At 45.0% G+C, this 60,948-nt stretch overlaps 2 protein-coding genes and 1 non-coding gene across 8 annotated transcripts; all 3 read left to right on the top strand.

The window, feature by feature from the left end:
- Positions 1-20,662: 20,662 nt before the first annotated feature.
- Positions 20,663-52,366, top strand: Fam193b (family with sequence similarity 193 member B). 6 transcript variants are annotated; one of them, XM_077801342.1, is made up of 11 exons: positions 21,577-21,614; positions 21,761-21,941; positions 34,566-34,808; positions 35,555-35,789; positions 36,788-37,175; positions 40,271-40,472; positions 41,377-41,616; positions 47,675-48,695; positions 48,850-48,925; positions 49,771-49,868; positions 51,969-52,366. In XM_077801342.1, exons 3-10 carry the CDS (start codon positions 34,695-34,697, stop codon positions 49,865-49,867), a joined length of 2,373 nt encoding a protein of 790 aa, XP_077657468.1. In that variant the 5' UTR covers positions 21,577-21,614; positions 21,761-21,941; positions 34,566-34,694; the 3' UTR covers position 49,868; positions 51,969-52,366. The 6 variants fall into 6 exon arrangements, with proteins under 6 accessions (XP_026254001.2, XP_026254002.2, XP_077657468.1 ...); XM_026398216.2 differs by lacking the exons at positions 21,577-21,614; positions 21,761-21,941 and adding an exon at positions 20,663-20,876; XM_026398217.2 differs by lacking the exons at positions 21,577-21,614; positions 21,761-21,941; positions 41,377-41,616 and adding an exon at positions 20,663-20,876.
- On the top strand, positions 38,038-38,109 carry Trnaa-ugc (transfer RNA alanine (anticodon UGC)). The gene has a single exon. It is a non-coding gene; the product is annotated as a tRNA-Ala (tRNA).
- A 2,332-nt stretch (positions 52,367-54,698) lies between the features above and the next one.
- Positions 54,699-60,495, top strand: Ddx41 (DEAD-box helicase 41). Its single transcript, XM_026398167.2, has 17 exons — positions 54,699-54,740; positions 54,832-54,942; positions 55,289-55,448; positions 55,542-55,616; positions 55,746-55,806; positions 55,927-56,063; positions 56,446-56,518; positions 56,650-56,803; positions 56,878-57,014; positions 58,257-58,419; positions 58,644-58,775; positions 59,016-59,087; positions 59,209-59,305; positions 59,438-59,587; positions 59,689-59,760; positions 59,874-59,984; positions 60,151-60,495. Exons 1-17 carry the CDS (start codon positions 54,714-54,716, stop codon positions 60,285-60,287), a joined length of 1,869 nt encoding a protein of 622 aa, XP_026253952.1. The 5' UTR covers positions 54,699-54,713; the 3' UTR covers positions 60,288-60,495.
- Positions 60,496-60,948: the final 453 nt, after the last annotated feature.

Here is a 60,948-nt window from a genome sequence, read left to right on the forward strand (position 1 = left end):
TAAATTATTTTATAAATAAAATTTTAAACTTTATAAATAAATAAATTATATTGTAGTATATTTTTAAAATATATTTAGTTGTAGATTAACACATATCTTTATTTTCTTTATTTATTTTTATGTGGTGCTGAAGATCATATCCAGTGCCTCACACATGCTAGGGAAGTGCTCTACTGCTGAGCTACAACTTCATCCCCCTCTTATTATTTGTATTCTTGATAATTGCTGTTCTGACTGGAGTAAGATGAAATCTCAATATATTTTTAATTTGCATTTTCCTAACTGTTAGAGATTTGAACATTATTTCAAATATTTGTTGACTGTGTGTATTTCTTCTTTTGCAAAGTGTCTGTTTAGCTCTTTTGCCCATTTATTGATTGGTTATTTGTTCTTGGAGTGCAAAGTTTTTTGGGGTTCTTTGTATATCCTGGATATTAATGCCTATCTGAGAAGTTGGTGGCAAAAATTTTCTCCCATTCTGTAGGTTCTTTCCTCACGTTCTTGGTTGTTTTCTTTGCTGTGCAGAAGATTTTCAATTTGATGCCATCCCACTTATTGAGTTTTTATTTTATTTCTTGCACTTTAGGGGTCTTGTTAAGGAAGTTGGTTCCTGTGCTGGCATGTTGGAATATTGGGCCTACATTTTCTTTTATCTGTTGTAGGCTTTCAGGTCTATGCTTAGGTCTTTAATCTACTTGGAGTTGAGTTTTGTGTGGGATGAGAGGTAGGGGTTAAATTTAATTCTACTACATATAGATTTCTAGTTTTCCCAGAATCATTTGTTAAAAAGCCTACATTTTCTCCTCCGTCTAATATCAGATCACCGTATTTATGTCTGTTTGTCTCTGTCTTCTATTCTATTCCATTGGTGGTATTATCTGTGTTTGGTCCCAATACCATACTGTTTTTGTTACTATGCCTCTGATAATATAATATAATATAATATAATATAATATAAAATAAATATAATTTGAGGTCTGGTATTGTGGTCCTCCTGCTTTGTTTTTCTTGCTAAGAATTGCTTTTGCTGTTCTGGGTCTCTTGTTTTTCCAAATGAATTTCATAACTGCTATTTCTAGTTTGGTGAAGAATGTCATTAGAATTTTTTTTTAAAGAGAGAGTGAGAAAGGAGAGAGAGAGAGAGAATTTTTAATATTTATTTTTTAGTTCTCGGCGGACACAACATCTTTGTTGGTATGTGGTGCTGAGGATCGAACCCGGGCCGTACCAGGCGAGTGCGCTACCCCTTGAGCCACATCCCCAGCCCCTGTCATTAGAATTTTGATGGGAATTACATTGAATCTTTTTAGTGTTCTTGGTAGTATGGCCATTTTGAAAATATTAATTCTGCCTACCCAAGATCATGAGAAATCTTTCTATCTTTTTTTTTATTATTCCCTATGTTTTTTTTTTTAAAAAGAGAGTGAGAGAGAGAGAGAGAATTTTTAATATTTATTTTTTAGTTCTCGGTGGACACAACATCTTTGTTGGTATGTGGTGCTGAGGATCGAACCCGGGCCGCACGCATGCCAGGCAAGCGCGCTACCGCTTGAGCCACATCCCCAGCCCATCTTTCTATCTTCTAAGGTCTTCTTCAATTTTCAATTTCTTTCTTTAGTGTTCTATAGTTTTTGTCATAGAGGTCCTTCACCTCTTTTGTTAGATTGCTTTCTAAGTTTTCTTTTCTTTTCTTTTCTTTTTTTTTTTTTTTTGAGGCTATTGTGAATGGGATAGTTTTCCTAATTTGTTTTTCAGCACATTCATCATTTAAGTACAGGAATATGACTGATTTGTAAATATTGATCTTGTATCCTGCTAATTTGCTGAATTCATTTATGAGCTCTAGAAGTCTTCTGGTGGAGTTTTTTGGGGTCTTCTAAATACAGGATCATGTTGTCAGCAAACAGAGACAATTTGAGCTCTTCTTTTCCTATTTATATCCCTTTAATTTTTTTTCCCTTTGTTTGATTGCTTTGGCTAGAGTTTCAAGGACTATGTTGAATAGAAGTGGTAAAAATGGGCATCCTTGTCTTGTTCCTGTTTTTAGAGGATATACTTTTTAATTTTTCTCCATTTAGAATGAAGTTGGCCTTGAATTTAATGTATATAGTTTTTACAATGTTCAGGTATATTCCTTCCATTCCTGTTTTTTTTCCTAGTGTTTTAAATGTAAATCAATGCTGTATTTTGTCAAATGCTTTTTCTGCATTATTGAGATAATCATGTGATTCTTGTCTTTGAGTCTATTTTTGTGATGAATTACACTTACTGATTTCTGTATGTTGAACCAAACTTGCATCCCTGGGATGATACTCACTTGATCATGATGTGATCTTCTTGATGTGTATGCAGTTTATCAATATTTTATTAAGAATTTCTGCATCTATGTTCATCAAGGATATTGGTCTGACATTTTTTTCCTGGATGTGTCTTTATCTGGTTTTGGTATCAAGGTGATACTGGCTTCATAAAATGAGTTTGGCAGTGTTCCCTACTTTTCTATTTTATGGAATAATTTGAGGAGGATTGATATTAATTCTTCTTTAAAAGTCTGGTAGAACTCAGCTGAGAATCCATCCAGGCCTGGGCTTTTCTTTGTTGGAAGGCTTTTGATGGCTGCTTCAATTTCATTACTTGATATTGATCTGTTTAAGTCTCCTACATCCTCCTGGTTCAATTTGAGTAGGTCATATGTCTCTAGGAATTTGTCAATATCTTCAAGATTTTCTAGCTTATTAGAGCATGACTTTTTAAAATAGTTTCTGATGATCCTCTGTATTTCAGTAGTGCTTGTGGTGATATTTCCTTTTATCTCAAAGTTTGTTAATTTGAGTTTCTCCTTCTTCCTTTGGTTAGTTTGGCTAAGTGTTTATTGATCTTGTTTATTACTTCAAAACCACAATTTTGAGGGCTGGGGACATAGCTCAGTTGGTAGAGTGCTTACCTTGCATGCACAAGGCCCTGGGTTTAATCCCCAGCACCACATACACAAAAAAAACAAGTTTTTGTTTCATTGATCTTTTGTATTGTTTTTTTTTTTAAATTCTTGATCACCTCTGATATTATTTCCTATCTTCTAATAATTTGGATATTTTTTGAGGGGGTACGGTGGATTGAACGCAGGGGCCCTGGACCACTGAGCAACATCCCTAGCCCTATTTTGTATTATATTAGAGACAGGGGCTCACCTTGCTAAATTGCCGAGGCTAGTCACCTTGCTAAATTGCCAAGGCTAGCTTTGAGCTCACGATCCTCCTGCCTCAGCCTTGTGAGCCACTGGGATTACAGGAGTGTGCCACCACTCCGGATCTATGAACTTTCCTCTTAGAATTGCCCTCATGGGGGACCTGGGATTGTGGCTCAGCAGTAGAGTGCTCGCCTAGCACCTGCGAGATCCTGGGTTGGATCCTCAGCACATAAAAATAAGTAAGTAAAATAAAGGCATTGTGTCCAACTATACATAAAAAATAAAAGTAAAAAAAAAAAAAGAATTGCCTTCATAGTGTCCCAGGGATTTGGATATGTTGTCTCACTTTTCTTATTTACCTCTAAGTATTTTTTTATTTCACCCCTTATTTCTTCTGCTATCCATTCATTTTTCAATAGTGTGTTCAGGTGTTAGATTAGTTTCTATTTTTATCCTATCAGTGCTTTCTAATTTCATTCCATTATGATCTGATAGAATGCAAGCTATTATCTCTATTTTTTTTTGTATTTGCTAAGATTTGCTTTGTGTCTTAAAATATGGTCTACTTAAAAAAGGGTTCCACGTGCTGCTGAGATGAAAGTGAATGCAGTCATTTCATGGGTGAAATATTCTATACATGTCTGTCAGGTCCATATTATTAATTGTAGTTTTCAGTTCTGTAGAATCTTAGATTATGTTTGAATGATCTGTCCAGTGGTAAGAGAGGTGTATTAAAGTCATCCAGTATTATTGTGTTGTTCCTGCCCACATCCTGCACGGGGCAGTGGGAATGGGGTTCCCCTGGGTAGAATGGGATGGCTGAGAAATAAAAGTTAGGAAAAATAGGATGGCAAAAAATAATAAATAAATAAAACCCACAGAACACAGAAAGTAGTTTTAAAAGCAGGGACAGAATGGGCAAGCTGACCAGACAAATCCAGCTTCTGATAACATGGAGTCCATACCTGCATTATTTATATAGGGAGACATCAAAGAGATTCTATGGAATGTTCTCTTCCAAAAAAGTTTAAAGGTTTGCTGTTCAGTTCCTAATGGGTTATGCCCATCTTTGGTGCTACTATGAGGAAGGTTTCCAGCAGAGCAGAAGGGAAGGTCACCATGAGAGAGCCACAGGAAGTTCCCAATCCCAGGCCTATCTTTCCTTGGCTTTCATACCAAGAGAAGGTCCTCGTGTATTTCATGGATGGCTTCCCACATGTTGTGGCCTATTTAATTCTTAATATTGAGAAGGATTTGATTTATGCACATGGATGCTCCATGGTTTGGGGCATAAATATTCACAGTTGTTGTACCTTGTTCATGTATAATTCCTGTAAGCATTATGAAATGACTTTATTTGTCTCTTCTGATTAACTTTGGATTGAAGTCCACTTTATCTGATATGAGAATAGATACCCCTGCTTGTTAATGAGTCCCATGTCAATGGTGGGTCTTTTCCCATCCTTTCACTTTCATTGTGTGGATGTCTTTGCCTGTGAGGTGAGTCTTTTGGAGACAGCATATTGTTGGGCCTTGTTTTTTTTTTAATATTTATTTTCTAGTTGTATATGAACCCAATACCATTATTTATTTATTTATTTTTATATGATGCTGAGGATCAAACCCAGGGCCTTGCATGTGCTAGGTGGGCACTCTACTGCTGAGCCACAACCCCAGCCCCTTTTTTAATCCTATCTGCCAACCTATGTCTTTTGAGTGAAAAGGTTACACCACTTACATTTAATGTTATTAATGAGAGAAAATTTTACTTCCTACCATTCTGATTTGTTTCTAATGTTTAAATCAGACATGATTCTCCCTGAATTGAGTATTCTTCTAGTGTAATTCCTCCCTATGTTGGCTTTCATTTTTATTTTTCATTTCTTCATGAAATATTTCATTGAGTATGTTATATAGTGCAGGCTTTCTAGTGATGAATTCTCTTAGCTTCTGTTTATCACAGAAGGTTTTTATTTCATCTTCAATTCTGAAGCTTGATTTTTCTGGGTATAGTATTCTTGGTTGGTATCCATTTTCTTTCAGAGTATATACTATTCCAAGTCCTTCTATCTTTTAGGGTCTGGGTTGAGAAATTGGTTGAAATCTAGATTGGTTCACCTCTAAATGTGACTAGATATTTTTATCTTGCAGCTTTTAAAATTCTATCTTTATTCTGCATGTTAGGCATTTACATAATAATGTGTCTTGGAGTGGATCTACTGTTATTTTGTATATTTGGACTCCTATAGGCCTCTTGTATTTTAATTTTTATCTCATTCTTAATGTTGAAACATTATGCATTCCTTTAGCTTGTATTTCAGAGCCTTCCTCTACCTCAATAATTCTTAAATTTGGCCTCTTGATATTATCCCAGATTTTGTGAATATCCTAGTCATGGTCTCTTAACATCTTTTTCTTTTTTTGAAATATTTTTTAGCCAGGCATGGTGGTGCATGCCATAATCTCAGCAGCTCGGGAGGCTGAGGCAGAAGAATCACAAGTTCAAAGCCAGCCTCAGCAAAGGTGAGGTGCTAAGCACCTCAGTGAGACCCTGTCTCTAAATAAAATACAGAATAAGGATGGGGATGTGGCTTAGTGGTTGAGTGCCCCTGAGTTCAATCCCCAGTACCCCCCAAAAAAAATTTTTAGTTGTCAATGGATCTTTAATTAATTAATTTATTTATTTATAGGTGGTGCTGAGAATCAAACCCAGTGCCTCACACATGCTAGGCAAGTGCTCTACCACTAAGCCACAACCCCAGCTCCTTAACATCTTTTCCTTTATAGTCAACTTTATTTTCAAGATTATATACATGTCTTTGAGCCTGAAAATCTTTCTTCAAGGTTGTTGAATCTATTGGTGATGCTTTAAACATTGAATTTTTATTTGGTTTATTGATTCTTTCATTTCTGGGATTTCCATTTGGTTCTGTTTCAGAATCTCTATCTCTTTATTGAAATGATCTTTCATTTCCAGTAGTTTCTCTCTGATTTTACTCTTACATCTTCTTTTAGCTCATAGGACATTTTAACTATGAACTTTCTAAATTCCTTCTCTGACATCCCCTCCATTATGTTGTCCATGGAGTCAGTTGTTGAAGCATTATGGGCTGTTTGGGAAGGTTCTTTCCCTTGCCTTTCTCATATTGTTTGTATGTCTAACCATCTATTAGTGGGCTGGGGATGTGGCTCAAGCGGTAGCGAGCTCGCCTGGCATGCGTGCGGCCCGGGTTCGATCCTCAGCACCACATGCAAACAAGGATGTTGTGTCCGCCGAGAACTGAAAAATAAATATTAACCATCTATTAGTATAGTTCTCACATCTTCTTTTAAGCAAAAGACTACTTTTGAGTTTATCTCTCTTAAGAGCCCTGGGCTGGCAAATATCAAGATACTGATATTTTTTAGCCAATGTATGATCTCTGCTGATCCCAATATCAGCACCACTTTAAGAAATGCCACTGAACCCTATTTACTATAATCACTTCAGAACCAAATCTCATACTATTCAACTTTAGGAGAAAAAAAACTTATGCTTTGTTTTCCAGAGTTTCTAAAATTCAGGTATAGACTTCTGATAAATAAAGTTCTCTCAATTCTGTTTTTCCTTCACTGCCTCCTTTCTCTATTGTGAGGAGATCGGGACTTGCTGACTATCTCCTTTCTGCCATCTTTCTGGTGCTCCTCCACACGAATTCCTAACACCAGTGTCTTCAACATCCCTGGAGTCATGCCAAGTCAACTAATAGTTTTCTGGAATACATTCTCTACTTCTTACCAAGTAGTTTCAGATAAGACTCTTTTTTCATTAGGAATTGAGGAGGTAATGACAGTATGTATATACAAAATTATTTGAGAACTGAGCTGTAAGAGATTAAAAAGAGAGTAGACTATGTAGGGGGACAGAAGATGAAGCTGGATTTACCTTGACATAGAGAGAGATATAATAGAGCTATAAATATAGTCCCCAGCTATCCATGTGTGATTGGCTCCAAGACTTCCTGCAGATACCAAAAATCTAGGGATGGTCAAGGCACTTATATTAAATGGCATAATATTTGTATAGGACCTACACACATCCTACCCCATACTTTTAAAAGTATTTTTAGTTATATATGGACACAATATCTTTATTTTGTTTATTCATTTTTATGTGGTGCTGAGGAGCGAACTCAGTGCCTCACATGTGCAAGGCAAGTGCTCTACCACTGAGCCACAATCCCAGCCCACTCCCATATACTTTTAACCATCTCAAGATTTCTTATAATCCCTAATGCAATGTAAATGCTATGTCATTTAAGGGCAAACATTTTAATTTAGAAATTCCTTAAATTAAACAATGCTTGAGCCCCATCCTGACCTTCATATTATCTTCCTCCAGTTCTTACAACAGTCTCAAAAGGCAGAAATCACTACCTTGACATCCTGAGGAAGAAGACAAGGCTGAGAGAAAGCACAACCAAGTCAATGAACTCCTAGTTCAGAGAAATGATTCTTAGTCTCAGGTATACCTCAGAATAATCTGAGGAGGGGTTGAAAACTAGCCATGTTTGTGTCCAACCCCAGAAGAATTCTGTGGATGAGTGTGAGGCTAGGGATAGCTAGATATAGGTGATTTTCCTTTTCTTTCTCTCTCTCTCTCTTTTTTTTTTCCTTTGTGTGGTGCTGGGAATTAAACCCATGCCTCATGCATGCTACCTAAGTGCTGTACCACTGACCTACATCTCCAGCTCCACCCACCACAGAGGATCTGTTTTTATTTGCTCTCATTTGTGCCTGCCCCTACCCCAGCCAGGCATGGGGACATGTCAGAAAGCTTCGTCTTGAAAAGCGGGTATGGGAGGAGAGGGTAGAGGAGTCAGAGCTGGGATGCTAACAGCCCAGAGAACTTATCTCTTCCTCTCTAAGCCAAAATAAAGCCTCAGAAGATGTTACAATAGGGTGGGGAAGGGGAAGAGAGGAAACCTTCCAGCAAATTCATCGAAGGGCAAACATTTTAATTTAGAAATTCCTCAAATTAGACATTTATGAACCACTGAAAATGTGTTCCATATGCTTAAAAAATTGACCACTTAGAAGTAGAGAATAGAATGGAGGTCACTAAAAGAAAGAGTAGAGGGGAGGAGAGAAAGGGAAAGGGTAGGTAACAAATCACAATTACAGGAAGAGATATAGTTTTAATGTTCTGTAACACAGTGGGATAATTAGTCTACAAAATTTATTATCCATTTCAAAATAACTAGAAGAGTTTGAACATTTCCAACATATAAATGATCATATCTGAGGAGATGGAAATGCTAATTACCCTGATTTGATCATTGTATATTATATACATGTACTGAATTATTATACTGTAGCCCATAAATCAGTCCAAGTATTATATCAATTAAAAATAAAAATCAAGCCAGGCACAGTGGTGCACATCTGCAATCCCAGCTACTCAGGAGGCTGAGGCAAGATCATAAGTTCAAGGCCAGACTTGACAACTAAGCAAGACCTATCTCAAAATAAAGGAATAAAAAGGGCTGGGGCGGTATCCCTGTAATAAAGCAATCCTGGGTTCAATCCTTCATACCAAAAAATAATTTATTAATTCAATAAAAATCAAGGAAGTAAGGTGGGGTATAGCTCAGCAGTGTAGAGTGCTTGCCTAACATGCACAGGACCCTGGATTAGATCCCCAGCACTAAGAAAAATAAAAATAAAAGGTAAAAAAAAATTTAAAAAGTGTTTCTATTTGTCATTTATACACAGAAATTCACATTTCTAATGAACTTTTTAAAACTCTTGATGCTTGGGATATACCAACAGGGTAGAGCCCCAGAGAGCAAATGTTTTTTTCCCAAAAAAATTTTTGCAAAGCTTCTCGACAATTTCAAAATAAAGCCAAGGATGTGAGTCACCATCTTAAATGGTTAAGAGGCATTGATATGAGAAAATGAATACCCAAGGACAGACCCGAATTGGCATTTGGACCAGACATGTTTCGTCTGGGTGTTAGCCGGAGTCTATTTGTCTAAGCCTGGGCCCAGGAGGGGAGCTCCTACTTTGTGCCTGGCCCTTTACATAACTCTGGGATATAAAGAGACTGAAATACCACCCTTACCTAGAGGGTGAGGAAAACAAACAAGTCAACAGAAGTATATTTCTGAATAAGTCCCCAGTAAGTAGAAAGACAGACAAAGCTGAGAGAGGAAAGATATGTGGGGAGAGGGGGTGCTGTAGGTTAGGTATGCTTTCTTCCCTCCAAAACTCATGTTAATATTTGGTCCCTAATGTAACAGTGCTGAGATGTGGTAGGAGCTTTAAAAGGTGGTTAAGTTGTTAAGAGGGATTAATGCCTTTTTCACAAAAATGGTTTAGTTCTTTTGAGACTAGATTAGTTCCCAGTATAGTGGGTTCTTATGAAGAGAGGAGGCCTCATGTTTCATCTCTTCTGCCTACATCCTCTTGCTCTTCCTTCCACTTTTTGCCATGAGTTGGAGCAATATGAGGGTCTCACCAGAAAACAAGTAGATCTGACACCATGTTCTTGGATATACCATCATCACAGAGCAAGCAGTCTGGCAGTACTACTGGGGACCAAATACATCACTGTCCCATGGCTTCTCCTGATTTCCACATGGTCTGGGGGAGGGTAGTAACAATAGGCTGAAAGGGAAATAAGGTCCTGGGAAAGTGCCAGATCTTGTTCAGACAAAAGATGGCGGGGCTATCTAGGTGGAATTAAAGGTGGAACAGCACTTGTGACCCATCAGGAGAATGTGTGCAGCGAGAAGCACAGGCAGGGAAAGAATGTGGAAGGGACCAAAGGGGCAGTAGTAAAGGTTGGGCCTTCAAACCAAGGAGGAAGAACCTAGTATGGCCATGCTGCTCGACAAAGATACCAGCCAGGCCTGGGTGAGCTCAAGTCTGGAGCTTCAGGCTTCACAGATCATGATGACCATGAGTCACAGGTCTAGAACTCGGAGGTTCAGAAATTACTCATCTCAACCTATTTAGTTGATTCTCAGAAAACATTCAAAAGTCTTCTTTATTTCACTCAATTTAGAATCTGGTAGGAACTGGTGAAAAACAGTAACAAGCAAATACATCAGTCACCACTACCAAAGCAAAAAGTAACAGTTGAAGTAATAATAAGCTTATCAAAAAACTTAGAAGGTAATGCTGGGGAATGAGATGCTTTGAGGAATAACGGATTTTAAATTCTCTAATGTTTTCCTGGGAATCTAGAAAGTCACGTACATGCATGTTCCTGTTCAGAACACGTGCATATCCAGAAAGACTAGGAAAGACCTATGCTCCCACTTCTGGTTAACTTTCAGGCTTTGAGAAAGCAGGAAATAAGAGTTTTTCATCTGTCTTGCTGAGTATTGAAAGTATGCACCAACCCATTCACAGAGCTGATGTGCAAAAAATGGGAGATTTTTATTTTTAGTTCCAGGTGTGCTATGGTTTGGATAAGGTTGACATTGTTTGAGTATCCCTCAAGACTTTTTCTGTTGAAACTTAATCCTTACTGTGAAGAATTACGATGGCAGAAACCTAATCCAACTACAGGGTTTAGAGATGGGACCTTTGGAAAATGATAGGATTAGACAATGTCATTTGGGGGAAGCCTCCATGATTGAATTCTGATGGTTGATAAAAGGAAGGGAGACCAGACAGACACAGACACACGCACAGATGCACATTTCTCATCTCTTGCCATGCAATACCCTGCATCCCCTGGAGACATTGGGCCACATCTGGTAATGACAAGAAGGCATGGAAATAGCTATAAGACATAAAGGGAAAAAAGACCTTAGATAACCTCACACAGATTCCCACAGGCAAGAATGACACAAGGAAGCAAAAGAGCTGTTGTCCCTGGCAAATATGTAGATGAGAATAAGCCAGGATTCAGCACAACCAGTGGGGATGAATGGTCTATTCATAAATACCTGGTGGACAGATGACATTCAGAACTAGATTCCCTCCAACATCCCTGAGTAGAGTAGTGCCCCTTTGTCCATACAGGGATAGAAGACCTTCAGTGGATGCCAGAAATCACAGACAGTACCAAACCCTGTATAAGCTAGGTTTAATCCTATACCTACATACTTATAACAAAGATTAATTTATACATTAGGCCCATTAAGAGGTTATAACAATATAGAACAATTATAGCAATACACTGTAATAAAAGTTATTTTAAAATTATGAATTGTTAGATGGTGAAGTGCCACACTCCTGTAATCCTAGTGGCTTGACAGGCTAAGGCAGGAGGATCGCAAGCCAGCCTCAGCAACTTAGTGAGGTCCTAAGTAACTTAGCAAGACTGCCTCAAAATATAAAACAACAAGGGCTGGGGATGTGGCTCAGCAGTTTAGAGGCCCTGAGTTCAATCAATGGTGCAAAAAAATTTATATATATACAACTTGTTTGTTTCTAGAATTTTTCATTAAATATTTTAGAACTGTGTATGATCACAGGTAACTTGATTAAAGAAAAATTCTGAGATGTGCTAAATTGAATTACAAAGGCAAACAGAGGAAGAAGGAAGACAAGAGAATAAATTAATTATCAGCCATGGCCTAAATATAACAAGATTGCTTCACATTCCTGATGTATGTGGAAACCTTAATGAAATCCCATCAAGACTTTTGAGTAAAACTTTCTGGATTATTTGTTATCCTCAAAAGCAACAGGTACTTCTTCTTATGGATGGTCCTCCTATCCCAAAACCTTCCCCCTAAGGGGTTATCCTCCCCTCTTATCTATAGTCAATTTGGGTTTGACATACATGATTTATGCTTTCCTTCCACAGATTTTTGTTATCAAATGTTCTTGCCTCTTGGACACAGTGGACATACTTCCATCTGCTCCCTAGTCTTGCTGCCAGTAGCTGTGGGACTTGCCCTTAAGGCTTTGTCTTTTTCTTGCTAGCTTCTGTAATAGCTCAATAAACCGTTTTATTTCGGAGATCTCTTGGTCTCAAGAGTTTAGGTTTAACTAACTAAAACCTCAGAAAGTGAAATCATAGATAAGGGGGAGAGGCTACTCTATTAGGGCCTTCTATACAACCTCAGGGAACCCTAAATTAGGTAAGATTAAGTTTCTGCCACTCTAGCAGAATGGGTTCCAAAGTAGAAATTAAGATGAGTTATAGAAAACTTTAATTATATTTCTTGCATATGTGGGTTTATGAACACAGAGTCATCCTAACTGCAGTAAATATTTTGAAGAGAGAACCAAGACTTGGAGATCAGATGGATGATGGGGTGGTAAGGAAGACGAGGTCTTTCCTCCCTTTGGGTCATTTGTTTTCCAGGCAACCCAGGCAAATTAAGGTTCTTTGGGGAGAATATCTGCAATGTCTTACTCCTTCCTTTGATGGTCTTCCCTCATAGGTCATAACATTGATAGGTTCTATTGTTCTTGTCCAGTTAATTAATTCAGGAGCAAATACTATTTATTCTAATGAAGCAATTTACTTTACTAAAAATTGACTGTTTATTTTCTAGAAAAATAATATCTGATTACAAAGTGAGACACGAAGCTAGAGAAATTCAGGAGCCAGGCTTACTCCTTTTTCTAACAACTCTCTTGTAGGAACTAACTGGGATCCCATGAGAATTACATTAATCCCTTCCAAGGGCACTGCCCTCAATGACCTAACATGCCTCGGTAGGCCCCACCTATTAAAGTTTTCACCACCTCTTATTTTGGAGACCAAGCTTCCAACCCATGGACCCTTGGGGAAGATACTTAAACCATATGTAAACCACAGCAGTCCTTGATTTGCCCCTGTCTGGTAGAATAAATTGTTCATGGAAGGCAGACCAGGATGAAGGTGATATGTTGGATGGTGCTCAGGAAGTGTACCAGGGATGTAAGGCTGAGATAGTCGTCTATTGGCATTTCCCCTATAATTTCCCCTTCCTTCCTCTCAAGCAGTCAGTCCTGTGCCTGTTTCCTTGGGGTGGGAGTGGAGAATAAGTCACAGGATGAACTTACTATGAAACTGCTATGACTTAGCTGAATATCCTCCCAAGGTCCATGAGTTAAAGGCTTGGTCCCCAGGGTAGCTCAACTTGGAGGTGGCAAAGCCTTTAGGAGACAGAGCCTAGTGGGAGTTCCTTAGGTCATTGGGAGTGTGCCCTTGAGGGGGATAGGGGAAGCATCTCTTCCTCTTCCTGTCCCTCTCTGCTTCCTGGCTCATAAGGTAAGTTGTTTACTCCACCGTGTGATCCTGTCATAACAGGCTTCTCTTATCAGAGACCCAACAAAATGGGGCCACTCAATCTTGGACTGAAACCTCCAGAACCATAAGCCTTTTCTTTTTTAATTGCTTCAGATATTTTCTATAGTGACAGAAAGTTGACTAATACACAAACCTTCTTGGATTGAGGATTCCAGAAGCCCAAGCCCTTAGATAACTGGAGGTTTAGATCAATGGCCTTCAAACATTTGTTTGTGTGCCCTCTACAAGCAGTTTTTTAAACTATGCACCCTCTTATGCAGGACCAGCTACAGAAATTGTAGCACTCAGAACAAACTGAAAACATGGGTCCTTTGTTCAAATATTAAGAATTTTAAGAAAGCAATGGATGGCACTAAGTGGAACATGGAGCCCTTCTGAGTATGGGGTCCTCTACAGCTACAAAGCTTACATAGCCATGAAGCTGGTCCTTCTCTCAGTCGTTTTTGTTATTAAGATAGGGGGTTTCACTATGTTTCCTAGGATGACCCCAAACTTGTGAGTTCAAGTGACTCTCTTATCTCATCCTCCTGAGGCTACAGGCATGTGCCACCAAGCCATGTCTTATTTTTTTTATTTTTTGATACCAGGGATTGAACCCAGGAGTGTTTAATCACTGAGCCACATCCCTAGCCATTTTATTTTTTTTATTTTGAGACAGGGTCTCACTAAGTTGCTTAGGACCTCGCTAAATTGCTGAGGCAGTCTTTGAACTTGGAATCCTTCTGCTTCAATGTCCCAAGCCACTGCAATTATAGACATGTGCCACCAGGCCCAGCTCATTTTTAAATTAACATGTAAAAAATTGTAATTTTAAACAATTGTAAAAGACGAAATTTCAGTATTTTATATATTATATATTTGCTTAAAATATATTTTCTTCCAGATTTCAGAGCAGCAGAACAAGTTAATGTAATGCATGAGAAATATTTGTCACAACTGCCGGTCCACATACAGTGGGTGACAAATCATGGTACTTCCATACAATGGACTAATACTCAACAACAACAACAAAAAAAGGAAATGAGATATTTGTATATGTTACAACATAGATGACTCAAAATAATGATGTCAAGAGAAAGAAGCCAGGCAAAACAGAACACAGGGGCTGGGGATATAGCTCAGCTGGTAGAGTGCTTGCCTAGCATGCACAAGGCCCTGGGTTCAATCCCCAGTACCACACACACACACACACCAAAAAAAAAAAAAAAAAAAAAAACCAGAACACATACTATATGAAAATGCAAAATATTCTGTAGAGACAGAAAGATCAGTAGTTTCTGAGGCAGAGGGAAAAGAGTGGGAGGCAAGGATTCCAGCCAGGTGGAGCCAGCTATGTGGCTAAATTGTCAGCAACAGAATGTGAATAAAGAGGATGAGGATTCTTTTCTGGGTATGGTTCAGAAAAAAAAAAAATGGTCCCAACAACCTCACTCTATCTTCATTTCCATCTTCTAGTTGAGTGAAAATGACTTTATAGTCTAGATGAAATCCAGCCCCAAATAGGAGCCTGGGTTGCTGAATGATTGCATGAAACAAAGTTCCCTTCCACCAGCGTTGGACCATGACATGAACAAGAACTAAGGTGTTAAAGCCTTGACTTTAAGGACTGTTCATTACAACAGTTAACCAGCCCAGTCATTCTGCTACAAGATAGCTGGCTGGTCTCCTCAAAATAAGTCCCACACAGGATTTTAGGCTCGTTCCCTGAGGCTTGCACATTGGGTTCAGCACAGTAGATAGGTCATCCTTGGGAAGGGGAACAATCCCTATGGCTGATCTAATTTTCTCGTGAACCTGCTGAGTGATCCCTGCGGTAGCCAGGGAAGGAGACAATCTAACATCACAGAGGGACCATATTTCCACTGGACTTTTAGGAAGTTGTTTTGCTTGTTTGTTTTGTTTCTGTGGTATTGGGGCTTGAACCCAGCACTTGCACATGCTTCACCAGTGCTCTACCACTGAGCTACCTCCCCTGTCCTTGTTTATTTATTTTATTTTGAGACACGGTCTAGCTTAGTTGCGCAGGCTGGTCTCAAACTTCTGATTTTCCTACCTCAGCCTCTAGGTAGCTAGAGGCTAGAATTATAAGCGTGTACCACCAAACTCACCATGAGAGGTTCTTTTGGTGAGTGTTCATCTGGGACACAACCTTATGCTCTGAACCTATTCTGGGCAATCTATTCACATTTGTCTTCCTCACTACTTCCTGTTGCTAGGCCTTCCGTCTTGTTTCTTCCAGATCTCTCACCAATTGACTAAGTCATTTCCAAAGCCCAATAATCCCTGTGTCTTTATTGCAAGGTCTCTCCACAAACTGTCCTTAGGTCTTTTCTGAGGAAGACTAACACCCTAGTGGTCCACTTCTGGCTGGATCTTGCACAACACATGGAGCCATCTGTAAACAGACTTTTAGATTTTTCTTCCTCTGTCTACTTTCCTTAAGTAACATTCATGAGACCATGAACATAGATTAAGGGAAGAGTGGCAAGAGGTGAATGTGAGCAACTTTCTCAGACAACCTACTTGTGCCTTAGGACTTGCCTGGACCTAATCCCTATATGTCACTTCCTTTTGATGATGGAGTGCTGCCGGCCACCCTTACTGTTATGGCTGGGTAGATCAGAACACTAAGCTTAGGTCACATGATTACCTGGTATGTCTGCTATGGTCAGGCATCCAATTTCACCAGATCCCTGGAGTAAGCAAGAAGCTGTTTCTCAGAAAAAGAACGATTGTTTGGTAAAGGAATGCTTTACTTTGCTCCAAAAGCCAAAGCTTGAGTACAAAGGCAAAAGGTAAAACTATTTATTATGCAGCCTGGTCCAGTAAGAAAATGTCAGAAGCTGTCCATGGGCTGTGTGTGTGAACCACTGTGCATAGTAGCCTCTTGAGGGGACAGGCCTGGCACTGTGAACTCCCAGTCAGGGATTGATCACATGATGCAGGTGCGCCATCCCCCTCTAGCTCTGCCTAAGATCCCACCCAGCACCTGAGATTGGTGTGACTTGCCAAGATGTCAAAGAGATGTCACAGAGACATCTCCAGCAAGACTCTACCCTTGAAACCTTATCCCTCTCTGATGTCCCCACTATAAAATAAAGGAACCGCGGGCTCACAGGTCTCTTTAACCAGCGTTCTCTTTCCAGAGTGGAAGCTGACCTTTAAGGTCAAATGTCTGTGTTGTGTAATTTTTCACGCCTTCTTAGCTTAATGTTGCAGCCAGCCCATTTAAATGCAGTCTGTCTCGCCCGTGCAGGTCACAGGCGAGAGTTTCTCCTTGTATGTCCCACTAAAGTTGGCAGCTTTCAAGTGGTCCAGTAACTGGCCAAAATAATGTAACTGAAATGTTATCTCCCAAGTATAAAGCTGCCCGTGAAGTATTGTACATCCTTCTTAGAGGTAGGGAATATAATGTTCAGTACTTGTCTTTCACTTTGTAAAGAATATCTTGACACATCTGCTATGGTTTGAATATGTCCCTCAGGATTCATGTGTTGGAAGCTGTGCCCTTGTGGTTATGTTAAGAGGTGGTGAGATATTCAAGAGGTGGTGGCCTAGGGGAAGTTTGCAAGACTGGCTTCTCCCAATTCTCTGTCTTCCTATTGAGGGAGACATAGAAGGGCGGCTCAGGCAGCCAGGGCAAGATGGAGAATGAGGAGGTCAGGGGCAGGGCCAGAACAAAGGAGCATGGAGAGGGTCTTCTGATGAGGTCAACTTCCTGCTGGACAAAAGTGCTTGTGAACACAAGTAGGGGGACCCAATCAGAAAGACACTTCCATACTTGTGCTCATAAGTGGGGGATCCAATAGAAAAACTAAAATGGGCGGAGGGGACACCAATCAATAACAGAAAGCATGGACAGGGAGAGAGATAAGGAAATGAGGAAATCCCAGCTCTGAGGCCCCTTCTCTTTGAAAAAGTCTGTCTCTATCACTTTTACAATAAACCTGCTGCTTGCTTGCTACCTATGTGTCCTGTTCTTCATTTCTTTGCTGAACAGAAACAACCCAGCATCCCTAGACAATAACACTATCTTTTTTTTAAACCTTTATTTATTTATTTATTTTTATGTGGTGCTGAAGATCGAACCCAGAGCCTCACACATGCTACCTCACACTCTACCACTGAGCCACAACCCCAGCCTGACAATAACACTATCTTGCCATGTAATCTCTTCATTCTGCATATACTTCTGCATTCGTGGTGCCATTCACCATGAGGGCTTCACCAGAGCTGAGCTGATACTGGTACCATGCCCCTGAACTTTCAGAACTATGAGCTAAATAAGCCTCTTTTCTTTATAAGTTACTGACCTCAGGTATTTCACTATAATAACAGAAAATGAACCAATACAACACCCAAGACTTCTAAATGGTTCACTAAGTAGACAGATCCCTGTATGTTGGAAGTCACCCATGAAATATGGGTGAACCCAATCAGCATGGAAGCCAGTGGGTAGGAGAGTCTGGTATCTGGGAACTCCCAGTAGCACTCCTGCTGGTGAGACTGCCCAATACATGTGATATTCTACCCAGCTCTGCCAGGTTCAGCACTGCACTGGAGTTGGGTTGACCCACTAGAGCCACACAGACACACAGCCTCTCAGAGATGGGTGTGGCTGGCCAAGATGCCAATCAACTGCAAGACACCATGAAGCAAGACTTCACTCACTGAAACACTATCCCTGCCTTTGATGTACTCTCCCTTAAATAAAAGACCAGAGCCATTTTCTCGTTGCTCAGGTCCAGCTCCTATGTGGACTGGACCTATCAGACCTCTGCTTTCTCTTTATCTAATTCCTGGATCTGTCTCTTACTCCTTCACTAACTATTTTCAGACTTTATTTTTCTCAGGTATCTTATTATCTCCTGAGCAGGAAACTGCCATGGCAGGGTGCTAGCAGCCCCACAATACCTGTACATTTATTTGTGGGATTTATTATCCATCCTCTGGCACACACATCATGCCTCACCAAGTCATCTAGAGAATCTGTTACTTCCTGTTCTCAAGTTCCATCAGGGTGACATCACCAAGGACATGGCAGATTAGCCATAGAGCCATTGGAAAGGTGATTTGGTCAAAAAAACTGGCAAACCAAGTGTATCCAGAGAGTGACATAGCCCAGAAACATAAAATGAAGGTCTACTGCTGCCCCTGTCAGATGAAAGCAGATTATTACTGATGTTTGTTACAGTAGTCCCTCCATACCACATGCTTCACTACCCACAGTTTCAGTTACCCAAAGTCAACCATGGTCCAGAAATATTAAATGGAAAACTGCAGAAATAAAATTTTAAATTATGAGCGTTCTGAGTAACATGAAATCTTACACCACCCTGCACTGTCTTGCCAAGGATGTGAATCATCCCTTTGTTCAGTATATTCATGCTTTATACACTACCTGCCTGTTAGTCACTTAGTAGGCATTTGGGTTGAGATCTACTGCCATGGTATCACAGTGCTGGTGTTCAAGTCATCCTTATCTTACTTAATAAAGGCCCCAAAGCACAGGAGTAGTGATGCTGGCAATCTGATTATAGTATATGGCTATATTATTTCTGTTACTGTTACTGTACTTAATTTGTACTATTTAATGGGCAATTATTAAACTCCTAGGCCATACCTTTATCATAGGTATGTACATATGTATAGGAAAAAATATAGTGTGTGTGTGTGTGTGTGTGTGTGTATATATATATATATATATATATATAGAGAGAGAGAGAGAGAGAGAGAGAGAGAGAGAGAGAGAGAGAGAGAGCACATGCTTGGTACTATCCTCAGTTCAGGTATCCACTGGAGGTCTTGGACTTAATCTGAAGGATAAGGGGTTACTGCTCTATACAAAAGTAAGCATTGACTCTCTGGTTGACTGTTAGAAGTCAATAACTGTGCCAATCTGCTCCAAGAAGGACCATATCTGGAAGAATACCTACAACTGAAGTCCTTACCAGAGTAAGTTTATCACAACATTGTTCTCCCACCCCCTTCCCCCAGTGCTGGGGATTGAATCCAGTGCTTCCTTCATGCTAGGGGAGCATGCTAGGGGAGCACCCTTTCATTCTCTAAGGCTTTCTCTCTTCTATATTGGCCAAACTGAAGAAACAATGATGATATGATGAGAATTACTCTACATCTTTCAAATCTTTGATAGTGGCATTAATTCCTATTATGAGATGATGTACTATTTTTTATTTATGTTATCCATAGTTAAGGATACAGGGCTTTCCGTTTAGTTCTTCAGGAAGTCAATGTCAGGACTCTGTTCCTGTTGGTGATATCTATAGCAAAACTACACATAACCATTTCAGAATGTCACTGGACCAAACATGAGGCAGACAGCACTCAAAACTTTTTTTAATTTGTACCGTGTATACGTATTATATATTCCCAAGAAATAGGAGAGGGGAAATCCTATTTAAATTAAAAAATTTTAATGTTCCTTTGTGTGCCACTCAAAATCCTTTCTTGCACATACCACTTTTTGGAACGCTGAACTAGCACGTGCCCCAGTCATCTCATTTTTATCACACTGGTTGTAATTATGTATTTAACGGTCCACGTTCCACGTCACTCCAGGAGAAGGAGCTGGGTCTGGGTACAGCAGTCCTAAGCACACTAGACTGGATTGGATATCCAGTAAACCATGCATTACGAATAAAGATACAGTCGATGCCTTGGTCTCTTTTAGCTCAAGCAGACCACGAGCCCAGGATCTCTGGCTGGATGATGCTCAGCAATCTTTCACAGGCCGGCTTTAGCCTCTAGGTTTCTCCACTGCAAAATGGGAATGATCCGTACCTGACTCAAGTGCTGCTGGGAGGAGTCAGGAGACGAGTGTGAAAGTATCGTAGCAGAAATTAATTCACTCATCCATTTAACAGGCAATTATTAAACTCCTAGGCCCTCGCAGCGCAGCTGCCACAACAATACAAACGTTTCTCCGGCAAGTCGCATCCCTTAAGACCTGTGCGGGGAGGGCTGGGAGCTGGAGTGTCTCACAGGCCGACTTTCCTTCCACCGAACTCAGGGCGTGGACCTTATTAAAAATGGCGCAGAAAGCGTCGGGGACCAGTGCGGCGGCGCAGATTCTGAGTGCCCTCTGACCTCCTGGCAGCGGGCGGAGGGGGAGCCGGGCGCCGCCATATTGGCTGTTGTCCTGTGAGGGGAGCGGCGGCGGCGGCGGCGGCGGCGGCGGCGCGAGTGGGGCGAGGGAGCGGCGCGAGCGGCAGCATGACTCGGAGGCGGAGCAGGCCGAGCGGCGGCGCGGGCCGGCGCGAGCGGGCGCGGGCCGCGGGGCTGCAGAAGCCCCAAGCACCCGAGCCCCCGCCGCCGCTGAGCTTGGAAGCTGGAGTGGGAGCAGGGCCCCCGGAGGCGCCGGTGGAGCCCGACCACGACGGCCCCAGAGAGGAGGACGAGTCCAAGCTGGCGTCCGGCCTGCAGGTAGGAGCGAGCGAGGCGACTCCGGCTGGTCGGGCGCTTTCACCTCCCCGGAGCGGGAGTGGGGCGGGGTTGGGCATGGACCATCCTGCCCGGCTCGGGCCGGAGCCTTCCCCCAAGTCGGGAGTTGAGGCTTTCTCCCCCTGGGGTGGGAGTGGAAGCTGAACCCCCTCTCTCCAAAGCCGAGACTTGGCCGGTCCTCCTGTGACAAGGCTGAAGCTGTCCCCTCTCCCGCCGCCTCCGGGCTGGAGCAGAAGCTAAACGTTCTGGCTATACACCCACATTGGACTGGGCTTTGGTCTTGAGGCCACAGCTCAGCTTTCTGCCCTGGGCCCACCTGCTCCCCAACCCACCCACAGGCCATCTCAGGGCGCTGGAGTCTGCAAGGCAGCCTCTTGCTTGTTCCCCTGCACTGCCTTTAGCCGCTGCCCCTCAGCAGCTGTGCCCCCAGCATCAGTCTCCAGGGACTCCCTCCTCTCCCTGCCCAGCAAGGCAGTTGGAGCAGCCAGCCAGGCTGTCCAGAGGACTGTTTGGTGGGGCTCCTGACCTGAGGTGGAAACCCAGAAAACTTGCCCTTTCTCCCCTCTATACTCACGTCCCACAAGGCGTCCCCCGCCCCACCCCTCAGATCCCTGGTTTGGCGAATCCTGCTGAGAGTGAGCAGTAGGAGGATTCTCGAAAGCTTCCAGCTTGCCACCTGGCAGAAGGTCACTTTCTTTTGAGCAGAGGAGATAATAGGAGGTACCCTGCCAGTGTTCACTGTGAGGCGGGGGTGGCAGGGGCCACAGTTGCTCTGGGAGGGTTATGGTACCTGGGGCTGGGTGGCTCGCCCTAAGCTTGCTCTGACAAAAGAGTTTTGAGTTGGTCTTTTGGCTGAGCCTGCCAAGGAAGGCAGGCCCCTGCAGGAGTCTTGGAGGGTCGGATGCAGCCGGATGAGGATGAGGCGTGGCAGAAGATGCGTTTGGCTCTGCAGACACTGCATCGGGCAGCAGGGGACTCTGGGAGGCTGGTGCAGCCAGAAGGCATGGCTCTTGACAGCCTTCTAGTAGAATCTCTGGAATTGTGCATGTGAGTGGGGATGCCATTTGGGGTACTATTCCCAGAAAGCCTTCCCTGATCTCCCCAGTTGCGTCAGGTGCCCCCTCTGTGCCCACAGTCCTCTGTGCTTCCCTCTGGTAGCACTCCCCATTATGTGATGAAATGTTGTGTTGATCTGTCTATTCCCTGCACTGGACTGTGAACTCCACAGGAACCCAGACCATGTCATATATCTGATCTTCCATGCCTAGGCCAAGGCCTTGTCGACACAAAGATGAACTAACTAGGTAAATAAGAGAAAGAATGAATCAGCCCAGAGCCTGTGCTTATTATAACCTAGTTTTAGTGCTGTCTCCTTTGTATCAGATTACAGTGAGATTTTTAATTAATGAAGCTGTCATTGCTTATTGAGTATCTGAAGCCCCACCTTCATCCCCACCTCCTACCCTCAGCTGACTCCAGTTCCAGAGGAAACTCCCTGGGTTGGACCTGGAGACCTCCTGGGTCTGGCTTCCAACCCTGAGTCTGCTTTTTCCTCTAATCTACTCTGGACCCCCTTTGGCAGTGCTGTTATCCAAAAAGGAGAGTGGAAAAGGAGAGAGCCTGAGTGATGTCTGTCATCTTCTCTCCTTCCCATTCAGATCATACAGTACTTTAGGGTCCCTGACATGTAGAGGAGCCGAAAAACTTGATGATGGCTTAACCATTCAGTTTTATTGAGGACACAATTTTCCCAAGGGCTATAAGCTTCGTTAACTCTTCTGATATCTAGGTCTACCACGTTCTTATATTTGTGACCTGTCAATTCATTCATTTATTCTAATAGGCACCTGACATACCTTGCTCCTGATCTTCCCACCTCCCCTGTATTTCTCCAGAACATTTAGCACAAATATGATGGGTTAACTATGGTGTAATTATTTGTCTGCTTTTATATATAAACTAAGATTGCAAAAACCAAGTCAGTCACCATCATATCCCATGCCCATTGATTAACAAATGTTAATGAACAAACTGAATGGGATATATTTATATATTTACCCTGTTTTTCAGATGAAGAAATAGAAACCCAAATAAATATTTTCCCAAGACTGATGATGTAGCTCAGTGGCAGAGTGCTTACCTAGCATGTGCAAGGTGCTGGATTCAATCCCCAGTACCACAAAAAATAAACTAAAATTGCCCAAATGACTTCCACTATAGGTATGAAGCCAAAAAAATTCACTCTTGTATTTTGAGGAATTTTTAATAGCCACAGAAATGAAACACATTGACAAACTGTATTCTGATTGTGCTCCACTTATTTGCTGGAGGTGGAATCTGGATTCAAAACCAGGCTTTTGTGCGCTGGTGAAAAGTACTAGTGAGAGGGTGGGGGATCAATCATTGTTCTGTCCACAGGCGTGCCTTTGGTGAGGATTTCTGGCTCCCACCCCAACTTGAACATAGACTGGATAAGGAAAGTCAAACTTATGTCATATGGCAACCCCAGTCCAAAGGCAGCAAATAAGACCACTCCCAGTCCACACTTTTTTTTTTTTTTAAATCTGTTTTTATCTTAATGTGAACTAGTATTTTTAAAAAATCAAGAAGTTTCCCACAAATCTGAATTCTTGCTTCTCAAAACTAAGATTATGGTAATACCACGCCCACATCTCCACGAGATAGTAATCTATCTGAGTAGCACTGCTGTCTTTATGTGGCATGTGCTCTTTATGCCTCTCTGGTTCTTTCTAGGCCTCTTCACTCATTTGCATAACTGGTACACATTTAAATGTAAGACCTCAAGGTTAATTGAAATCCCAAAAGTCCTTCCAATTTTTTCAGGCCTCTAAACCACATTGATCTGATCCTTAAGAGCATAAATCCTTTTACTTCAAGAGCAAACTAAAACAGGTACTGCCTATTAGCAAAGGGAAAAAAACACACAAAACTTAAAAACAGTTGAAGGAGACTATGGGGAATAGTGTTTACCAACTTGAGTTGAACTCCCAGCTCTGCCTTCTGCTTTGTGATTCTGAGACCATTTTTTCTCTCTTTGAGCCTCATCAGTGACTGCACAAGAGAATACGAAGCAGCATGCAGAGCACCTAGTACATAGAGATTCCTCTGAGGTGGCAGGAACTGTACCTACCAACCAGACAGCCTAAATATCCTCACTTGCTAGAACTACTAGCTAGCTGTCTTTGGTCTCTCTTAGACTACTCAGCTGTATTCCAGCTGTATACTCAGCCCCCAGGAGACTTGCTAGAATGTAAACCAGCAATGAGGGGGGTGGGTGTAAACTCATGCTGTTCTTCCACCCCTCATGTACCTCTTCAATGCTGATCTCTTTACAGTGTCCCCTGAGACTTTGTCCAGTTTAGTTTTTAAGGGACTCTAGAGACCCAGTTCTCCTTCTGCTCAGAGGAAACCTGTTTCCTCAGGAATTGGAGCAGATGATCAGTTGGTCTCTATTAAAACCATCTCATGTTTAATTCACTCAGTAAGCTCTCTGCAACAGGTTCTTTTTTTGGGATTCACAGAAGGATGAGATAGTCCCTACCCTTAGGGACCTCCTGCTTAGAATCCCACCCTGCCCTGAACCACTTCCATACTAGTGGGAGGAAGTGATACTGAGGGGGCAGCCCTGCCACACAATGGTTCTTTATAAGCCAGTAGAGACTTGCCGTGTAAAAATGCTATCAGTCTTTGAAGATAAAGGCTTAACCACCCAGGTTAATTTCCCTAAAATGTCCCAGAATAATAAGTTTAATGTCCATTATCAGATGGATACTTAAGATTCTAACACCTTTCCTTATTGTACGTAAAATTTTTCAGAGCATGGACAGTATTAATTCATCTTTGTGGTATTGTGTATGGTCTTTACAGGTCTGTTAAACTAAATTATAATTTAAAAATCAGGTTTCTATGACTTTGTTCTTAACCCCTGTCCCCTCACTGGGCCATACTGACAGTCACTCATTCATTTAATTCAGGCTTGATAAATATGCTGTGATGCCCAATTATCCTCTCTTCTGGTGTTTATTCTGCAGACACTAACTGACCCCTGTTTTGTACCAGGCCCTGAACTAGCTGTAAAGGCAGAAGCAAATGAGACATGGTTCTTGCCCACAAGGGGCTCATGGTCTACAGACCATGTATATAGTAATTGCAGTAATGCTAGAAGAATGTATTGTATCAGCTTCCTCTGAGTAAAGGTTTAAATCATATCCTTGTAAACCACATCCTCATAACTGGCCTTTGAAAGTGTTTCAATCAGCCTCTTGGTTTGTTTTCTCATGTTTGAAATGACAGTGAGTTCAGGCTCACAGGGTTAATGTTAGGGTTCTGTCAAGCACTTCACACAAATGGTAGCTATGGTCATTGTAGATGCTTGATGCTGAGAATGCCCAAGACATGATAGCCCAGAGGCTGGATCAGAAAGGGCTTCTCAGAGCCTAATTTTCACAGTTGAGAACAAGTTCTCCAGAAAGCAAAGTGGGAGAAGGAGGTCTAAAGAAGGAAAGGAGCACATACAAAGAGCCACAAAAGAGCACTGACCGACTCATGGGTGAGCCTGGAGAGATCAGGCTGCAGAAGTTAGCAGGGCTCTTGTTTCACCACACCAAGTAGTTTGGTCAGTGAGGAATCAATGAAAGGTTTTAAGTAGGAAGTTGATCAGCATGTGCCTCAGTAAATCCTCTCTGATAACATGTGAAGAAGTAATTCTCAGTGGGAGAGGTACTGTGATTGCTTGATTCCACAGCTTCCTCACCCCTGCCTAACTAATCATTGGATCCCCTGTGCTTTTTTGGACCCTATCCCAGACCTACAAAACCAGAGTCTCCAGGTCTAGAACCCAGAAATCTATTGTTGTTAGAATCCAGGTATTCTGAATGTGGCTGGGTCTAGGAACTGCTGAATTGAGGAGGCCTAGGGTTTTGTTTAAAGAATGAGGCCACCCAGGGAGGAACTTTTTCATAAGCAGGAATAGAAACAGTTTTAGTTTTTTTAAAAAAAGAGAAGCCTTCCCCCCCATTTCTCTAGTTGTTGCCCTATTAATGATATTCAACTGCTAATTTCCCATAGCATATCAAAATGCTTACCTATGTCTGTGATGTTCTATAGCCTCTGCTAAATGACTGGAATATAGTATCTCTTGGGACAAGGCTCTGCCCTTGGAAATCACACAGTATTGTGGAGAAGATAAATTTCAACTACTAGGTTATTGTGATCAGCTTTTTTCTAGAAAGATACAAAAAAGCGTTAGCTCATCCCAGGGTGAATCCCAATTCATTCTTCCTGTGGACTTAGGATGTGACACCTAAACTGAGGCAGAGGGTACAGCAGGTGTGACTGCATTACATATTTGGAAAAAAGGAATGTTTAATGGTCCTTCTTGGCAGGATGTGTAGAAGCAGAAAATTCTGAGCAGAGGCATACTTGTGTCCCAGGAAGGTCCTGCATTTGTGTCCTTTGGTTCTGTGCCCATGCTACCACCCTCATTCTTCAAACTCTAGGCAGCAACCAGCTGAGTAGCTGCATGCAGCATGGAGAAGAACATGTGCCGTCCTAATGGCCATCTCCCCTTTATACTCTACCCAATACTCTTGGCGCCCTTTGTGATTTCCCCCTTCATTCTGAAATGAGTAGATACCTCTATTTTGAAAAGTGATGTGGGGAAACTAAAACAGAAAGAAGGGGCTAGAGGGACGACAAACACTGAAGGTTCTTATTAGGAAATTACAGCCATGTTATATAACGTGGACTGGGGGTTCAAAGTGTTCTTGAAGATTACTTGTCTAGTCCTCCATCCTGTGCTTCAAGTAATAAATTTGGTTTGGGCAAGTCTCACTTAGTAAGTTTCCCTGTCATTTCTTCCAGGGCAGAAGAGGAAAGAAACTAACGGGTATTGAGCACCTACTGTGTGCCAGGCCCAGGCCAGGTACTTTACATAATTTATTTCCTTCTGTCCTCACAACTCTGTGAAGTATGGTGTTATTCCCATTTCATAAATTGAGGGACCCAAGGCTCAAAGACATTCCAAGATCATACTGAAAATGACAGAACTAGAATTTGAACTCTCAACTGTGTCTCCAAAGTTCATGCTCTTTGCCCCATGAGAAACTTGGGCTGGTTTTAGAATAGGAACGTGGCAGTTGGCCCACGGATCCAGGTAAATCCACAGCTTGGTTCTTTCTTGTGGCTATTTGTACCCAAGAAGAAAATTCAATAAGGTAGTAATGGAGATAGAGGGTCACGAGGGTCATATAACCTCATTGTCCTACCCTCAACTCAGCTTGTACAACCAGATTATATTTTCCACCAGCTGTCTTTATAATAATGAAAGCCTGTTCTACCTCCTAGAAGGGCTACAACCTGAGTGGGAGTTTGAGTAAAAGTTCCAGGCCACTGAGGTGGGGTTGGATTGGCTCCCTGAGAATTAACTGCAGCTCTGATTGCCAGCATTGGATTGGCCTGAGATTCTTATCTTTGATTACCCCCTCATTAGAGAATCATAGTGGTGTAGCCATGCCTTCAGCATAGCATGCTGGGAAAGGGATTTCTTTGTGTCAAGCAGCTGAGACATGAGCCAGAGGGGTTTTAAGTTTTCATATATTCAGTGGATATCTGCATAACAAATTAGTCATTCCTTCAAGTAAAAATGGTGCTCCATGAAAAAGTGGTTTTCCCTTTGATGTTCTGTTTATCCAGGAAAAACTAGATTGTCCTAACTTAATGTGCTAGGTTCAAGCCAAGCCTAAGTTTCTGGACCTTTGTAAGTGACCAAGATCCACTCCCTGCCCCCAAAGAGCTCAAATTCTTCTAGGCATTTGGTGAGAATATAGGAGAATATAGGTACTACACTGAAAGAATTAGTTCTCCTTATCCTGGTTCAGCAAAAATGTTCATTGGCTTTGACTAGGATCTTAAGAGATGCTAGGGAAGTTGCCAGAGAGGAGTAACACAATGGTTGACATGAGATACCAGCTCTGAGGAACCTTTGTTGAAGTAATGAATAGAATAGTGAGCAACAGTAACTGGCCTGGTGAGTTTTTCTAGGTTAGGTAATAATCATTTTCCCTGCTTCTCAAAGGGAATTTTAGGTACTATTATTGTCCTCTGCCTGTCTTGGTGACAGGGAGACTCTTGGAGTTTGGTGCCTTGAGAGGAGAGTGCTCTTGTGGGCTGTTTCAGAATAGATTTTGGAACTTGTTGCAGGGTAGCTGGTTAGATACAGTATGTGTCTTGGGGAAAACCTGTGCAAACATACTAACACTTGGGACTAAAGGAAACCCCATGGGAGGAATGAGACCAGGTTCAGTGCTGGAAATTTGATACAGCTTCAGAGCAATCCTTGGCAGTTGCCTGGTCTGGTAACCCAGATTATTCCCTGACACTTGTGGACAGAAAGACCAAGGTGAAAACTTCAATCATGCCCCCAAAGAGCTATCCAGATATGCCATGAACTATATCATTATTAATAATCGCTGTTGCCTGACTTATACCCACTGTGTGACAAGCTAGAGAGGCTTTGCATCAGCAATTCTCAAAGTACTGGTCACAGGATCCCTTTACGTTCCTAAAAATTATTGAAAGCCTCAAAGAGCTTTTGTTTATGTTGGTTATATTCATATTTGCCAAGTTAATTATTAAAGCTGTGAAAGTGTAAAAAATATTTAGTCAACATTCATTTAAGATTAACATGGACCAAGAATGGTGGCGTGTGCCTAAAATTTCAGCAACTCTGTAATCCCAGCAATTTGTGAGGCTGAGACAGGAAGATCACAAGTTCAAGGCCAATCTGGGCAATTTAGTGAGACTCTGTCTCAAAATAAAAATATAAAATGGGCTGGGAATGTGACTCAGTGGTAGAGCGCCCTGCATTCAATCCCTAACACATGCGTGCGCGCGCACACACACCCAAAGAATGCTTGTTTTCATTTTTGCAAACTTCTTTATTAGAGTAAAGCCAGTTCCTCATATATGCTTCTGTATCAACTGTTGCAGTATGTTGTTTTCTTTGAAGTATGTGAAAAAAATCCAGCCTCATATGGATATATGGTTAGAAAGTGTGGGATGTCTTAGTGGCCTTTCCAGGTAATTGTAGACATTTTTTGCAGTATGGAATCTGACACCACTATCTGAAATCTTTGTACCCATTTATGTTAAATTCATTGTCTATCTGACACTTGGAATGAATATTTTACCAATGGATAATTCTGTAATCTCGTGCTTTTGATCATTTGGAAAATAGATTCATTGAGTTTTGCAGATCTTCCAAATGTTTTTGTTTCATTTTATAATACCAAAAGATAACATTTGTTAATGTCATCACTGATTTCCTCAGAAAAGTCTTGGGAAGCCGTCAACCTCATAGTGATGGATACAAGTTTTCCCAAATTCTAATTTTTGCTTCAAAGCTTGAATTTTATCATTGACCACAAATACTGCCTGTTGTTTTCCTTGAAGTGATAAACTCACTTTGTTCATTTGTTCATTTTTTAAAGAAAATGTCTGCCCAGTATCTATATCTGCATAACAAATTAGTCATTCCTTCAAGTAAAAATGGTGCTCTGTAAAAAAATAGTTTTCCCTTTGATGTTCTATTTATCCAGGAAAAACTAGATTGTCCTAACTTAATGCTTCTCAGGCCAAGGCAGAAAAGTCTGGGCCTGGTCAGGTAAGGGAGCAGACATAATGGTTTTAATGACTACAGATGCCAGGCTCCTGGACCTTGCAATTGCCTCAATCTAGAGTTCACCTGGCTCCTTCGCTGCTCAGGGGATGTGCGTTCTACAGCATGGATCCTTTGTGAATTATCTTACTCTCTACAGAGATTTTGGTTTTGTTCAGTGAAGCAGAATTATCTTGAAACCTTTTTAAACAGATCCAAAATTACTAGAATCCCTAGACCTTTTCCCCTTCCCCATCTTTGCTAAAGCTAAAACTGTACTCCCCAGAGACTCTAAAATTTAATCCAAGGAGAGCAGGAACTATTACAAGGCTGTTGGTTTTAAAATCATTTCCAAAGCCACCAAAAAAAAAAAAAAAAAAAAAAAAGAGGAGAAGGAGGAGGAAGAAAGGTTTAATTCATCAGCCTTTTTGATGAAGAAAAATGTGGATTCATTCGATGAACATTTATTGACAAGTTTCAGTTTCTTTGTGTGTGGAATACTGTGCCAGGTGATAAAAATACATCTTGAGACCAGTGAATTAAAAGCCTGGGTTGAATGATTCTTCAAGGCATAAGGGATCATGACTGCCAGAATTTGAAAAATGGCTGGAGATTGCAGTCAAAGGGAACCCTGAACGAAGAACTTTTCTTTCCAAAGCAAAAATGTGAAGGAACACAGCTACTCATGAGGCTCAGGCAAAAAATTGCAAGTTCAAGGCCACACTGGGCAACTTAAAAGAAGACTCTGTCTCAAAAATAAAGTAAAAAGAGCTGGGGGTATAGCACAGTGGTAGAGCACTCATGTGTGAGGCCCTGGGTTCAGTCCCCAGGACTTCCTCACCCTTCACAACTTTTTTTTTTTTTTTAAAGGAACAGTCACATTACTGACAATGTAACATCTCCAGGGTTTGGAATCCTCACTAACCCTGGCAAATACCCTGATAGATGAAACTGTCAGAAAAGTTACAGCTCCACAGTGCATTCGTTGTACCCAGAAGGAGCCACTCAGGGCCTAGGTTTAAGGGTTGGCTCCTCTGAACTGCCTGGACCTGAAAACAGGACTTTATTTGCTGAACTCGGGAGAGTGGGCAAGTTAATTTCTAATATAAATTTAATCAGAACAAAACAGCCAAGGGGTGCTGATAATGAAATGAGTGCTTACTCCCTTGGATCCCTGGAACTAAGTGATTTGTATCTCTAATGTCACTTAGTCCTCTGGGCAACTTTAGGCAATACAGGTGGTATCCATACTTCACTTAGAGTTCTAATTAGCTTTCCAGGCCCTGTGTTTCTTCCTTTACCTGTGAAGACAGCCTGTCCTATAAAGTGACTTCTATTGATTGCTGATTCACTTATTTTGTGTACCAGTTTGTCTCGAGAGATTTGCATCATTTCCATTAACTGGGGGCATTTCATTAATGTCCATTAACTGGGTAGAATCCCTGAAGAATACGCTACTTTTTCACTCTAGAAATTGGAACCATTTGAGTAGAGATACAGGGTTGGAGAGATGTGGGCCTTTCTCTGCCAGAAACGGTAATTTCAAGCACCATCTCACTAAGCTTCTTGGTAGCTCTATTGACATGTGGACACCTCACAAATCTGATTGAACTAGTATATGCCCAGCTGAGCTGTGCTCTGAGCCAGGCCCTATGTTGCACTAAGAATCCTGACAGGAATCAGACCTGGTGCCTGTGCCTGGTAGAAGGAACAGAAGGTACAGGTAAATAAAACAGAAGGCCCTAGTGTGACCAAGGCACAGTGTGCTAGAGGAGTGTGGGGGAGGAGAAATGAATTGCAAATGGGACTCTCCAGGAATGCCTAGTGGAGGCTGGATTTAAGTTGGGCCTTTCAGCCCTGCCTAACTATTCATTGGGAAACACTGGATGGAAAAGTTTTTTAAGCAAAGGATCCATTTTAGCAAAGTTATAAGGTAGGAAAGTACATAGAGTATCTGGGAAATTTAAGGATGACTTCATGAGGACAAGGTCAGAGATTAAAATATTTTCTGACAAGTCACCTTACATTCATCCAATATGAGAAATTCTCACACTCCATAAAAAACAGTGATCATTTTTTGTTTCCCATTATTGCCATCATGTAAATGATTAGTGCCTTATGTTGAGCAGAATATTATTACATGTCTACTACTAGACTATCACATTTATTTCTCAGCGAATCCTGCAAATTAGGACTTAATCTCACTTTACAGATGAGTATACATAAAGGATAAGTAGAATTTAAAGTGATGGTAGCCCAGGATTAATGCCAAAGCTATTGTTTTTTCTACTACACCCCAGCGCCTCCCACAAGTACTTCGGCACTAAGTACAATCACAATGGTCACACACTTCACTTTTGAAAATTATGTTTGCTTTTAAAAGAAAATAAAGGAAACAATTTTTTGTATATTGCCTTAAACATTCATTATACCTGTGAATTCTTGGACATACCTACAAAATCATATATATTATGTTTGACAGGCCATATAAAAAATTTCAGGGGTCTGGGGTTGTGGCTCAGTGGTAGAGCACTTGCCGGGCATGTGTGAGGTCCTGGGTTCAAATCTCAGCACCACATATAAATAAATAAAATAAAGGTTCTTCTGCAACTAAAGTTACAAAAAAAAAAAAAAGAATTTCAGGACATGGATGTAGCTCAGTGGTAGTGTAGCACACTTGCCTAGTGGATACAAGACCCCAGGGTTCAATCCTAGTACTAAAAAAATAAAAAATCAAATGCATGAATTCAATAACTAGCACCCCCATTCCCCTTCCATAAAAAAGAATTTCAAGACTTAATTTTACTCATACAAGTATTATTTTCATCTTTACATGACTTTAGAATCTAACATGCAAACAAAATGAAACTATTGTAAAATTCCTATCCTTGTTTTTGCCTTGATATAGTTGCTATAATTACAGGGAAAGAGACATGCACCTTAGCCTCCCCCTTCCACTCAGAGTTACTATAGCATCTTGCAGCTGTGGAAAATATCCTGAGTACAGTTCTCAAAAAGGCCTCCTTGGCCCTAATTTCTCTAAATACCATCAACTTTCCACCTTTTCATGAGATACTTAGCATCAATAGGTCCATTTTGCGGCGTAACACTGAACAACTGCCTTTCTCTTTTAGATGTTCCTTTGGCAGAGTCTATTTAGGCAGTATCTTTTATGAATTCCACATGTAAAATTTCTGTCTCTGGTATTCCTCCCAATTCCATGTATTTCCCTAAATGTTTCATTATATTCCTGGTACTACTGTTTGAATTCTTTCTTTTTTGAGAAACCACAGACACAGGTTAGTGTAATTGTAACAGATTTAAGGATACCCTGATGCCAACTCATAGGCAGTTTTATTAGAGACAGATGATGGCATTTGTTTCATTGGTAGGATGAGGGTGATGCCCTCTGCAAACACAATACTTAGTGGAGGGTAAGTTTGGAAAGTATATTTGTTATTTTTTCTGTTACAAACCACCCCAAGACCTAATGGCTTAAAATAACACTTATTTCTCCTGAGTCTACTGCCTGCCTGGGTGTTTCTGCTGATATGGACAGGTCTGGCTGATCTTAGCTGGGCTTGCTCACATATATCTGATCAGTTGGCTGATTAGCCAGCAAGACTGTTTTCTCTACACTTCATACATCTCTGCAGCCACTCTCACATCCTAGGCAACCAGCCTGGTAATGCCTTGGAGTGTGGCAGAGATGCATGAGTAAGCAAGCCTAGCAATGCAAGGAAACAAGGAGAAACACGTACACACTTATGCTGACAGCATCTTTGCTAACATACCATTGGCCAAAGAAAGTGACATGGCCATGCCCATGGGAGGGGACTACAAAGTTACAGGATATAGAAAAGCTATTAATCAGGGCCAAAATGCAATTAGTCTTTCAGTTAGGTCCCCTATATGTGAAACTTTCAGACTTAGATTACTTGATCAAGTTTTTCTAGAAGGGGAATAAAAAGGCCAAGTAATGGTTGTGTATTGGGCCTATGGGCCTGCACAGGGCTAGACACTTTACCTGCTTTTGCAACAACCCTCACAACAATTCTGCAAGGTAGGTAGGAATTGAAGTTCAGAGAAGTTAAATAACTTGCTCGAGGTCATCCTCCTAGTGGGCAGGAATTAGAATGCATGTCCATCTGACCCCAAAATCCAGGTTCTATATATCATCATCACTGCCTCTCAAGAGTACCATGGTTGAGCCAGGCAAAGTGCACATTCCTGTAATCCCAGCAGCTCAGGAGGCTGGTGCAGGAGGATCAAAGTCAGCCTCAGCAACTTAGTGAGACCCTGTCTCAAAATAAAAAATAAAAAGGACTAGGGATGTGGCTCAGTGGTTATGTGTCCCTGGGTTCAATCCCTGGTACTGCCCCCCAAAAAGGAAGTAAGTTCCAGGGTCTGCCTTAACCTCCCTGCCAACATAAATTTTAAGTTGAGTTGATGCTTTCTGACAAGTTCCACAAACCCCTTCTCTAAAATGTTGCTGTGATCCTAAAGGAATTGTGCGACTCTCCTGAAAACCCACACATTCTCCCAAGTTCTCTGTCGACTGAAAGTATGCTTTCCTTCCAGATGAGGATTGGTCTGTAGGCTGCACAGGCATCCCCAGAATTGTGACCTCTCCTGAACATGCCAGAGAGAGAAGGGCTGTCTTTAACCTTTGAAATTCAGGGACATCAGGGTATTAGAACATTTGAGCATGAGCTTTGGAGTCAGATTCCCTGAAGTTCAACCACTCATTAGCTCTGTAACCTTGGGCAACTCATTTAACTTCTTAAAATATATTTCTTCATTTAAAAGGGGGAAAAATGGGAGTAAGAACACCTCGTTTGCAGAGCTGTTATAAGGACTAAATCTAAATTATGTCTATAAAGTGCCTAACTCCGTGCCTGGTATGTAATAAGTGGCATTATTAGTACTGTTAGTATTATTTCTAAGGAGAGTCTTTCCCCTCCTGGGAAACCCTGAATCTGTCTGTTGTGCAGGTCCCCCTTACCTCCAGCCAGTCTGTGCAGACTTGCTGCCTGCTATGTCACCGTGAACGGAAAGGCTGGGAAGAAGGCCCTTCACAAAATGGACTGGTGTTGCAGGGTGAGAAGCTTCCCCCTGACTTCATGCCAAAGCTCGTCAAGAATCTCCTAGGCGAGATGCCTCTGTGGGTCTGCCAGAGTTGCCGGAAAAGCATGGAGGAAGATGAAAGACAGACAGGTCGAGAACATGCAGTGGCAGTAAGTAACCACTAAAAGGGGGTTCCTGAATGCAGAGCAGCCACCTCCCCAGAGACATCAGGTGTTCCTTCCCTGTATTCAGGTGGCTCTACTTGGGCCTTCACCAGGCCCAGGCACTGAGAGACTACCGGGTTACCCTGATACAGCTTTTGTGGCTCAGGTTCAGATTTGGGGGAAGAGACAGGTTTCAGGTATCCCACCAGCCCCTCAACATAGCACATACACAAGATAAGGATAAGGACCTGCACATAAGTACCAGTAGATCACGATCCTACTCCTTCATGTGACCCTGATTTCTTCAGCTCTGTTGCAGTTTGAAAGTCAACCAGTATGATGACACAGAGGGTAAAGGTCAGTTTGGGGGTCTAAAATGTGCCTTTGAAGCCTTCCAAGATAGCTGGGAACCATGGAAGTCTGCCATCCCATGAGTCATGGTGGCCAGACTTTCCTCATTTCTCATTCCCCTCCACACTCTTTGACCCAGGATCCATTAAGTTTCAGGACTCCTGGCTTAAAGACCCTTTCTCTTGATAGCAGCCTCTCACCACTCTACATAACTGGAAGCACCACAGCCCTCACTTAGCAAAGACCAGCCCTTGCTTATGCTTGTTGCCAGAGTTGTCCTGATTGTGTTTTGACAATGACACAGAGGCCTGGGGGAGAAAGGAATGCCTTTGGTATACACTGAGGCAGCAGAGGGTCTGCTCTGCTGTGTGATCGTAAGCCTTTTTCTTCCTGTTTTCCAGATCTCCTTGTCACACACGTCCTGCAAATCACAATCTTGTGGAGGTGATTCTCATTCTTCCTCGTCCTCTTCTTCATCATCCTCATCTTCCTCCTCTTCTTCCTGCCATGGGAACTCAGGGGACTGGGATCCCAGCTCGTTCCTGTCTGCGCATAAGCTCTCGGGCCTCTGGAACTCCCCGCACTCCAGTGGTGCTGTGCCAGGCAGCTCACTTGGGAGTCCTCCTGCCATCCCTGGTGAGTTCTTCCAGCTCAGCAGAGAGCCAGGCCCCCTCAACACAGACAGCTATATTTTCCTGTCCACTTTATTTAATAAATCAGAGGATTGTTTATTAAAATAAGTAAAAATAGAGCTGTTCTCATGGTAGAAGGGGCAACTTAGACCTTCTATCTCTATGAAACACCTTTCCCATGACTCTAAAGTTGAAAAATACTGCTAGTAGAAGAAAATTGCTCTCAAAGCTGTCATTGATTCTGATAGCTGTTCATATTGAATCCAGGATGGGACCTCAAATGGTGAGGACCATTTGAGGAGTAAATGGAGTAGGGAGGCTCTTAAGGTAGTAGGACTTAAGTCTCATAACACCTGCCCTGCAGCATCACAGAAAACCTGGGCTTCCTCCACTCCTGGGCCTCGTTTCCTTCACTTGAGAGATGGCTATAAAAGCACTGCGCTTACATCCATAAGAGATTGGCCATGCAAGCTGCCATGCTTATTATAGTCAGCAGCTTCTATCTTTAGACTAGGATAATGCTCTGAGACCCAAAAAGAAGAATCTTGAGTTATTGATTTATTATATAAATATGATTTACTGTCATACTGCTATATGGAGGGCAGAACTCTTCAAAATGGTGCCACCTGCAGGAATCGGGCATATCCTGATTACTTGGTTTCAGAGCCTCAGCTTGTTGCAGGCATGCCTATCCCAGGTCTGAGGAAAGCCTTTGAATAAGCAGTTCCTGGACAGATCAAACACACATCCTCTTTTCATGCTCATGCACAGTAGAGATGTGTAACCCTCTCTGGGGCCAACATTCCTAGTACCTTTTCCTTTGGGCTTGGGTTCCTAAATCCTATCCAGCTGAGCTGCTGCCCATATAGAATCTTCTCTAGCTCCAGTGTCTCCTGTACTGAGAGGCTATGCCCTCTGGTAACAATAAGCAAGATGCTGTGGCAGTAAGCTCATGGGCTTTTTCCCGAAAGTCTGACCCCTCTCTTCCCCCTCTACCCACAGGTGAGGCTTTCCCTGTTTCGGAGCACCACCAGCACACAGACCTCACTGCTCCCCCTAACAGCCCCACTGGCCACCACCCCCAGCCAGCATCTCTGATCCCTTCTCACCCCAGTTCCCTTGGCTCCCCACCCCACCCACACTTGCTGCCCACCACCCCAGCAGCACCTTTCCCTGCCCAGGCTTCAGAGTGCCCTGTGGCTGCTGCTGCTGTCCCCCATCTCCCAGGGCCATGTCAGAGCCCCCACGTACCCTCCACCAGCATGCCACTCCTGAAGATGCCTCCACCATTCTCGGGGTGCAGCCACCCCTGCAGTGGGCACTGCAGTGGGCATTGTAGTGGGCCTCTCCTCCCACCACCAGGCTCTCAGCCACTCCCTAGCACTCACAGGTAAGTGAACTGTGTGAAGACCACACTCCCTGCTCACTGGAACTCAAAAGAGTTTTGGAAAACTTTACCAAGGGTACCTTTGGAGTAGAAATTAAAAGGTAAATTGAAGTGGATAGTAGCTCAGTGGTAGAGTGTATGCTTGGCATGAACAAGACCCTGGGTTTAAGCCCCAGAGATGTGTGTATGTACATAGTAGTTGCTCTTTTTTTTTTTTTTTCATTGTTTTCCCAATTATAAAGAAATTTTTTTTAATTTGGAAAAAAAATGTCCTTATAGCCTAAATTTCTTAAAAACTGTGTAGTTTTTCTTAATGTTTTAAGTATCATATCATGATCATTTCCCCAATTAAAATTCCTCCTTTTTTTAAAATTTATAAGTGTGCCTCACACAATGCTAGGCAGGCACTCTACCACTGAGCTACAACCCCAGCCCTAAAATTCCTTTTTTTTTTGGTACCAGGGATTGAACTCAGAGGCACTCTACCACTGAGCCACTACCACTGAGCCACATCCCCAGACCTGTTTTGTATCTTATTTAGAGACAGGGTCTCACTGAGTTGCGTAGCGCCTCGCTGTTGCTGAGGCTGGCTTTGAACTTGCGATCTTCCTGCCTCAGCCTCCTGAGCTGATGGGATTACAGGAATGTGCCATCATGCCCAGCTAAATTCCTCTATTAAGGACCACATACAACATCTTACTTTATAGCTCCAGTATAGTTTATTTTACCATTCTATTCTTAAACATGTAGGCATTTCCAGTTTTTTAACCAAGAGAAATAAGGTTATAATAAATATTCTAAAACTGTATTTGAATGTGTCCTTTAGGAGATCCCTAGAACTCAACATAATTAAGAAATTTAGAGTGGGGATGTAGCTCAGTGGTAGAGCGCATGCTTTGCATGTATGAGGCCCCGGGTTCGATCCCCGGCATCTCCAGTTCTGTTTTTCTGGGGCTGGGATGTGGCTCAATCGGTAGCACGCTCGCCTTGCATGCGTGCAGCGCAGGTTCGATCCTCAGCACCACATGAAAGATGCTGTGTCTGCCAAAAACTTAAATAAATAAATAAATAAATATTTTTAAAAAAAAAAAAAAAGAAATTTATATTAGTATATATTTGAAGTGAATTCTTGGAAGAAGGTAGATATATTTTTTTTATTTTTTATTTTATTTTTTTTAGTTGTAGATGGGCATAATATCTTTATTTTTATGTGGTGCTGAGGATCAAACCCATTGCCTCACCGGTGCGAGACAAGTGCTCTACCACTCAGCCCCAGCCCCAGCCCTAGATGTATATTTTTATAAGCCAGCTCTATCTTAAACCAGATCTATGTTAATATGTATCTAGATTTTCCCATTCAAAAATCCCACTGCCCTGCTGCCACTACTTTTGATTTTTCCCTCATGTGTCTTTCACATGGTATTAATGGCATCTATACAGATTTGCTGCTTCTGGTTTTCACTTAGCATTACCTCATCAGCATGTTTGTGTTCCTTTGTGGTGTTCTTAGCCCTCAGTGTTCAAGGCTGAAGAAAATTAACAGTAGTCACTTCACTGTTCTCTAGTTACTGAACATTCAGGTCATTCCACCATTTTAACATTATGAATAACATCTTCAAAGATGTCTTGGCCTCAAGTGTTTTCCCTTTTTTAGATTTGTTTTGTTTTGGGTTTTCTTTTGGTGTTGCTGGCGGTCGAACCCAGGGCCTTTCATGTGCTGGAGAAATGCTCTACTACTGAGTTACATCCCCAGCCCAAGGAGGGTTCTTAATATGCATTGAAAAGCTGCTTTCCATAGGACTCTCCACGTTGATTCAACCACCAATAATAAGAGTCCTGGTCTCAGTACTCACAGGACCACTGGGTATTTTAATTTTCCTAAAATCAGTTTGCTTATGTGACAAATAAACAGTGGTCAATTTGGAGTAAACTTCTGTAAGCACCACTGATGACAATTCCTCCACACTCCTTTTTAAATGCTTGCTACATTTTTTCCTGTCCTTTTCAGTAGCGGAGAGAGGTTGTGTTGGACTGCCCTGAGAACTGAACTTCCACACAGCTCCTGGAGCTCCAACCTCACTCTGGCTCCCTGACCACTTGAGCTTCAATCTGTTCTTGCAGCATTCAGCTGCTGATGGCCCAGCTCTAATTCAGCCTGTGTTATCCTTACTCTGGGGAAATACTCTCTAGTGCATGATGGAGCACTCCCAGCAGCTCAGGAGGCTGAGGCAGGAGGATTGCAAATTCAAAGACAGCCTCATCAACTTAGCAAGATCCTTTCTCAAAATAAAAAATTAAAAAAAAAAAAACTGGACATGTAGCTCAGTGGTTAAGCGCCCCTGGCTTCAGTCCTCAGTACCAAAAAGGAAATACCATGCTGAATTTATAGTATCAGGCACAAGCAGTAGCTCTTAGTCTGTGGCCCAAGAGACACATTTGCTTTTCCTCAACTCAGTACTGCCTCAACTGTATTTAAGGCAGCTCCATTCACTGCTGCTGAGACCAAATTCAGGTCATGAGGACCTTAGAAAGTCAAAGGAAACACCTCATTGATAACCTGTGGGTGTGCCAGGAAAACCATCAGGCTGCTGATCCGTTCAGACAACTACTTACTGAGCACCTGCTATATACAGTGTTATTGTGATCCGTTCAGACAAGTACTTACTGAGCACCTGCTATATACAGTGTTATTGTGATCCGTTCAGACAACTACTTACTGAGCACCTGCTATATACAGTGTTATTGTTACACTGGATCCACAAATCGAAGTAGCACCGTTCCTGTCTGGAGGGAGTACACAGTGTTAAGAGGCAAATAAGCAAACAGATCATTATAGTAATACATGAAAACAGAATAAAGGTGTCCACATGATGCCCTGAGAAGGATGCATATGGTGGGCACAGGCAGGGGAAGCACGGGGAAATCTCAGAGGTTTGTATTTTTGATGGCCCTCAAGAGTAGTTCTTGTGAGAAGTGCAGATCTAGCAAGTAGAGGACAGTTGATGTGGCAGGTACAGGTTGTGGTGCCTCCCTACACTCCTGTTGCCCACTCCTGCATTACCTTCCCTAACCTCTTCACCTATCTTTCTCCCTTGCAGCAGGGAGCCTGGGTGCAAGGGGCACAAGTTTGCACACAGCGGCCTAGCCTGCCAGCTGCCCCAGCCTTGTGAGGCAGATGAGGGACTGGGTGAGGAAGAGGATAGCAGCTCTGAGCGAAGCTCCTGCACCTCGTCCTCCACCCACCAGAGAGACGGGAAGTTCTGTGACTGCTGCTACTGTGAGTTCTTCGGCCACAATGCGGTGAGTGAGTCTGCCTGGGCTGAACAGGGCTGGGGGCCAGCCAAGGTGAGCAAAGGAGTACCCTGTTCTTCCCAGAGACCCCTCATCATGGTGATCATCACTGCGCTTGGACCCTGTGAGTCCTGGTGCTTGCATCTGCTCACTTGAGCTTCAGGGCACATTTATGAGGTTGGGGTTTTTTAACATTTTGCTACCTTTGCTCTTCTCGTGGTTTCTCTTAAGATTGACTTTTTTTCTTTAGGCAAAAGGAAAGGAAATGGCAGAGAGAAAGCTATGATTCTGATGAGTATGTATACGTGTGTAATCCCAGAGAAGTGAACGCTTGTGCGTGATGAAGGCAGAGTGGAAGCAAAAAGGCTCTCAGTTCCCCAAGTGTGACAGCCAGCCGAGGGACAGGCCGTGAGCACAGACGGCGCCAGGAAGGAGACTCAGATCAGAGTACATGCTGTCTCTGCACAGGGGAGAAAGCAGTTCAGAAGTCTCATAAGGTGAAGAGGAAAGGGCTGCCGGTTAGGGCAGAGCAGCTGAGGATAGGAGGAATGAAAGTAATTCAACTACCAGTTGCCTTTGAGCTAGGCGCTGTTATCCTCATTTTAGAGATGATAAAATTGAGGCTCACAAAGACTCAGTGACTCGCCCAAGGTCATACAACTTTCAAGTGATGAAGCCCAGGCTCAACCTGCTAGCCTGGCTCCCCAGTCCGTGCTCGCCCAGCTCTGCCCTGTTTCCTCCCACTCCCTTCACCCCTGGCTGTCTCGGCTCAGAGCCCAGGCATTTGGCCTCTGTGGCTGATGGTAGGGAGAACAGCTGTCTCGCTCCTCACCACATATTTGGTGCCAGCGGGTGGGAGTGCTATGGGCCTCCCAAGCCCAGGGTGTAATGTCAGCGCCTCCCCCTCCCCCAGCCACCCGCTGCCCCGACGAGTCGGAATTATACCGAGATCCGGGAGAAGCTCCGCTCAAGGCTGACCAGGCGGAAAGAGGAGCTGCCCATGAAGGGGGGCGCCCTGGGCGGGATCCCTGGGGAGCCCGCCGTGGACCACCGAGATGTGGATGAGCTGCTGGAATTCATCAACAGCACGGAGCCCAAAGTCCCCAACAGCGCCAGGGCCGCCAAGCGGGCCCGGCACAAGCTGAAAAAGAAGGTGGGTGTGGGGGGAGCTCAGCTCTACTGCCTTTCCTCCCTGAGGAGTCCCTCACCCCAAGCCCCAAGACTTCTGGGGCATGAATGGTGCTAGCTGCCAAAGGCCTTGGCACAGCTCACTGCTCTGGGAATGTCTGAATGAGTTTGGGAGGCATTAGGGTCAGAGAGTCTGGGGGCAAGTGAAGTGGAGGAAAAATGTTTCTTGGCCTCAGAAGCTGCTTACTGGATTCCTCCAAGCCGAGGACTTGCTTCATTCGGTCATTTATTCATTCAGCAAACACTTCTATAAACAATGGGAGCCAAAGTGTGCTGCATTTAAGTTCTCGTCTGGGAGAAGCTCAGTCCACTGGGGAGACACAAAACTGGACAAGTACATATGTATGACAAGCACTGGAATGAGGGAAGCCCCCATCCTGCCCGGAAGTGGCTTTGCAAGAGGCTGACTTATGAGTAGAGTCATGGGGAGTGAGGACACATACATCAGGAGGGCCTCCTGGCAGCTGGCACAGCACATTCCACAGAGCTTGATAAAGCCAAAGCTGAAAACAGCAGAGAGGCAAGACACAGAGGAGGCAAGGGAGGGCCTCAGGTCCAGCTGAAGATGAGCTTTGCCTCCAGGTGAGGGAATGTTACTGGACGGTTGTCATCAGAGAGTGTGCTTGAGATTTGTACTCTGATTGTGGTGTGGTGGTATGGAAGGTAAATTGAAGGGTGATAATTTAGGCAGGAAAGCCTAGAGTTTGATGCCCCAGCCAGGAAAAGACAAGCCAAGGGAGAGATAATTGAGGGTGGGGCAGCAACAGAAGAGAGAATTGCAAAAGAAGCAGAAGTGACAGGCCTGGGTGATCTGATGGCAGAATGATGGTGGTGCCTTTCACTTGAGCCAGGATGGCGTTTACAGAAGACTGAATGCAGTTGGGTTACATTTTCTCAGAGGTTCCCATGAAACATCAGCATGGAGAAGGAGGTGCATGCAGGGTTAGGAGTTGCCAATGCAAAGATGTAATTGAAGCCATGGGATTGAAATGGTCCTCAGGGCTAAGGTTTGAACCTAGGGAGCTATTCGCTAGCAGCCCTGCTGCCAGGTGAGTCCCAGAGCTTGGTGGAGTATTCCCTGCAGTTTTATTACCTCTTTGTCCATGTGTTCCCAACTGCATCTGCACAGTGCCACACCCAGAGGAGTCCAGCATCAAAGGGATTTAGGTTTGACAGTCAGCTAGTTCCTGTTCCTGGGTGGTCAAACAACCCTAGAGCTCTGGAAGGCAGAAGTGATTTCCAGCTTTCTCTAGCCCAAAGAATTACTAAGATCCTTCTGCAACTTGAAGTACTAAGCCAAGGAGTTCCACTGCTGCCTTCAGAAAATGGTCAGCACTTTTATGTTCCCATTCAAAGTTGCTATCTAGAGATGTTCAGTAAGCTGCAGTGGTCTTTCTAGCCTCTTAAGGCAGCTGTCCCCAGTTAGGTCCCCAGAGGGTTTCCAGGCCTAGTGTGCTTCTAATGAACTTGTGCCCTTTCCCTTTACTCATCACACTGTTTACTCACCTTTTCTTCTTGATAAGCTGTCTCTGCAAGCTCAGTTCAGATGTTTCCCCCTCTGCTGACTTCCTGAGGGAATTCTTCTGCTATGCTCCCACCACACCTTGGACATCTCTCTCAGCTGCCATTTGTCATGATCTTTTCACTCATTCCAAAGGTCACTGCGCAGCCACTGTCTGCTAGGCCCAGCCTAGAGGCCAGGACACACACAAACCAAGCATCCCTGCCCTCTCAGATGTAAAATCATGGGGCCACAGGCAGGGACAGACATACATGGGCAGTTGCAATGTCAGGTCATTATCTGTTTAGACAGCAGTCTTCACCCTGAAGTCCCTCCACCTGCCAAAGTTAACCACAATCTGGCTGACCACCGAAACCCAGTTTCCCAGCAGCCAAATAGTGATGACTGCTTATTCACTCCCACTTTGGGAGTGTCTGTTTCCCATCCCACTTCCAGATCATGACCCTCTCACCTTTGTGTACTAATCCCTAATCTTTTTTTTTAATTTATTTTTTAGTTGTACACAATACCTTAATTTTGTTTATTTATTTTTATGTGGTGCTGAGGATCAAACTCAGGGCCTCGCACGTGCTAGGTGAGCACTCTACTGCTGAGCCACAACCCCAGCCCCAAATCCCTAATCTTTTGAAGCTGAATTCCTGGCCCCACCATTGTAACCTCCTCCACTGAATATTGTCACCTGATCCTTTCTCTTATGCCCACACCAATCTAGTATTCACTCTTAAACTGAGTAAAAGAGCAAGTGAACTGCCCCATCACTCTCTCTCTTGCCAGTACTCTCAATTCCTTGCCCCATTGCCCTTCTGACAACACCTTCTCAGAAGAACTGCCCCTCCCCTTTTACACCCCAAAAATAGTACATGACCAGATCTGCCTGGGGCTCCTGGCCAGGTGTTCTTCCTTTGCCTGAGCCCCCACATTGCCTGGCCAGCTTCCATAGCTCCCTAGTCATCTTGCTCCACCTTATGCCCATTTGTACAGCCTCTTTGTCAGAATTCCATTCTCCAGCCTCCAGGTCCTTCATGGCCCCCTTCCCCTTATTTTTGGTAAATAACCACTTTCCATGTCAACAAGGAAAAAAAACATTGGTCAGGCATTCTCTCAGCTGGTCACCCCACCTGCAAACTTAACTTTCCTCCTTGTTGGGAGAAGAGTTAGCCCTTTCTCACCCAAACCCATGTGGTCCTTTTTTGCCCCCTCAACCTAGCATGAGGCCACCTACTCTGGAACTGCAGCCTCTTCTGGGATACTTCTCATTGCCTTTCACTGTGTCCACTGCTGTCATTTCAAAGCAGACTCTTTCTCAAGCTTGTAGCCTCTCCTGTACCTTTCCTCTCATCAAAGCCACCATTTCTTGAAAAACAATGTCTGTGTTTACTGTCTTCACCTCCCCCCTTGTCAGCTCACTGCAGATTGTTCTTCATCCCTTTGCAGAGTCACACTGATTTCTTTGTTGCCAAATTCAAATTCTGTTCATCCATTTAGCAACCTTTGACATTTTGTGTTTTCCTTTTCAAACTTTGTCTTTGGCTCCTCTGCCCTCAACCAAACAGGGCCAGGAAAGAAGCAATGGGAACACCATCTTCTCCAGTTTTCTGACCTCTCAGACCACTTTCTGTCTCCTTTGTGAGCACCTGGCCCTCCCACTTGAGCACATCTCCCTGGGAGAAGAAAGCCATGGAGTTTGCACTATACTCCCTGCACTTCAAATTGACATCCCCTACTGCTACTGGGCTCCTCCTCACGGATGTCCCCCAGACACCTCAAACTCAGCAAACTGAGCTTGTTATCTTTCTCCATTGTCTCGTCAGTGGCACCACCACCCACCCTGATTGCTGAACCAAAGCTCACCTCTGAATGCCATTCTGGAGGAGTGCATTATACTGACAGAGCAGTGGGCCTTGCAGTTGGACCTCAGTTTGAAGCTCTGCTATGCCACACTTGCTGTATGACCTTGGGCAAATCACTTAACCTCTAAGCCTCGGTTTCTTCATCCATAAAATGAGAATAACAGGAGAACCTAAGTCAGATTATTGAGGATGAAATGGAGTGATGTACAAGAAGGTTGGGCAGAGTGCCTGGCGCATGTCAACGTTTGGTCTATGGAGGCTGCTGTAGCAGCCACAGTGGTTGGGCAGTGTTTTCTCAACACATCTCATTCTCTCCCTACCCAATACCAAAAGTCCTATCCAGGCGGCTTTCCCAGTTGCTCTAACCAGTCACTTCTTTCCACCTACCACCTCTACTTTCAAAGCCTTACGTGGCTGGTTAAACATTGTCCTTGGGCTCAAACCAGAACCCATTGTGGCCTGCAAGCTCCTTGGGATCCAGCCCCAGCTTAGCTTGCTAGCTTCATTTCTCAGCCTCTCCTCTCTCACCTGCCTTCCTAGCCCCTGCCCCTGCCCCTGCCCTAGCCCCTGTCCCACACACAAAAAAAATAAAATAAAATAAAATCTAGACTCTGATTATACCTTTGAATGGTGTGTATTCCCTAATGATACACTTTTCCATTTCCCAGCTTTTAGGCTTGCTATTCCTTCTGTCTAGAAAGTACTTGTCTCAACTTTCTCAAGGATGATTTCACTCAGCCTTCAGTGCCTTCTCTAGGAAGCACTCCCTGATGACCCAGTCTGGGATAGGAGGATCATTATCTCCCTGTAGCTCTGAATTAAACAGCCTGTTTATGTCTCTTCTCCCCCAGCTGACCAAAGAAAGTGAGGCAGAGACCATGTATGGCTGCATGCCCATCGCCTAGCCCACTGCTTCACAGTTGATGGTTAGTTAATGGTTGGCAAATGGAATTGAAAGCCATGGCAACTTCTGAAGATCATTCCTGGTGTATTATCCAAACTCTGTCATTTTACTAGCCACATAACCTGAGCCGGTTCTGTATTCTTCCCAAAGTCAAGATTCTTCATCTATAAGTTGCAAATCGCGGTGCAGCAAGGATAGTAATAAGGATTAGAGGAGTCAGGTTCCTGGTATGTAGCAAAAGATGTGCATTGCTGTGCTTTCTCCTTCTGTTCATATCAAGAGTATGTGGTGCTAGTACGCTCCCTCCACAACAGTACATTTCAGATATTTTGGTTCAGCAGCAAGTTTTTTCTCTGCATGAAGTTTTCCATGGACTCTCCTGTCTATAATAACTAAAAGCAAAGCTGTGCTGGTATAGGGAAGCAGTGAGGGGAAAGGGCCTCTGGGCCCTTGGCCATCCCATGGCCTCCAGGCCCTACACACAGCTAGAAATCCTGCTTCAGGCTATACTGTTGCTCACTTGATCCCCCACTACCAAGGCACAGCCCTAGCACTGGGGAAGGAACTTGGCACAGACTTTTTCTCCCTAATAGATGTACATCTATGTAGTAGGTGTACTACTTGTTCTCCTTAAGTCACAACCTGGAAGGTTAGGTTCAGAGAGAGTAAGTGATTTGTCCAAGGTCCCCAGGAACAGCTGACCTTAGTAATAGAGCCAGTGTTCAAAAGAGATGAGAGAATAAATGCCTGGCTGCTAGGACACAGGGTCACCCACTTTTAAGTTGACTCTTAAGGTGGTGGCAAGCTCTCCTTTTTTCTCCTCAGATTCATTTTTCTGCTTTTCCCCCTTCATTCCCAAATCGAAGGAAAATACTGAGGTGGTGCAAGTCATCCAACACCAGGTGCTCTACCACCACATTCTTCCCAAGGGTTCTCCTCTCTGCTTCCTATCTCCTTCTAAAGACCTTATTTGCCTGCTGATGCCTTGAAGTGGGGGTGATGGCCAACAAATTGATTATTCTCCAGATGTGAGTCCATCAAAGCTTATTGCAAGGTCTCAGAGCCTCCCTGGGCTGAGGGACTGCTTTTACATGTTCATGCCATGGCCTGGTATGGCTGTCCATGTATGCCATTGGGCACGCTTTGAGTGTGGCCTCAAATCATTGAGGCCAGCATAGTCATGAGAAGCATTTCTGTTGGAAGGGCACTCAGATGTAGCATCAGGAGGGCACATGTATTCCCAGCCACCCAGAGCAATCACATCTTCCTTCCTTTAAGACTGTATAATATGACTTTTCCCCTCCCGCCTGCAGAATTGGAGAGACTGCCTCTCCAGCAGCCATGTTCCTCACATGAATCCCCATTTTGGTCTTCAGAATTATTGTCCCCATTTTGATGAGTCCACAGGGACCCAACTGGTAAGTATATGAGTTGCTCAAGTTAAGTTCACACACAACTCAGGCCAGGGAGGCAGAACCTGTCTCTTTGAGTCCCAGCCTTCTTAGGCTGTAGGACCAACACAGGGGCTTGGTATGAACAAACTATAAAAACCTTACTCTCTGGGGAGGGCAAACCTGTCTGATCACATTTCACCCTCATTCCGGCAGTGTCAGGGAACAGGCCAGGATTGTGAGGCTGTGTCTCCAGCAAGTTAGTGGCAAAGCTGGGTCCCAGACCGATGTGTCCAGTGTCATATTGTGTCTGATAGCTGACAGACCTCTGCTGAAACTGCCTCTTGTATTGGCAGGAAAAAGAGAAGGCCCAGTTGGCAGCAGAAACTCTGAAGCAGGCAAATCGTGTTTCTGGAAGCCAGGAGCCAAGGCCTGCCAGGGAAAGGCTCTTGGAGTGGCCTGACCAGGAATTGGATCGAGTCAACAGCTTCCTGAGCAGCCGTCTGCAAGAGATCAAGAACACTGTCAAAGACTCCATCCGTGCCAGCTTCAGTGTGTGTGAGCTCAGCATGGACAGCAATGGCTTCTCTAAGGAGGGGGCTGCTGAGCCTGAGCCCCAAACTGTATCCCCCTCAAACCTCAATGGCTCCTCAGAGCAACGGCCTGACATCAACCTTGACCTGTCCCCTTTGACTTTGGGCTCTCCCCAGAGCCACACGTTACAAGCGCCAGGTGAGCCGGCCCCACCGTGGGCAGAAATGAGAGGTCCCCACCCACCATGGACAGAGGTGAGGGGTCCCCCTCCTGGTATCATGCCTGAGAATGGGCTAGTGAGGAGACTCAACACCGTGCCCAACCTGTCCCGGGTGATTTGGGTCAAGACGCCCAAACCAGGCAACCCTAGTTCTGAGGATTCAAGCTCAAAGGAGGTCCCCAGTTGCAAGCAGGAGCTGCCTGAGCCTGTGGCCACAGGTGGGAAGCCACGGAAAGGCAAAAAACAGGGTAGTCAGGCCAAGAAGAACGAGGTGAACCTGGCCTCCCATCCTGCAGCCAACACAGAGGTTCCCAGTGCCAAGAGCCAGATGTCTGGCCCCAAGCAACCAGGCAAGGCCCCAGAGCTTCCCAACACAGGCAGCTGTGCTGAGGCTGCAGAGGGCAGCCGAGGGAGCCGTCCAGTATCAGGTTGGGCTGACAGCCCCAAAACTGAGAAGGAGAAGGGCAACTCCTGGCGGAACTGGCCAAGTGAGGTCAAGGCACGTCCTTCAGAGCTGGAGTCTGTACAACCCCCAGGCTCAGCAAGGCCACAGAGCTTACCCCAGGGCAAGAGCCGCAGCCGCAGGAGCCGCAACAAGCAGGAGAAGTCAGCCTCCTCGTTGGGTGAGTGCACCAGGAACCAAGTGGCTGGCCCCGCACCCCCCAACCAGGCCACAGGGTGGAGGGCAGTCCTCGTGTATGGGCAGTGCTGCCCCCCAGAGCATGACCCCAGAGGCTTGGCTGTGGGCACTGAGCCCTCCTGGCTCTGTCTTCCTAGACGATGTGTTCCTGCCTAAGGACATGGATGGGGCGGAGATGGATGAGACTGACCGAGAGGTGGAGTACTTCAAGAGGTAGGTGTGGGCTCACAATTCTCCCACTTTGCAAGGGGAGCCCTTGCCTATACCCAAGTCCCATATTGTACCTTGAACTTTAGAAAGGCCTACTCCCTGACTTTTTGGGGTACCTCACTACCCCTTCAGGCCCTGCCACCTAGCTGGTCTGCTGGAACCCAGGGAGCCACTTTCCAGAATGGAACATCTAGGAAGGAGCAAGGCATAGGGAGGATGTGACACATCAGGCACCCCCAGATCTGGGCTTTTTCCAGCTTTTATTCACTCTTTAGTCATTTATATTTCCTCTACTATGACTGGGCAATCAAGACAAGGAGAGATCGAGAAGTATTCAGCACAGTGATCAGTGCTATTAGAGGTGTAAGAGCATGAGGGGGTACATGATGGGAAGAGGATGGGGGCTTCAAACCAAGCTGGGGAGCAGAGGCAGGCCAAGAAGCTTTCCTAGGAGAGGTGATACCCAAGCTGAAACCTGAAAATTAAAACTGAGTTGACCAGGGAAAGCATAAGGCATTTGAAGTGTGGCCAGGGTGTACCAAGGTCTGAGGGTAAGGGAAGCAAGCATACTTAGAGAAATAGAAGCCCACCCCATATGTTAGAGAATGAACTATGAGGTTAGGAAAGGAGCTTGAATCTCAGGTGGGGGTGGTCTTCCTGTCACCCTGGCCTCATGGGCAGTGATTCCTGAGCCAGCAGAGCTCCCATGCCTGCCAGACCCTGATACTTGGGAGCACAGAGGTTGTGTTACATCAGCTGGTTTCTTAGTGGAACACCTAGTGTCTGGAAGAGGGGTCCAGAGAGGAAGGGAGGGAACCTCTGATATGCTTCTTCCTGTCTCCCAACAGGTTCTGTTTGGATTCAGCAAAGCAAACTCGTCAGAAAGTTGCTGTGAACTGGACCAATTTTAGCCTCAAGAAAACTGCTCCCAGCACAGCTCAGTGAGGTAGAGACCCCAGGTTACTTGCATCCCCTATTCTCTGCCATCTTATGTGCCCATTCTCTGCTTTGGGCAAGGGGTTTGGATTTGGGGCTTGTTGGCCGTGGTCTCTGTACCTCTACAACAACCCCACATAAGCCAGTTGGCAGTGTCCAAAAATCTAGACCCCGTCTCTTTTCCTGCAGCCACCCAACCCAGGCCTCTGTTGCTGCACTACTCCTTTCTGGCAGACCCTTCTCCTGCAGGGTCCCTTCACGGACTGCCATCCCTGGGCTATCACCACCAAGGCTTATGCCCTCTACCAGCTGCCAGGCAGCTGCAGAACCCCTGGGGCTGCCCTCTATCCTTATACAATCAGGCCTTGGGTTTGGATCCCACTTGCTTAGCATGGTTCTTCAATGCAGATGATGAGAGTGGCTTCCAGCTGAAGCAGTGTGAAAAGAGAGCCAGCCCCAAGGGAGCAGTGAAGGGCAGATGAGTGAGAACAAGGATTTGTAGATATGGAGGATTTTATTGTGGGAAAAGTTCCCTGAAGAAGATAGTAACCAAGCTGCCTCCAGGAAGAAGAGACCCAGCCTCCAGATGGCTCTGGCCTTCCCTCCAACTCCCTGCATAGTTCCTTTTGTCTATTTTTTTATTTTAATTTTTAATTTTTAAATTTTTGGTTCTGGGATTGAACTCAGGACACTTTACCACTGAGCTACATCCCTAATCCTTTATTTATTTATTTATTTAAAATTTTTTAATTTTTAAAAATTTTTTAAGTATAGATGGATACAACACAATGCCTTTATTTTTATGTGGTGCTGAGGATCGAACCCAGGTCCCTCCCGTGCTAGACGAGCGCTCTACTGCTGAGCCACAATTCCAGCCCCAATCCATTTTATTTTTTACTTTTAAACAGGGTCTCGTTAAATTACTGAGAGTCTTGCTAAAAATTGCTGAGGCTGGCCTCGTATTTGCAATCCTCACATCTTGGCCTCCCACATCTCTGGGATTATATATACCACCACATCTGGCTGGTCTGAAATATTGACGTTGTATGATATTAGACTGGGTACACACCCTAGGAGAAGGCATTTGTCTGGGAACTTAGTGCAGAAAAGGGCAGCTGGCAGGTGCACCTTAGTGCTGGGCTTGGGGCCTTGCAGTTGTGCACTTTCCTGTCTTAACCCTGAGTTGTGCCCCTGGGGTAACTATACACTTACCCTTCAAGACGGTGGAAAGCTGGGGTAGGTAAGCTGAGCTCATTACCCCCACCCCTGTTCTTCTCTTTCCAGTGCCAGAACAACTCTCTGAGCTGAAGTAACAGGCTTCCTGGACCCTCATCTCCCTAGGGACAGCCTGGAGAACCTGAAGCCAAGGCAGTCTTCAGGGCTGCACTCAGTGTGGCATCCTTGTGCTGTCTCTACCTCAGGACTCTCTTATTTAGACTCCCCTCAGCCCTCTGCTGGGGATGCTGTGCTCCCTGATCCACAAGATATCCATACCCTAGGATCATCTTCCAGGGTTAAGGTGTCTTCCTGCCTCTTTTCCACCTCCACAGAATCAGGAGTAGCAGAGACCCAGGCACTTCAACTGTTATTTTCCTAATGAGAGAAAAAGGGTCACATCTCCCATAAGCCAAATTCCACTGTCATTCAGGAAGCCATATCCAACCATCTTCTCCCACCTTGGCTGATCTCTAAAACATGCTCTATGCATGAGAAAGCAGTGCTGGCATGGACTTGGGACCTAGCCCAGGCTGTGTCCCTAGAGCCTAAGGCAGGAATATGAGTACAGAGCTGGCTTTGTCTGGTACCTGCCAGTGGGAGAGCAGATAACTAGTAGCTACTTAGTCCTGGCCCAGAAGGGTATTCTGCAGCAGGGATCCTAAGATCCTCAGAAACTATCCCTCACATTCCAGAAACCCAGCCCAGGACTAGGGTTCTTTGCCTCCCTTAAGAAGGGTCTTAACCTTCTTCTACTTGAGGTGATCCAGGGAATCTATTCAGCATTTTCAGCCTAAGGAACAAAAATAGGAGACCATTGTTCTTACCTCCACAGGGACCCAGAGTCCGTGGATCACTGTTCTCACTGTGATCCTACTCTTTTATGCTTTCTCAGCCCTGCCTAGGTCAAGCTTCTTCAGGGCATCCTGAGGCCCCGACTGCCAGCTGAAGGTCTACAGTTTTTCCTCCCGCGTGTCCTGCCCACCGGCCCTGACCCCTCCCTGCTCCTGCCATCCTGGACCAACCAAACGCTGAATGGATGCTGTGCTGTGCTAGAGTCCCTCAGGACCTCGGCAGAGCCGCTTCCTGGTGCTATGCAGCCTCCACACTCAGAACCTGGGGACTGGGCTGGCCTGTGCTGTGGGCCAGGGGCTGATGGTACTGCTGGCCCAACACTGCTCTCTTTGTGTTCAGTTTTTTGTTTTTGTTTTTATTTTATTTTTTTTCAATTCTTTACTTTTGATACTGTGAAGATCTTTCATGCTGAAAGATAAAGCAACATTTGGACACAGAGTTGATGTGAATGGTGATTTGCTGGTCTGGGTGGGGGGTGGGGTGCCAAATATACTCAGAAGCATGGGATCACCTTAGTCACTAATCCATTGTCAGCAGTTTGTCCTGATTTCTATTAAATCCTTAGAATTCTTCAAAGCAATCCTAAATGGAACAGTTAGTCCATTTTACAGTTGAGGAAAGTGACTCCACTGAACTCTGACCAAGCAGGACTGAGCAAAGGCCTATGTAACTGTGGGGTCTGTGCCCTTTCCTCCTGTTGGAGGGACTTTGGTATGTGAGTTTGAAGCAGCCCCTCCCAGCTGTATGTCTCAGCTTGCCCCTTGACAAGATGGGTGATCTGCAAGTTAGATGTGGTCTTTCTGCAAGCAAGGGTCTAGGAAAGATCGTGGGCCTCTATGGACAGTGCCCAATAGCCTGGCAAGTTACAGGTTCCTTACGCTGCCTTAATTTAGTCAGGGAAAGTTGAGGGTAAAATGATTTTTTATAAATTAGATCTGATTTCCTAGAGGGAATGGGACATGTAGTCTAAGATAATGAACCAGTCTGTAAAGTCAAGCAAACTGTCTCATCCCCCAAATGGAAGGAGGTGTTTTGGAAATTCAGATTTAAATATGTATATCCTAAAATGACTCACATACATTTATGTCCAAGTTCCCTATCTCCAAAGTAGTTTTCGTTACTAAAGCCAACTCTTAACTTGAGCTTATGTGGGGTGTTCTGTGTCTAGAGGAGAGTTCTATAACTGGCAAGAAGGCTCATGGAGCTTTATAAACAGGACCAGAAATCACAACCTCCCCTCCCCACCCCCAGGTTGAGCCCCACCATGATACTGTGTGAATGTGTTTTCTAAAGAAGGGAAACAGCATTTGACCACGTGCAAGCAATTCCTGGTCCCTGATTTGTTCCAGTCTCTGAGGAAGTGTGAACACTTCCTTGTGAAACCTTTCTCTTATATTTATTTGTGTTCCTCTTCCTGCCATTCTTGCACCAAGCTCCTGCCTTAAAGTTGAATTAGCATAGCTGTCCAAAATGTGGCTCCATCATGCCAAAAAATGAAGACCTGATCAAATAGTCCGTTTGCTTACAGAGAAAAGCTTATGTGAGTGGCATTCAGGGTCTTTTGTGCCTGGATGCCTGATGCTTAGCGCTCATCCCAGCCATGCAGTTTCTAGTTAGGCTTACTACCTGTAGGATTCCCAACATTTTTTTCTCTCATCTTTCCCTCTTCCCCAATTATCTTCCTTCATAAATTCCTATTAATCCCACATCTCAGATGAGAAGCCATTTGTCCTGCCTTTTTTCCAAACATGGTTCGTTTTCTGCCTTCTCAACTAATCCACAAAACATCTCACATGCCAAGTATATTGTCTTGTTCATCCTTTATATGCTTCAGCACTATGCACGTGCCCAGCATTTACTCCTATTAAACATGAATGAAGGAAACCATGTTATTCCTCTTTACTAGTCCCCAATGAAATTGAATTTATAACTTAACAATCACTGCCCTGCAACATCTGGGCCCAGTATCCTTTTCCTACCATGTCCCTGGTTACCCCGGCCTCTCACCAGCCATGGTGATCTCTTTATTCCCTGAAGAATGTATGTACTTGCACATCACCAGACCTTTACTCCTGCTGTACTCTTGCTCAGGAAGCCTCTATTTTCCACTCCCTGCAATGAGATTCCCACACTTCCCTGGAAACTCAAATCCAGTGTTTGCTCTAAGTCTTCTAGTTGGTCACTCTGATCTCTATTATAGGATTTACAACAGTCATCATTTACATATGTACAGGGCCTCAATTAAAAACCATTGTCATCAGGATTTTATTTATCCCTCACTGCGTGGTCTCATAGATGAAACCAGTCAGAGCGGTTGTGGGTGTTCGGGGTCATTTATTCATCAAGCCCCACCCTGCTCCTGTGGAGACAGTGGCAGGATCCCAGCTTGCCAGATCCGGGAGCCCCGGGTCACTAGAGGGCTTAATATTCGCTGGCCGCGGCGTACTAATGGCGTCATGCTTTAGGTCTGGCTAGGTTAACCTGGCAGGCTGCCCTTCTCCCTTCCGGGTCAGTCTCCACTGGGAGTCTTCTGGATGGGTTTGAACCTTTGCGCATGCTCCAAATCCTCCAGTATCCTATACGTCGTACCTGATGTCTTAGGCCCTGGCAACAGTGGCGTAGCCACTCACAGCCCCGCCCCCACCTCCTGAGGAAATTTGTCCCTCTGCGCGATCCGGCTCTCCAAGATCGTTGCTAGGCGCCGACGTCCGCTTCTTCTCATCGGATTGGATGTCGCTCAAAGATGAGGCGTGGTTTGCCGTGGCGCGCATGCGTGCGACAAAGGATGGAGGAGTCGGAACCCGAGCGGAAGGTGGGAACGAGGCTGGGGCCCACGCGGGTGGGGAGAGGGAGTGAAGGTGGGGGCGATGTGGAGTTCGGGTCTAATTCGCTTGTATCTGTAGCGCGCCCGCCCGGACGACGCGACCGCAGGAGGAAGCCGCTCCGAGGATGAGGATGAGGACGATGAGGATTACGTGCCCTATGTGCCGCTGCGACAGCGCCGACAACTTCTGGTGAGGGATCAGGGTCGGAGGAGGAATGGGGGCGTGACCACCGGGTTTCATTGGGATTGGAGGAGGCGCTGGCCTTCCCCAAGTTCAGAGATGATCTGAGAACTAAGTTTCTGTACACGGGTAGCCCCGGGGCAAAGGAAGGACTTGCGATCGGGCCTGAGGAGTAAGGCAGTCTGCTCCTCCAGGCACAGGTCCCACACTTAAAAGCCCGGATCCTGATGCAGTCTCCCCGGGGACCATACTACCCTCGCCCCGAGACAGACAGACACACACACGCGCACACACACGCGCACACACACACACACCACTTTGGACTTGATTCTGAGAGACACTGGTGGAACCACAGCTCCAGAAACTGCTGCAGCGAAGACGCAAGGGAGCTGCAGAGGAAGAGCAGCAGGACAGCAGCAGTGAGCCCCGAGGAGATGAGGACGACATCCCTTTGGGCCCTCAGTCCAACGTCAGCCTCCTGGATCAGCATCAGCACCTCAAAGAGAAGGCTGAAGGTGGATTGGGCAACACTGCCTGATCAGGGAGGAGGTACTAACCAACCTTAGTGCCTTATTTTGGTGTCTCACATCTTCGGGTTCTTTTCTCAGCACGCAAGGAATCTGCCAAGGAGAAGCAACTAAAGGAAGAAGAAAAGATTCTGGAGAGTGTGGCTGAAGGCCGAGGTAGGGTTGTAGCTAGGACAATAAGGAGGTGGATTGAACCATCTCCCCGCAACCCCAGGCATTTAATATCTCATAGGATCTGGCCTCTGGGAAACAGGAGCCAGCCCTGAGTTATGTTTGTTTTCTCAGCCTTGATGTCAGTGAAGGAGATGGCCAAGGGCATTACATATGATGACCCAATCAAAACCAGGTATGTCTTTCCAGACTGTTCAGTTGCCCATACTTAGGATGGTGTGTGGCTGAGACTAGCAGTGACACCCCAAGCCCAGCTGTTCCAAGGCCTCTGTTGAACCCTACCACCCACCCACAGTTGGACACCACCCCGTTACGTCCTGAGCATGTCTGAAGAGCGGCATGAACGAGTTCGGAAGAAGTACCACATCCTGGTGGAGGGAGATGGTATCCCACCACCCATCAAGAGCTTTAAGGAAATGAAGTTTCCTGCAGGTATCTGGGAACAGAGAGGAAATACTACATTTTTCTAATCGAGTCTTGGTGAGGTGTGCCTTAGCCTCCACTGAGCTCAGCATTGTCAGTGTTGAGTCCAGACAATAAGAATGGAGAGATTTAAAAAGGGATATCCTTAGGCTTATTTTTCAACTGTCCCAACTGTATATGTTCTCTGTCTTCTGTAACAGAGTTTCACTGGGAAACTGCTATTGGGTTTAGATAGCTGTGGGTGTGAATACTGGCTCCAGCAAGCCCATTGGCATTGGACAAGTCTCTCTTCCTTTCTCTCCCTGAGCCTGTTTCATCACTTGCAGCTTGTGGGGTAGTGCTGATCTTACAGGCTCTAGGACTCTGATAAAGCACTTGCTGTTTCCCACAGCCATCCTGCGAGGCCTAAAGAAAAAAGGCATTCTCCACCCAACACCTATTCAGATCCAAGGTATCCCTACCATGTGAGTATGGACCATGGACTTGGGGTCCCTGAGGAAAGCAGTGACAGGGAGAAGCAATAACCAAGTGTCTAACTGGAGAAGTAGTTGCTGTTTCCTGCTGGACCTGGCCCTCAGGCTATCTTCTCCTACAGTCTTTCAGGCAGGGACATGATTGGCATTGCCTTCACGGGGTCAGGCAAGACGTTGGTGTTCACACTGCCCGTCATCATGTTCTGTCTGGAACAAGAGAAGCGGTTGCCTTTCTCTAAGCGTGAGGGGCCCTATGGACTCATCATCTGCCCCTCGGTAAGATGGGCTGGACTGGAGGGCAGGGTAGAGACTGGGATCACCTGGTGCCAGCTTTATCTTTGTGCCTACAGCGGGAACTGGCCCGGCAAACTCATGGCATCCTGGAATATTACTGCCGCCTGCTGCAGGAGGACAGCTCACCTCTCCTGCGCTGTGCTCTCTGCATTGGGGGCATGTCTGTCAAAGAGCAGATGGAAACCATCCGACAGTACGTACAGGCACCCCTGCCCCACACCCCTCCACAAAGTCCCCAGAGAAGCTTAATTTAGCCATTTTGCAGATACTCACAGAAGTCTCCTGTTGGGGCCCAGCTCTTAAGGACCCTAAAGTCTTATGGGGAGGTGGATTGAGGTGAGACAGAGACATATGGCCAGGTACTGTGGGAACACAGTAAATGGAATGGCCTAGGCATCTTGAAGGTAGGAGGTCAGAGAAAGCTCTGCAGGAATGGTGATATTTGAATTTTGAAGAGAGGCAATTCAAGCAGAAAACACAGAAGTAGGGATCAGGGGTGTCCAGAAAAGTCAGGGTTGTTCATTGCAGTCAACCAAGGAGGCTGGGGCACTAGATCAAGGATAGATCAGAGTGGCATGCCCTTTCCACACAGTTCAGACCGCATAGATGTTGCCAGATGCCATGGACCAAGCCTTGGGGTCACTGATGGGCCAGACCCCATTCCTATTTCTGAGGCATTTTCAATCTTGGGGAAGATGCAGGCGCAGAAAAGATGAAGTCAGTACTGGGAAAGTGAGCCAAGTGGGGCTGGGAATGTGGCTCAAGCGGTAGCGCGCTCGTCTGGCATGCGTGCGGCCCGGGTTCGATCCTCAGCACCACATACCAACAAAGATGTTGTGTCCGCCGAGAACTAAGAAATAAATATTAAAAATTCTCTCTCTCTCTCTCTCTCTCTCTCTCTCTCTCTCTCTCTCTCTCTCTCTCTCTCTCCTCTCTCACTCTCTCTTTAAAAAAAAATAAGAAGAGAATGTTATATTAAAAAAAATAATAATAATTGCTTTAAAAAAAAAAAAGAAAAAGAAAGTGAGCCAAGCAAGCCTCCAAAGGGGCTGCAGGAGCCTGGGGTAAAGCCTCTGCAGAGTTTCAGTGTAGCTTTCCTGGGGCTAGGAGAGTGACCTGAGAAAAGGAGGAAGGTGTCTAAGGCCAAGGGCTGGCAAGAAAGTTGTAAGACCTTTATTTTATTTTTATGTGGTGCTGAGGATCGAACCCAGTGCCTCGCGTGTACTAGGCGAGCGCTCCACCACTGAGCCACAACCCCAGCCCCTGCAGGCCCATCATATGCCGTATGTATAGGGCAGAATATGGAGAGTAACAAGCAGAGGACAGGGGAGGAGAGTGAGGAGAGAAATCCTAGAGCAGAACAGAGGCAGGATGCCATCTCTTGGTAGGTGATAGGCAAGTAGCCCCAACCTCAGGGTCTCTCCTTGGTTCTCAGTGGTGTACATATGATGGTGGCCACCCCTGGACGCCTCATGGATTTACTACAAAAGAAGATGGTCAGCCTAGACATCTGTCGCTACCTGGCCCTGGATGAGGCTGACCGCATGATTGACATGGGTTTTGAGGGCGACATCCGCACCATCTTTTCCTACTTCAAGGTGCCTCCCCCGACCTTTCCAGGGATTCCTGTGCTGCCCCCCGCCCCATGCATACCACATTCAATTATGGAGGGCCCTGAGCCTCTGCACTGCCCCATCCTCTGCTCCTACTTCAACGGGGCTATATCCCAGCTGCTTAGTATCCCCAGAACCTATCCCCTACACATCTTGGCCCATCCCCACCAGCCCTGCATGCTTTAGCCCCAGCCTCCACCCTTCCTCAGGGCCAGCGGCAGACTCTACTCTTCAGTGCTACCATGCCAAAGAAGATTCAGAACTTTGCCAAGAGTGCCCTGGTAAAGCCTGTTACCATCAATGTGGGGCGTGCTGGGGCCGCCAGCCTGGATGTCATTCAGGTGAGCAGGCATTCTTGGTGAACAGTCTCTCACCGGTGAGGACTGCATCTGGTGAAACTGATTGGAAAAAGGGGTTCACTTCATGTTAATTGGAACCCCTTGCTCTTAGGGGTTCCGGCTCTTGGTGGCAAGAGGCATCTAGTTATCTCCTGGCTCAGATTAGAAACCCAGCCTTCTTTGGCAGGGTCGTGGCCAGTGACCCTAACCTTGAGATCACCTGACCTGGCCTCTTTCTGGCAGGAGGTGGAATACGTGAAGGAAGAGGCCAAGATGGTATACCTGCTTGAGTGCCTGCAGAAGACCCCCCCTCCTGTGAGTGCAGCCAGTCCAGGCTAGTGCCAGAGTCCCAGGACAAGGAAGAGGGTAGTAGGGACTGCATGCTGGGGTAAAGCTGGAGGAACACCCTGTGACTAGAGTTGGCCTTCCTGCGTAGGTGCTCATCTTTGCAGAGAAGAAGGCTGATGTGGACGCCATCCATGAGTATCTGCTGCTCAAGGGGGTTGAGGCTGTTGCCATCCATGGGGGCAAAGGTCAGGACAGTGCATGCATTAGCGTGAACCCTGATGCTATAGCAACCCATCACCTATCCCTTCCCCTGCCTGACCTGCTTGCTTCCAAAACTCCCTCCCTAACTCTGATAGCTGTTGCCTGACCCTCCCTAGACCAGGAGGAACGGACCAAAGCCATTGAGGCATTCCGGGAGGGCAAGAAGGATGTCCTGGTGGCCACAGATGTGGCCTCCAAAGGCCTGGACTTCCCTGCTATCCAGCACGTCATCAATTACGACATGCCTGAGGAAATCGAGAACTACGGTGGGGAACTTCAGGGACCAGGGGTGTGGGGTAGACAGAAGGACCAGGCCAGGTCCCCACCCTGGTGCAGTGAGCTAGAGGCTCTGTCCTTCTCTTTTCAGTGCACCGAATTGGCCGCACAGGGCGCTCAGGAAACACAGGCATTGCTACGACCTTCATTAACAAGGCCTGTGGTGAGTCTGTCAGCAGAGCCAACTCAGCTGAACCCCAGGTCCTCCACCTATGGCTACCCAGGTTCTGACTGTGGGACCCAGGGTAGGGCTTGATGGTTCTTCTTTCCCCCTAGATGAGTCAGTGCTGATGGATCTCAAGGCCCTGCTGCTAGAGGCTAAGCAGAAGGTGCCACCTGTACTACAAGTGCTGCACCCCGGGGACGAGTCCATGCTGGACATTGGAGGTGAATGCTGAGCAGGCGCAAGTTCTCTGGGGTTGGGGGCAGAACACCACAAAACAAATCCATACTAGATATTGGTGGACTAGGGGGACCTAATTGGGAGAGGGAAAAAGGTCCAGGGCCTGGATTCTGACCCTGTGACTTTGCTAACCCTGCCCCATCCCTCCAGGAGAACGTGGTTGTGCCTTCTGTGGGGGCCTGGGCCATCGGATCACTGACTGCCCCAAACTTGAGGCCATGCAGACCAAGCAGGTCAGCAACATTGGCCGCAAGGACTACCTGGCCCACAGCTCCATGGACTTCTGAGCCGTCTGTCTTCCCTTCTTTATCTCCAAGAGGCCTCAGTTCCAGGACTCAGCCACCCTGTGTGCACACAGACACCAGCCCCGTGGACAAGAAGCCAGCATCTTGGCCCAGCTGGCCTGGGCTGTTCCCTGTACCCCAGCCACCCCAAAATTACTATTTTTGTTCTCCTTCCCTTCAGCTGTCATTAAAGCACAAGCCCCCTCTCTCAGCCCCAGCCCTACCTCAGTGTCTCTGCCGTCAGTCCTCTGAATCCTGGACAGGCCTCGCCTTCCAGCCTCCAGCAGCCCTCCTACTCCCCCTCCCAGCACCTACCCTCATGTTGGCTATGGAAGGAAATGCCAGTCAGTGTCCCTCCTGGGTGCTCAGAGGTGTGAGGACCATGAATCACAGAGGGGCCAAGGGGAAATAGCTGAGCCTCTGGTCCCCCTGGCTGGCTGGCTTAACTGTCAGCCTCTCTCTTCCTGTCAATTTATGTTGCTCTGGGGGCTTCTGGAACCCCTTGGCAGGCTGCTTCCTGCCTTTGCCCCTCCCTGCCTGTGCGTATTCCCCGTCAGAAACACTTAGTTCCATTCACCAAGGAGGCAGCAGATACCACAGGACTGCCAATCAGGCCACAAGCACCCTATGGGGGCTGCAAGGACCCAGACAAGCCCGGCAGAAA

The sequence above is a fragment of the Urocitellus parryii genome, chromosome 1 (genome assembly GCF_045843805.1).
Source record: "Urocitellus parryii isolate mUroPar1 chromosome 1, mUroPar1.hap1, whole genome shotgun sequence".
NCBI classification, from domain to species: Eukaryota; Metazoa; Chordata; class Mammalia; order Rodentia; family Sciuridae; genus Urocitellus; species Urocitellus parryii.

What these genes read in the sequence shown, in the direction of transcription:
- Fam193b (XM_026398216.2), top strand. Translation starts at nt 20,667, where the DNA reads ATGACTCGGAGGCGGAGCAGGCCGAGCGGCGGCGCGGGCCGGCGCGAG. An exon ending in AGCTGGCGTCCGGCCTGCAG is followed by an intron (nt 20,877 to 34,565) that starts GTAGGAGCGAGC and finishes TCTGTTGTGCAG; the next exon opens with GTCCCCCTTACCTCCAGCCA. An exon ending in GTCGAGAACATGCAGTGGCA is followed by an intron (nt 34,809 to 35,554) that starts GTAAGTAACCAC and finishes CCTGTTTTCCAG; the next exon opens with ATCTCCTTGTCACACACGTC.
- Ddx41 (XM_026398167.2), top strand. Translation starts at nt 54,714, where the DNA reads ATGGAGGAGTCGGAACCCGAGCGGAAG. An exon ending in GACTCATCATCTGCCCCTCG is followed by an intron (nt 56,804 to 56,877) that starts GTAAGATGGGCT and finishes TTGTGCCTACAG; the next exon opens with CGGGAACTGGCCCGGCAAAC. An exon ending in CCAGCCTGGATGTCATTCAG is followed by an intron (nt 58,776 to 59,015) that starts GTGAGCAGGCAT and finishes TCTTTCTGGCAG; the next exon opens with GAGGTGGAATACGTGAAGGA.